This window comes from Rhinichthys klamathensis, unplaced genomic scaffold, assembly GCF_029890125.1.
Source record: "Rhinichthys klamathensis goyatoka isolate OS25496 unplaced genomic scaffold, OSU_Roscu_1.1 h1tg000776l_1, whole genome shotgun sequence".
Taxonomy (NCBI): Eukaryota; Metazoa; Chordata; class Actinopteri; order Cypriniformes; family Leuciscidae; genus Rhinichthys; species Rhinichthys klamathensis.
In genome coordinates, this window is record NW_026607175.1 from 15,971 (window position 1) to 88,059 (window position 72,089).

The 72,089-nt window shown below is 43.0% G+C and overlaps 2 protein-coding genes across 2 annotated transcripts in view; both read right to left on the reverse strand.

Moving 5' to 3' along the window:
* Positions 1–8,779: 8,779 nt before the first annotated feature.
* On the reverse strand, positions 8,780–49,652 carry slc22a21 (solute carrier family 22 member 21). Its single transcript, XM_056243086.1, has 10 exons — positions 49,092–49,652; positions 46,991–47,094; positions 46,075–46,229; positions 45,626–45,797; positions 39,002–39,128; positions 35,546–35,643; positions 15,548–15,762; positions 10,746–10,928; positions 9,523–9,658; positions 8,780–9,081 (listed from the first exon to the last, which is right to left on the reverse strand). Exons 1-10 carry the CDS (start codon positions 49,479–49,481, stop codon positions 9,006–9,008), a joined length of 1,656 nt encoding a protein of 551 aa, XP_056099061.1. The 5' UTR covers positions 49,482–49,652; the 3' UTR covers positions 8,780–9,005.
* A 21,443-nt stretch (positions 49,653–71,095) lies between these two features.
* slc22a4 (solute carrier family 22 member 4) overlaps positions 71,096–72,089 on the reverse strand; it is a 23,401-nt gene continuing 22,407 nt past the window's right edge. Inside the window, exons 8-9 of the mRNA XM_056243087.1 lie at positions 71,903–72,085; positions 71,096–71,235 (exon numbers count right to left, since the gene is read on the reverse strand). Coding sequence (XP_056099062.1) covers positions 71,096–71,235; positions 71,903–72,085 — 323 coding nt within the window. The remainder of the gene's footprint in view (positions 71,236–71,902; positions 72,086–72,089) is intronic.

The following is a 72,089-nucleotide window of genomic DNA, read 5'->3' on the forward strand; positions in this document are numbered from 1 at the left end:
TGATGATTATGGCTTACAGATATGAAAACCTTTTCACAATATTCTAATTCTGAATTTGGGGTTTTTAAAAAAGCTGTACGCCATAATCATCAAAATTTTCACAAATTATTTTATTTTGACATTGCCAAAACGATCCCCATTTTCGCACGGATCCGCGAAGACAACTAAAAATGCTGTATTCTGCACTAGATGGCGACGAAACACTGGCCCTAAATGGCGCACTTCATGCGGACTTTCGGTCTCGTGGACTTAAATTGCGCGTGCTTGCCGAGTCTACGAGTCCGTAGGCCGTCCCATTTAGCATGTTAACGCTCTGAAGTGTGCTCAGCAGCGCCCCCTGTGTACCCTTGAAGCGGTCTTCTGCAAAGCTGCCCGCATAGATGCAGACTCCACGCACTTTCACTACCCAGGAATCCTTGCAAAAGGCCAATCAGACAACGGATGGGAGGAGATTTCCCTCACGGACAATTGTTAACATGGCTAAGAAGAAAATATTTAAGTGTAATTATCATTACGGTTTTTATGACAAGTTTACACAAACATTATGATCATCGACCAGTGGTTGATGTCTCAAACATAGGCTAATAATAGCGAGCTGAATAATACGATCGCATTATGATTCATTAAATAAATAGAACAGAATGTCAGGGCTTTACTGAGTCATATGTAAACACAACAACAATAGGCCGCATATTTCCCCGAACCTGTAGCTCCTGTCCATAACAACAATCAGACCGTCTTCCTGTTTCCGGCGTGACGATCGAGTCTGTCCCAAAAATACCTCTCAATGCGCCCTCACGGACTCGCGCTAAGGGCCCTATAGGTCTGCACTACATGACTCTGAGGAAGTCCACAAGTCCGGAGTGTGCCATTTGGGACAGGGCCACTATAGACTGAACACGTACTGTAATACGCATGTGCATCATCATCGTCTCAAGAGATTTGCGCTTGTGTTGTTTACACAGAGACCGTTTTCAAAAGCTTGCGCTTTGAAACCCGTTTTCATAACTTTGCGTTTTCAGGCGCCCAAAACGCCGTTGTCATGTAAACGAACGGCCAAAAGGCATAAAAAGCTTTACATTTTAAATGTAAACAGCCCCTTAGTTTTAACTGTCACCAGTTCTAGTCGTTCATTAGTTGTCATGGTTCCTAATTGGGTGTCACCTGTTCCCTGTTCTGTTGATCCTCCAGTGTATTTGAGCCGTCAGATCTCCTCTGTTCAGAGTCTTGGGTTATTGTAATGTTCAAGTGTAGTGTCTGAGCTGTCTTCATGTTCATTAAAAGTTGATTGTTCATTCTGCGTGTGACGGCCCGAGTGGTGGCCGCACAAGCCTGGTAATGTATGTTGATGTATCGCATCATCTCGTGCACACACACACACACACACACACACACACACACACACGCATTTAAGAATAATCTTTATTTAAACTTCTCTCTTTTGTCATTCACATCTATTTGTTTCAGTATGATGATAGCTCATAATAACCACACAAAACAAACAATAGTCATTAATTCTTTATTGTTAGGTTTGCATTTACAACACATTTTATATACATTGCTACTGATTTTAAGTGCACACAAATTAGTTGCGTTGTCTCTGTTATTTATATTAGTTTCTATTTTGAGTTTGTTTACCGGTGATGAACTTCAGACATGGCGTGACGGACATTAGAGTCTTCCTCTTCTTCTTCTCTTATTTAATGACGGATTCCAAACAACTTTTAGGTGCATACCGCCACCTACTGTACAGGAGTGTGTGTCATCATGTCATTTTACAATTATTTAAATTCTACTCCACAACCCTGTGTCTTTTAAAAATGTAAATAGTGCCTTCCTGGTGATTCTGATCTCCTCTCCGTCTCCTTCTGATCCCAGTATCCCTGCCTCCTGAACTTATCTTTCACCAACAGTACAATATTACATGTTCAACATTTTCACAGTTCTCTATTCCTTTTCCCCATTAAACACAACGTGCCCTTCAGCCTGTGTGATCCACTCTGAGTCTCGTCAGCACTTTCCTCTCTCCTGTTCCTTTCCATGTAATTCTTTATACTGACACATTGTTGTATTTTATAATATCTCCTTCCTTTCCTGTCTTCCTCCCACCATTTCTGCCATATTTGAAGTCCTTTCTTCTTAACCACCGCTTTTCCTTCGCCTTTTCCTAGTGGAATTGTAACTGTGATTAGCTTTAGCAATGCCTCTTTAGCCCGTTTGTCTGCAGTCTCATTCCCTTTACCACTCATCCCTGCGCAGTGACATCTTTTCTATGTAATTTTTGGACGTCCAATTTCGGTTCAATGAAGGGGTTGTTTTGTAACGCCAGACAACATCTTTTGCCGACTTCTACCGCACGTCTAATGTTGACGTCCATGAGACCTCCGTGTAAGGGTTATTTATAGTCCAAATGTGGTCGAATAGATGGATGTTGGACCGTCGGACCCAATATAGACATGATCTGCACGTCTATCCGGTGTCCACTGTGTAGTGGGATGCGCTGGCACCCAACAAACCTGTACATCTATGCCACACGATGCAATCTTAGCAAACTGTGATAAAGTCCTATCAGTAGATCTTCTCTGGCCGATGTCATTGACTGTATGCTCTTTATGATAGCTAAAGAGTCTGTGCCGAGTCAGGTCTGACCTCTTCAAGCCACTGCAATGATGACCGCCACTGTTTATACAGATAACCGCTCAGATAATCTTTTGGAGAGATTTATTTTAAATTCTGGGATATGAATGCCAACTCCCACACATTCCTGTTTGTTCTTGGATCCGTCTGTGTAAATCTATAAATAATTATAATAATTTTCTCATGTAAATGCTTGTTTTAACTCCCACTTCCTCTATTCTCTTTTCTTTTCCAGGATATTAAATCTGCCTTTACTTCTGGAAAAAGCCATGGTGGAATATTACTAACTGGATTGGTCGTGGTAAAATCTAAGGCTTGTCCATCCAAACCCAAGCCGCTGAACCCTGGAACACTCCCAACATTCCTGTATTGTTTCTTTTGTTGGGTTTTCATTCCCACTTCCTTTTAATCTGATCCAATACGCCAGTGCAAGTTCCTCTTCTTAACTCTTCTTAACAGTGGTATGCCTGCTTTATGAGTATAGCATTAATGGGGGTTGTCTTCACAGCTCCGATGCAGACACGTAATGCTCTATACTGTAATCTATGAATTTTTCCCAATATCGTTTTTGCTGCTGCTCCATAAACTACACAACCATAATCTATTGCTGACCACAGGCATGCCCTATAGATGTGAATTAACGACTCTATCTGCACCCCAGTCACATCCAGCCACAGCTCTCAGAAGGGTTAAGATTAGAGTCCAGGCAGGAACAGAGGATTTAAGTGTTACCAGAGCCCGTCTACGGAGAGCCTGGCCACTCCCTATTAAAGTCCTATTGTACCGAATTGTGGTTGTAGTTCCACTGGAGTTCCACTGGGGGCGATCGCCCGAGTGCATGAGTGAATGGGAGTCTATGGAGCTAGATGGCTAAATGTGTCTCTCTCACCCGATTGCCGCTGAGAAATCTCAGATTTGATTGTAGGTTTTGCAAGTTCAACATGGGTTATAGGTCGAAAGTTGAATGAACGAGTGCTTATGTCCTTTCCATTTCTTACAGGTTGAGTTGTTGTTGCCCATAACACGCTAGCATTCTCCTAATGAACGCTGGTTGGTCAGTGAAGGACTGATTACGACCAGAGACACCGCTTGATGGCATCGTGGCGTCCGAAGCGGGACCAGAATGTTAAGAACTTTAGTTTTACAGAAACTCTTCTAGCTCGTGTTTACCTGTGTCCGCTGTCTCGAGAGAACAGAAAGTGAAGAGCGCGAACGCACCAGTGACTGAAGGATTGCCGTAAAGCATTATCTCTGGTCGCACGATGTGTGTGACGTCATTGACATTTTAAAAGACTTTTTAAAGCAAATAAGTGACTCTAAAAAATCTAACACCCAACAATGGGTAATTTCTTTGCATCTCGTTTCGAATACAACATTCAAATTACTAGACAAAAAATTATATCCTGAGAAAAGTGTATTTTGAAGGGTATATCTCCATAGACCTCCATTCATTCTGCACTCGTCCTGTGAGCGCCCTCACGTGGAGCCGGAGTCGTCCTGTGAGCGCCCTCACGTGGAGCCGGAGTCGTCCTGTGAGCGCCCTCACGTGGAGCCGGAGTCGTCCTGTGAGCGCCCTCACGTGGAGCCGGAGTCGTCCTGTGAGCGCCCTCACGTGGAGCCGGAGTCGTCCTGTGAGCGCCCTTATGTGGAGCCGGAGTTGTCCTGTGAGCGCCCTCACGTGGAGCCGGAGTCGTCCTGTGAGCGCCCTCATGTGGAGCCGGAGTCCTGTGAGCGCCCTCACGTGGAGCCGGAGTCGTCCTGTGAGCGCCCTCACGTGAAGCCGGAGTTGTCCTGTGAGCGCCCTCACGTGGAGCCGGAGTCGTCCTGTGAGCGCCCTCACGTGGAGCCGGAGTTGTCCTGTGAGCGCCCTCATGTGGACCCGGAGTCGTCCTGTGAGCGTCCCCATGTGGAGCCGGAGTCGTCCTGTGAGCGCCCTCACGTGGAGCCGGAGTCGTCCTGTGAGCGTCCTCACGTGGAGCCGGAGTCGTCCTGTGAGCGCCCTCATGTGGAGCCGGAGTCGTCCTGTGAGCGTCCTCACGTGGAGCCGGAGTCGTCCTGTGAGCGCCCTCATGTGGAGCCTGAGTCGTCCTGTGAGCGCCGTCCTGTGAGCGCCCTCATGTGGAGCCTGAGTCGTCCTGTGAGCGCCCTCACGTGGAGCCGGAGTCGTCCTGTGAGCTTCTCACGTGGAGCCGGAGTCGTCCTGTGAGCGCCCTGATGTGGAGCCGGAGTCGTCCTGTGAGCGCCCTCACGTGGAGCCGGAGTCGTCCTGTGAGCGCCCTCACGTGGAGCCGGAGTCGTCCTGTGAGCTTCTCACGTGGAGCCGGAGTCGTCCTGTGAGCTTCTCACGTGGAGCCGGAGTCGTCCTGTGAGCGCCCTGATGTGGAGGCGGAGTCGTCCTGTGAGCTTCTCACGTGGAGCCGGAGTCGTCCTGTGAGCGCCCTCACGTGGAGCCGGAGTCGTCCTGTGAGCGCCCTGATGTGGAGCCGGAGTCGTCCTGTGAGCGCCCTCATGTGGAGCCGGAGTCGTCCTGTGAGCGCCATCTTGTGAGCGCCGGAGTCGTCCTGTGAGCGCCCTCACGTGGAGCCGGAGTCGTCCTGTGAGCGCCCTCACGTGGAGCCGGAGTCGTCCTGTGAGCGCCGTCCTGTGAGCGCCGGAGTCGTCCTGTGAAAGCCCTCACGTGGAGCCGGAGTCGTCCTGTGAGCGCCGTCCTGTGAGCGCCCTGATGTGGAGCCGGAGTCGTCCTGTGAGCGCCGTCCTGTGAGCGCCGGAGTCGTCCTGTGAAAGCCCTCACGTGGAGCCGGAGTCGTCCTGTGAGCGCCCTCACGTGGAGCCAGAGTCGTCCTGTGAGCGCCCTCACGTGGAGCCGGAGTCGTCCTGTGAGCGCCCTCACGTGGAGTCGTCCTGTGAGCGCCCTCACGTGGAGTCGTCCTGTGAGCGCCCTCACGTGGAGTCGTCCTGTGAGCGCCCTCACGTGGAGTCGTCCTGTGAGCGCCCTCACGTGGAGTCGTCCTGTGAGCGCCCTCACGTGGAGTCGTCCTGTGAGCTTCTCACGTGGAGCCGGAGTCGTCCTGTGAGCGCCCTCACGTGGAGCCGGAGTCGTCCTGTGAGCGCCCTGATGTGGAGCCGGAGTCGTCCTGTGAGCGCCCTCATGTGGAGCCGGAGTCGTCCTGTGAGCGCCATCTTGTGAGCGCCGGAGTCGTCCTGTGAGCGCCCTCACGTGGAGCCGGAGTCGTCCTGTGAGCGCCCTCACGTGGAGCCGGAGTCGTCCTGTGAGCGCCGTCCTGTGAGCGCCGGAGTCGTCCTGTGAGCGCCCTCACGTGGAGCCGGAGTCGTCCTGTGAGCGCCGTCCTGTGAGCGCCCTGATGTGGAGCCGGAGTCGTCCTGTGAGCGCCGTCCTGTGAGCGCCGGAGTCGTCCTGTGAAAGCCCTCACGTGGAGCCGGAGTCGTCCTGTGAGCGCCCTCACGTGGAGCCAGAGTCGTCCTGTGAGCGCCCTCACGTGGAGCCGGAGTCGTCCTGTGAGCGCCCTCACGTGGAGTCGTCCTGTGAGCGCCCTCACGTGGAGTCGTCCTGTGAGCGCCCTCACGTGGAGTCGTCCTGTGAGCGCCCTCACGTGGAGTCGTCCTGTGAGCGCCCTCACGTGGAGTCGTCCTGTGAGCGCCCTCACGTGGAGCCGGAGTCGTCCTGTGAGCGCCGTCCTGGAGCCGGAGTCGTCCTGTGAGCGCCCTCACATGGAGCCGGAGTCGTCCTGTGAGCGCCGTCCTGTGAGCGCCCTCACGTGGAGCCGGAGTCGTCCTGTGAGCGCCCTCACATGGAGCCGGATTCGTCCTGTGAGCGCCCTCAAGGTAGAGCCGGAGTCGTCCTGTGAGCGCCCTCACGTGGAGCCGGAGTCGTCCTGTGAGCGCCCTCACGTGGAGCCGGAGTCGTCCTGTGAGTGCCCTCACGTGGAGCCGGAGTTGTCCTGTGAGCGCCCTCACGTGGAGCCGTAGTTGTCCTGTGAGCGCGGTCCTGTGAGCGCCCTCATGTGGAGCCGGAGTCGTCCTGTGAGCGCCCTCACGTGGAGCACCCTCACGTGGAGCCGGAGTCGTCCTGTGAGCACCCTCATGTGGAGCCGGAGTCGTCCTGTGAGCGCCCTCACGTGGAGCCGGAGTCGTCCTGTGAGCACCCTCATGTGGAGCCGGAGTCGTCCTGTGAGCCCCCTCATGTGGAGCCGGAGTCGTCCTGTGAGCGCCGTCCTGAAGCCTGAGTCGTCCTGTGAGCGCCGTCCTGGAGCCGGAGTCGTCCTGTGAGCGCCCTCACGTGGAGCCGGAGTTGTCCTGTGAGCGCCCTCACGTGGAGCCGGAGTTGTCCTGTGAGCGCCGTCCTGAAGCCGGAGTCGTCCTGTGAGCGCCCTCACGTGGAGCCGGAGTCGTCCTGTGAGCGCCCTCACGTGGAGCACCCTCACGTGGAGCCGGAGTCGTCCTGTGAGCACCCTCATGTGGAGCCGGAGTCGTCCTGTGAGCCCCCTCACGTGGAGCCAGAGTCGTCCTGTGAGCGCCGTCCTGAAGCCGGAGTCGTCCTGTGAGCGCCGTCCTGGAGCCGGAGTCGTCCTGTGAGCGCCCTCACGTGGAGCCGGAGTTGTCCTGTGAGCGCCCTCACGTGGAGCCGGAGTTGTCCTGTGAGCGCCGTCCTGAAGCCGGAGTCGTCCTGTGAGCGCCCTCACGTGGAGCCGGAGTCGTCCTGTGAGCGCCCTCACGTGGAGCACCCTCACGTGGAGCCGGAGTCGTCCTGTGAGCACCCTCATGTGGAGCCGGAGTCGTCCTGTGAGCCCCCTCACGTGGAGCCGGAGTCGTCCTGTGAGCGCCGTCCTGAAGCCGGAGTCGTCCTGTGAGCGCCCTCACGTGGAGCCGGAGTCGTCCTGTGAGCGCCCTCACGTGGAGCCGGAGTCGTCCTGTGAGCGCCCTCACGTGGAGCCGGAGTCGTCCTGTGAGCGCCCTCACGTGGAGCCGGAGTCGTCCTGTGAGCGCCCTCACGTGGAGCCGGAGTCGTCCTGTGAGCGCCCTCACGTGGAGCCGGAGTCGTCCTGTGAGCGCCCTCACGTGGAACTGCAGCCAGTGCAGGAGCCGGACGTTTACTGGGAGTGGGAGTTCTCCCCATATTAGACATTCTCTGGCGTTACTGGTTCCGCCCGGACATACCATTCGCTGGGAGTTGCCCGGGGGAGGAAGAAACGTAAATGTCTTTATTTTTTTATTTCTTTAGTTGTATATTTATGGTATTTGAATACATTTTGCTTTCCTTATCTTTATTTACTATGTATCTCGATTTGATTTTGATTTACTTAAGGTTATATGTTGAATGTGTAGCTAAATTGTTTTCCCTCTTAATTTGTAATGGGCCCATCCTCTCTTTTATAAGCTGTTGCTTTGTTCATTTGAGCAGGTCAGTTTTAGTTTAGTTTTTTTAAAAAATTTTTTTACCTTATTTTCTGTTTGTTTATTTTATTTTTGTTGTAAGAAATGTATGAGTTTGTGAAGTTTTTTTTTTTTTTTGGTTCAAATAAAGACCCATTTTTCGTAATAAGCTTGTGTCCCTGACTCCTTGGTCCCTCACACTGCGTCATGCATCTCTTTGTGGATATTTACTACACACATCCGTGACACTAACGGTCTAGCAAGTTTCTCAAAGTTAAGAAGAAACGTTCTTCCAGTAACATTAATAAAACTTTCTTTCAAAGTCTTCTGGTCTTTAATAATGTTACCTCACAATCATTATACATTGCCCATTGAATGTTTTTTTTTTCTGAAGTGCTGGACCTTTTTTTAAATGTTTTTGTTTCACAATATTCAAAAGTTGCGTTCCCATAATCTTTGAAGAATTATAAAATGGAATGTTCCGTTAACATTCCATAACCAAGATTTTTTTTAAATGGCCGTTTAGTGAACATTCAGAAATAACATTTTCAAAAGTTAATGTAAACATTCACAAAACATTAGAATATATTTGTTAGCTGGGTGTCTGCATTACTCCCTGCTTGCAGACTAAAACATCTCTAACAGCCTAACAACTTTTAATTAACCCCAATAATGAAAAACATCAAAGTAAAAAAAAAAAATCACTCACACTCACACACAGAAAAAGAGAGCAAGAAATATGTTTGAAAAGTCATGTCAAAAGGTAAAATGTATTGTTACATACACACTGTATGTAGCCTTTATCACATTTCGGACCAAAGAACATTCCATAAATGAACCGTATCATATTTTTACAGAAATAGTTATTACAAATAGAGGCTCTATTCCAAAAATTATACAAAGTTTTGCCTTTTTTACAGTGGAAATCAGAAGTTAGTTTACAGAGCTTTTATAATCATTAATAATCCTTCGATCCATTATAAGCGTTCAGACTCGTACTCCTCTTCACATTTACTGTTGGTTGAGCTGCAAGTAGAAGGCCTTCTTTTACACCTGGAAAAAACACTATAATTATTTACAGTGCACAACAAAAGTGAGTTCATCCCTGTGCAATAACACACACATGTCAAATAATTGAAAATAACTTCTCAATAATTATCTTATTTCTTATTTAAATAAAATAAAAGACAATACAGAAAAAAACAGGCTCCAAAGTAGAACCTGATACATTATTGAGCACATCTGTGATTTACATTGCATGAACATGGTTATGAAATATTTGCGCTATGCATGTTGGACACACACACATTTAAAGGATGGAGAAATGTGCCCATGCTGCAGTTCTCACTAAACAACACTTAATTTCATTGTTCTGGGTGCCATAAAGTCTGCATGTGTTTTTATACAAGCAAATCTTCAGTGAATCAGACAGTAATGTAAAGTACTGCTAATGCTACAGCAAACAGCAGGGGGCGCTGCTCTCGCCTGGCTTACCAAACTGAAGTCTGCATCTGACTGATGGTCTCGGGTAAAGGAGATCCGAAACTCTCCGGGAGAAGGAGGTACAGCAAGCCGGAGAGGACATTCAGACTGCCGATTAAGATGTACGGCAGAGACTTGTAGAAGCCTCCTGTAGCAGAACAACACCAGATCCTGAACAAGGGCTTTTGATACGCATGTTTGAGAAGTTATGGACAATACACACATCATATATTTAGATTTTTAACTCTTTTACCGTCTTTTAAAATAGTACAGCATCTTCAAAATATCAAATTTTGTTAAAATAGATATACATATCGGTTTGGAATGACACAAGGGCGAGTAAAGGACAAATACATCATTTGTATAGAAACCTGGTTTTGAGAACAGATTGCCTGTGGGCCAAATTATTTTCTTCCTCAGTATTTTTGTCATTTTCCAGTACAGATATCTAAACATTCTTAAAGGATTAGTTCACCTCAAAATTAAAATTACCTGATAATTTACTCACCCCAATGCCATCCAAGATGTTCATGTCTTTCTTAAGTTTTTTGACTATTTTTCTCCACACAATGGACTTGTCTTCAACGGTAACCAAATTGTTAAAGTCCGAATCAATGCAGTTTCAAAGGGCTTTGAAGAGCTTCAAACGGCTCTGCACGACCCCAGCTGAGGAACAGGGTCTTATCTAGCGAAACCATCGCTCATTTTCTAAAAAAATGTTTTAAATGTATATACTTTTTAACCACAATTGTTGGTCTTGTGCTGGTCTGCGACGCGCAGGCATTACGTCATCACGCTGGAAAGGTCACGCTGGACGTAGGCGGAAGTACCGCCCCATTGTTTTAAACGTCAAAGATACGCACACGAAAGGACCATTTTAAACAATAAATGGACACAAAGACATAAATATGTCATTCAACATACAATAAAATTTGAACGATCCTCCTTCTTCACGCTTGTAAACAACGGGGCGGTGCTTCCGCCTACGTCCAGCGTGACCTTTCCAGCGTGATGACGTAATGCCTGGCGGGTCGCAGAGCTCTGTGAAGCTCTTCAAAGCCCTTTGAAACTGCATTGATTCAGACTTTAACAATTTGGTTACCGTTGAAGTCCATTGTGTGGAGAAAAATCCTGAAATATTTTCCTCAAAAAACGTAATTTCTTTTCCACTGAAGAAATCAAGATACACTTATTACATCGATGATTTCTGAGATGAGATAGGAGAGGTTATAGACCTAAGTAGATGAAGTATGGTGCAGAAAGGCTGCCCACTCTGGATGCCATGGAGCAGGTTCCCAAAGCCGTGCCCCTCACCACGGTGGGGTAAAGCTCGGCAGTCGCTGGGTACACGATCGAGAACGCTGCCGACAGACCGAACTTTCCCAGCATCACCAGAGCTATGGTAACATAACTCATATCTACAGGTTAAAAGAGACAAAACATAACATCCAAAGTTGACCAAATACTGCAAAAAAGGATGCTCTTCCTCAGTATTTCTGTCTTGTTTTCTAGTACAAATATCTCAACCTTCTTAAAACAAGATACTGTTACTTGAGAAGCAAAATGACTCAAGATATATTTTCTGAAAAATGTGCCAAAATCAAGTGAGTTTATGCTTAAAACGAGAACAAATATCTGCCAATGGGATTAGAAAAAACAAGATAATTTTTCTGGCCCCATTGGAAGATATTTTACTTCTTAACTTATTTTTTGATACATTTGCATTTCAGAAAATAAGACTTAATATGTGATTTTGCTTCTCAAGTAACTGATTGATTGATTGTTTATAGTTTAATGCTATGGCTATATTCATGGCAAGAACAAAGTTAAAAATGACAAGTAAAAAAAACTAAATTTATCATGATTTAAGAATGTTTAGATATTTGCACTAGAAAACAAGACAGAAATTCTGAGGAAGAACATCAAGGATCAAACACATCATTAGACAGTCATGCCAAAGTTTGTCAGAAAATCCAGCAAATGCTGACAATGAATTGTTTAACCCTCAGGGTGTGTTCTGGTCATTTTGACCCGGAGAGGATTTTCTTTTCCCCAAAAATGCTAGTTAATATTATGACATTGGACTTAAACTGACTTTACTCAACAAGGGTATAACTACTTACTCAAAAATTTTCCGGTTAAAAAATGACCAGCCTACAAAAATAGCTTATATATCGCTCGTTATGCTATATTATCACCAAATATTATCACGTAATATTTGATCGAGGTATGGATATGAATAGCTCACTTGAGCGGGCTGCTAGATGTGAATGTGCTTTCTCTAAAAGAGTCCTCCGATCTAGCAGACAACGCTCTGAGGTGGAGAGGTCCTGGAAGAAACCATATTCAGCTCGTATTCATTCTTTTCATCATGTGAATTACATGAACATTGAGAGGATGAGAGATCACGGTTATGGATATGTAGGGATGGGTACCGAGAACGGGTACCTCTCCTCCGAGGAGCAGGACACAGAGAAGCCGTGACCAGAGGAGGGTGAAGAAGGATTTGAGGGAGATCATTGAGACGAAGCATGCTGGTAAACAGCCGTGCTTTAGAGGGAAGTAACATCCCCCTGTTTCTGCTTCCCCTAATGTGTTGGGGTTCTGTTAAGCAGGTATTTGTGTCAGTGCATTGCATAAGGGTTGGCATTAGCGTCCTCAAGCAGGCTAAGGTTGAGGCTGCCTCCCCTGATAGTGGGTTCCTTAAGTAGGCGGCTCCCTTAGATAGTGAAGTGTAACTTCCTCTCCTTCTTTAGGGAATTATACCTTTGGGCTAAGTAGTGGAGAATCTTCACCCCTGAATCTTTTTAAAGAGGCTCCCTTATTCTGTTAAGCTGGCGGAGTGAACTTCTCCTTTGAGGTTTAGGAAGGTCTTCGTTCCCAGTTTTCAAGCTCCCTTATGGTAGCCGCCTCCATTGGGGGCTGCGGTTCACAACAAAAAGGGAAGAGCCATTGCAGTAAAGGTTGAAGCTGCCTCCCCCTATTGGTCAGTACCTTATTAGGTAGCTCTCTTATGTTCGTAAAGCTGTGGCTGCCTCCCCAAAGGTTGGGCTTTTAAGTAGGCGGCCCCTTAACAAGTCATTGTATTATACTAAGGTTGTAGCTGTCCCTTTGTGGATCCCTTGAGTAGACGGCTCCTTTAGGTCATGAAGTGTAGCTTCCTTCCCTAAAAAGGTAATTAGGAAGTTCCTTCACATGTATTTAATGTAGTATTGTAAAAAGCACTATATAAAAAATGGTGACTTGGCTTGACTTGAGTATCCTCACCCCTAGGGGTTTCCTTTAAGTAAGAAGATCCTTATTACCAACAAAGTGGTATCTTCCTCCCCCTAGTGTTGGGTCCTGTAAGTAGGAAGCTTCCTTGTGTTTACCAGGGTGTGGGCTTCCCCAAATGGTGTAAGCTTTATAGAAAGCCCCATCTAGGCTGGTAGAATGAGTTGCACCCTCACCATTATGGGTTCTAAGCAAGGTCCTTGTCACAGTTTTGAGCACTCGCGATCTCCCTTTTTGTGATATGCTGAAGATTCAAGGTTAGCCGCCTCCTCCTATAGGAGTCTTTTAACCAGGCCGCTACATGATGGTTATGAAGTCATAGCTACCTCCCCGAAAATCGTGGTCTCCTTAGTAGGAGGCTCCTTCATTTACCTAAATGAAACTGCCTCCCTATTTGGGCTCTTCTATAGGCAGTTTCCCTAGGATACAAGCTTTCGCAAATTCGCAAGGTCATAGCCGCCTCCCCTATAATGGGTTTTTAAGCAGACTTGTGTAAGCAACGAAGTAGAAACAGCCTCCCCCACTTGGGCAGTATCCTTGTGTGCGCCAGAGACCGATAATGTGGTTGAGCCTGGGCCTCCTCTTTGGGATCTGTAAGTAGGTTCTCTGCTACCACAAGAGAGCTCGAGATGATCCCCAGACTGCAGGGGCTGTGATGGAGTGTACCCTCCAAGTTGCTGGAATACCTTCTCTTGGGTCCTCCATGCTCTGTTCCGGCTCAGGCAGACTTTGGAGACTATAGCACGGCTAATACTCATCCCCATTTCTAGCCTAGTCTAAGTTGGGGATCACAGTCTTGGGTGAGTGTTGGACTCCCCTCACTCAGAGGGTCTATGTGCTGAGTCCTCAGCTCCTCGGAGAACCCATCTCTGGGCCCTGGTGAGAAGTGGTTATTGCCTTGAGCTTTGCTTTCCTTCTCACTGGTTGAGTGCTGGCCTTGCGAGATGCTGACTTTAGAGCCCCTTTCACACATCGCGTTGATCCCGGGAAATTGCCAGAACGCCTTCTGTGTGAACGCAAACACGACCCGGGATTGATGCCGGGATCGATGCCGGATTGGGGACCTAGTAACATTGGCGGGATCAGTCCCGGAACGCGCGCTGTGTGAACAAAAGCGGCAACCAATGCCGTGTCGTAATGATGACGCTGAAGTGAAGTGAAAGCAGGCTAGTGAAACGGTACGTAATGCGCTAGTTTATGATTGAATCAGAGAAAAAAATGCACAAGCGTGGTTTCTCCAGAGAGAGATCGCAGCTCATAAGCAAACTATACACGCTGCTGAGACATTACATGTCACATCGATGTCACGTGTCTTTACGGGATTTTTACGGGTTGTGTGTGAACGCACTGCACTCTCTGATTCTGGAAAATCACTGGCAGTGTGAATGAACCAAAATCGAACGATCCCGGGTCAAATCCCGGGTCGCTTTATCCGTGTATTTTCCGGAATCTCTGTGTGAAAGGGGCTTAGATCAGACGGGGTGGAGCATTTTAGGGGTTGAGTGGTGTTTAGGGGTTGAACCAGATCACCTTACATGTATTTAAGGAATGCCGTCCCCCTAGTGGCGTATTTCTAAGTAGGCAGTTTCCTTATGTTTCATGATGCATTGCTGCCTCCCAACAGGTTGAGTTTACAAGCAGACGGCCCTTCATGAGTCAACATTAAGGGTGAAGCTTGCTCCACCCTGATAGCGGGTCCCTTAAGTAGACAACTCCCTTAGGTCAAGAGTGACATGAGGTCATGAGGCGAGGAAACTAGTGTTTTCTTGTGCCAGTATTCCCTTAGAGATAATGTCTGGCGTAATGTCAGGTTGACCTTACCAGACCTTGAGCTCCATTCTTCTTAGGGCTTGGAGCTTGTGTGGTGGGAATAGTGTTACTGACAGTTATAAGCTGTTTTCCTCATGGGGACCAAATAATTTCCCCACTAGGACAAGGATTTCAGATATTGTCATCCTTGTGGGGAAATTTTGTTCCCATAACATAGGGTTTTCCAGGACCACACACACACACACACACACACACACACACACATACACACACACACACACACATACACACACACACACACACACACACACACACACACACACACACACACACACACATACATAAATACTCGGTTTAGCTATCTTTGTGGGGATTCCCCATAGGCATAATGATCTTTATACTGTACAAACTGTATTTTCTATCCCCTAACACTATCCCTAAACCTGTCCATCACAGAAAACTTTCTGCAATTCTACATTTTCAAAAAAGAAAACATAATTTAGTCCCTCGTGGGGACTGCTGGTTGGATCCAACAATGTAATATAAACTTGTACACACACTCACACTCACACACACACACACACACACACATGCACCCACGCACGCACGCACACACGCACGCGCACACACACACACACACACACACACACACACACACACACACACACACACACACACACACACTTTATCGTCAGATCAATGAGGCCAACGATCAATCAGTTCCAAAAAGAAACACCAAAACTGTCCTAATTGAAACAAGCTGACAAAAAGATGTAATATTTGGTGATAATATAGCATAACTAGATATTTATAAGCTATTTTTAAAAGGCCGGTCATTTTTGACTGAGAAAACAAAAAGCGTTACATGATTTTCAACACAGCATAAGGGTTAAACACAATCAAAAGGTAACACTAAACCTTCTATTCAATATTTCTGCTGAAACTGATGTTTTAATGAATATCTTGCATACCAGATTACAGTTAAATTTCTCACGTTGTGGTATGAGGTGAATGAAGAGAAGAAGCAGTCCTCCGAGTGACAGGGTGGAGGACAAGCAGAGGCGGCGTGGCAGGCGGCGGAGCATCAGCCAGGCCATGAGGAGCGCCGGCACCTCCACCACTGCCGACAAGAAGCAGTTCAGGAAGATGTTTCCATGTAGACTGGACGTGTTCAGAGACAAGGCACAGTATCCAATCGAAACGGCAAACCTAACAGGAGAGAGTGAGCGAGTGAGCGGCAGGTCCATTCACATGATATAATATTCACTTTAAAATATGATACTGCTTTTTACGAGTTCCTTTGCCCATATAATCTTTAAGCTGATAAGGTTGAGCGTATTTGGCTTGCAGTGGAGGGGCTCGAGGAAGCAGCTTCAACTCGAGCTTAGATCTTAGATAAACCCCCAGTGGGACTACTGATGCTTGGAGGAGGAGTACGGTAACAAGATGCCTAAAGTATGCAGGTGGAGCTGGGGAGGTGGAGGGACGCCAGAACAGCTGATGCCGGAGCGAGGTGAGCGGCTGCTTTGGCGGTTAATTGAAAGATAAGATGGGTTCACTCCTCCCGAAATTACGTTGTGAACCGCAATTATATAAATGGTTGTGTTTTTTTTTTTTAAGTATTTGATTCCCGCATGACTAAAAACCAACTCATAACCAACAAAATGCTGATCATAGAAAAGTCAGCACAAACATCTCAGTCTTACCACAAAACAAATACTGGAAGACCTTTACATCTTTAAATACAAAACACATTTGGGACCAAGAGTGTGAGACCACATCAAAATCTCTAAATTAGTTTGAACCCAGTAATAACGTTCTTTTAACAATAAAATGCTATGATTTAAGTTTCTGCCATATTTCTAATCAAACAAGCAAATATATGACATTAATCGTGTGACTCTTTGTACAAATGCTCTGCTGTGGAACATAGAAAAGAGACACAACAAATACTGAGACATTCACAAAAAGTCAAGCTTTTCACATAATTGTTAACTCTACATTTGCATTGTTATGTACACTAAAAAGGTTCTATATTTAGTAGTGGCCAAAAGTGATGTCCGGCCTAGGAAAATTTACATTTCAAATATTATAAAAAATTTGTAAAACATTTTTGTAAGCATATTGCATACTTGTGCTTGGAGTCGATTGTTTTATTCCTGATAATAACGCAATGAAACATGCCAAATTATGCTGACATAATTTTTGGCCATAAATTATGAACACATGCAAAAACAAGAGAGAACCAACTAAATATTAGTAATTGATCATGTTGTTGTCAATGTTTGCTTTTTCCTGTCAGCTTTTTGTTTTTCTGTGTATTTTGTTTGGCATACCGTAATAAAATAAAACCTGTAGTTGTAGTTTGTATTTTTTTTGCCAAATAATTTTGTCAAATAAACACCTTAACCAAGTTTAGTGTTTTGGTCTTCCCTTGTATTTAAAATATCTCAAAAATATAAAATATTTTCCTCATATTTTGATGGTTTAATGAACTTGTAGGGTCATTTAAACACATCTCCCTCCAGACATGACTTTAGTACACTGCTGTAGAACCTTCCTCATATAACGAACCTTCATGGGATCATTTTATGGATTTAGTATAATTTTTTTCAATTAGTTTTTTATTTCGATTATATTTTAAACAGCTTGTAAACATACTTTATCACTAGATACAATTTGAAATAACCTTTTAAGCATGAAAGCATTAATTTGAGACATTTCTCCTTTTGTTATAAAGCATTGTCAAGCTACTGGTTTGTGCTCATAACTTCCCAGCTTGATTGGGATTAACACATTAACAAGGAGATTTCGAACTGGATTTCACTCTTCTTTTATTCCAACATTCATTTGTAAAAGGTAATGAAAAGTGAAAAACCTTTAAACAGAAACAAAATACTTTTGTAAATAAATGCTTTTTAGACAAGAATTACTGTTACAGTAGTTCTCATCAGATGTAAATCACACAGTCTTTACTCAACGCTGTCATAAATTTCAGCTTAATACAAAAGCAGTATATAAAATGTCATATTAAACAATTATTATAAATGTTTAAAGATTTTACAGATTAAAATGCAACTTTGACATTTTAAATTTACCAAAGAACATTCCACAATAACTGAGCTAAAACAACATTAAAGTGAATACAAACAAGGGTGCAATAAATTCTCATAACTAACATTTGCTGTGCTATTGCTCAGTAAACAGTTCAAAGGCCACAAACAATCAGTGCTTAAAATACAAGTTTCCGCGCTAGATGTAAACAGTTCCGTTCATATAAGAAAGTAGGTCATGATCTGTAGCAGCTCATCATGTAATAACTGCACATAATGTAATAAGTATTACATTGTAATTGTAATAAAATGTTCATAATGTAATAATTTTATCAAAACAAATAAAACCTTAAGCTCATAATGTTTTAACAATTTTACATTATGAGAAATTTATTACATTATAAACTCACCAAAACCATGTAATATTTTCATAATTGTAATAGCTTTTAAAATGAAATAAAATTAGTATTCCCTTACAGTACATTTTTAAAAATCTAAATCCAGTCTTAACCTGCCAACAAAATCCACCAGAATAGTACTATTATTATTATTATCACTACTACTTCTTGTATACACACTGTTAAATGACAAACAGTGTGTTGTGAAGAAAACCCCACAGTATCAATATAGCAATGATGTGTGTGTGTGTGTGTGTGTGCGTGAGAGATTGTGTGAGTGTGTGTGTGTGTGTGTGTGTGTGTGTGTGTGTGTGTGTGTGTGCGCGTAAGAGAGAGAGAGAGAGTGAGAGTAATTGTGTGTGTGTGTGTGTGTGCACGTGAGAGATGGTGTGTGTGTGTGCGCGCGCGTGTGTGTGTGTGTAATATGTGTGTGTGTGTGTGTGTGTGTGTGTGTGAGAGACTGTGTGTGTGTGTGTGTCTGTGTGTACGTGTGTGTGTGTGTGCGCGTGTGTGTGTGTGTGCGCGCGTAAGAGAGAGAGAGAGAGAGAGAGAGAGTGAGTGTGTGTGGGTGCGTGTGTGTGTGTGTGTGTGCGTGAGAGATACTGTGTATGTGTGTGTGTGTGAGCGCGCATGTGTGTGTGTGTGTGTGAGAGTGTGTGTGTGTGTGCGTGTGTGTGTGTGTGTGTGTGATAAAACATGCTATCTGCTTCAGCCAACGGCAGCACAGAGCACAAGTTAAGCAAACATTTCTTCACTTTAATATAAGTTACAGCAAAACAAAGCCTGATTGTACATCAGAGTGCATGTTGAAAAATATAGTACAACTAACAATCTAACTAACTCTAACAAACACCTCCCTGCTAAAACGGTTTGTTTTTGTGATGTAAAAAAGAAGAAAGATAAAACCTGAACTTCTGCACCTTTAATCAACTACTACTACTAGTTGTAGTATCAGTAATCTGGTGGATTTTGTAGGAGGTTTAAAACTGGATTTAGATTTTTAAAATGTACTGTAAAGGAATATAAATGCTTTGTTTATTAATAATAACAACAATAATAATAATGATATTATAATAATTGCATGAATATTTAAATCTGTTACATTATGGAGACTTGATATAGTTTTTTTAATGTACTGTAATGCAATACTAATATTTTTATGTTTTTGGTGAGTTTATAATGTAATAAATTTCTCATAATGTAAAAAATGTTATTGCATTATGAGCTTAAGATTTTAGTATTTAATTATGAACATTTTATCACAAAATAATGTAATACTTATTACATTATGTGCAGTTTTTATATTATGTGCAGTTATTACATGCTCCGTGATTGACTAGGCCACCGCCAACATCTTAATATCGGTAAACATCCTTTGTTCACTAAAATAAAATATTAATAAACTCCTCACCGGCTGCCGCTCCAGAATCTGAGGATGCGTTAGGTAATTAAAGAGCATATTGCAGGTAAAACAAAATCTAAATTATTATATAACCTTGTATGAAAATACCATATGAAAAGTTAATGCAGGATTTAAAATGTTTTAAAACAACATAAGGGCACTAATTTAGTAGATAAAGTGCGCGTTTCTTGGACTGCTCGTAAAAACGGCTTTTTTTTTTCAACATCGCGTCATTTTACGTCCCGCTAGGGAGCCTCAGCCTCGGCTCAGTGCAGAGTAGGCTTCAGTGAGAGCGGCCGTGAGTCAGTGTGTTTTCGGTAGTTTTTGTATTTTAATTTATCATCGTCATGGTAAATTATTGTTTGTGGAGGTTGCAAAAACTCCGGCCTGTCAGGACATCGAGTCCACAGGTTTCCATAACAAGAAAAAGGACGGTGCTGTATATCTTTCGTGCCTGGTGCGGTGTGTGCCGGTGAAGAGACGGGATTTCTCTTCCGCATCGGCTTCGAGAACCGCGGTCGTGTGTAGCGTTCACTTCAGATCGTGTGTAGCGTTCACTTCAGATCGTGTGTAGCGTTCACTTCAGATCGTGTGTAGTGTTCACTTCAGATCGTGTGTAGCGTTCACTTCAGATCGTGTGTAGCGTTCACTTCAGATCGTGTGTAGTGTTCACTTCAGATCGTGTGTAGCGTTCACTTCAGATCGTGTGTAGTGTTCACTTCAGATCGTGTGTAGCGTTCACTTCAGATCGTGTGTAGCGTTCACTTCAGATCGTGTGTAGCGTTCACTTCAGATCGTGTGTAGCGTTCACTTCAGATCGTGTGTAGCGTTCACTTCAGATCGTGTGTAGCGTTCACTTCAGATCGTGTGTAGTGTTCACTTCAGATCGTGTGTAGCGTTCACTTCAGATCGTGTGTAGCGTTCACTTCAGATCGTGTGTAGCGTTCACTTCAGATCGTGTGTAGCGTTCACTTCAGATCGTGTGTAGCGTTCACTTCAGATCGTGTGTAGCGTTCACTTCAGATCGTGTGTAGTGTTCACTTCAGGTCGTGTGTAGCGTTCACTTCAGATCGTGTGTAGCGTTCACTTCAGATCGTGTGTAGCGTTCACTTCAGATCGTGTGTAGCGTTCACTTCAGATTGTGTGTAGCGTTCACTTCAGGTCGTGTGTAGCGTTCACTTCAGATCGTGTGTAGCGTTCACTTCAGATCGTGTGTAGCGTTCACTTCAGATCGTGTGTAGCGTTCACTTCAGATCGTGTGTAGCGTTCACTTCAGATCGTGTGTAGCGTTCACTTCAGATCGTGTGTAGCGTTCACTTCAGATCGTGTGTAGCGTTCACTTCAGATCGTGTGTAGTGTTCACTTCAGATCGTGTGTAGCGTTCACTTCAGATCGTGTGTAGCGTTCACTTCAGATCGTGTGTAGCGTTCACTTCAGATCGTGTGTAGCGTTCACTTCAGATCGTGTGTAGTGTTCACTTCAGATCGTGTGTAGCGTTCACTTCAGATCGTGTGTAGTGTTCACTTCAGATCGTGTGTAGCGTTCACTTCAGATCGTGTGTAGCGTTCACTTCAGATCGTGTGTAGCGTTCACTTCAGATCGTGTGTAGCGTTCACTTCAGATCGTGTGTAGTGTTCACTTCAGATCGTGTGTAGCGTTCACTTCAGATCGTGTGTAGTGTTCACTTCAGATCGTGTGTAGTGTTCACTTCAGATCGTGTGTAGCGTTCACTTCAGATCGTGTGTAGCGTTCACTTCAGATCGTGTGTAGCGTTCACTTCAGATCGTGTGTAGCGTTCACTTCAGATCGTGTGTAGCGTTCACTTCAGATCGTGTGTAGCGTTCACTTCAGATCGTGTGTAGTGTTCACTTCAGATCGTGTGTAGCGTTCACTTCAGATCGTGTGTAGCGTTCACTTCAGATCGTGTGTAGTGTTCACTTCAGATCGTGTGTAGCGTTCACTTCAGATCGTGTGTAGCGTTCACTTCAGATCGTGTGTAGCGTTCACTTCAGATCGTGTGTAGCGTTCACTTCAGATCGTGTGTAGTGTTCACTTCAGATCGTGTGTAGCGTTCACTTCAGATCGTGTGTAGCGTTCACTTCAGATCGTGTGTAGCGTTCACTTCAGATCGTGTGTAGCGTTCACTTCAGATCGTGTGTAGCGTTCACTTCAGATCGTGTGTAGCGTTCACTTCAGATCGTGTGTAGCGTTCACTTCAGATCGTGTGTAGCGTTCACTTCAGATCGTGTGTAGCGTTCACTTCAGATCGTGTGTAGCGTTCACTTCAGATCGTGTGTAGCGTTCACTTCAGATCGTGTGTAGTGTTCACTTCAGATCGTGTGTAGCGTTCACTTCAGATCGTGTGTAGCGTTCACTTCAGATCGTGTGTAGCGTTCACTTCAGATCGTGTGTAGTGTTCACTTCAGATCGTGTGTAGCGTTCACTTCAGATCGTGTGTAGCGTTCACTTCAGATCGGAGGATTATCATCTCGGCGATATGATGGAGTTCAACATATGGGATGCCGAAGCAAGAATATTGATCGTCTTATACTGTACCAATTGCATCAAATAGAGTTATATAGGTAGTCATGCCCTAAATAGAGGCAACTTGTGATTGAAAAACAAAATTACTAGGTTGTTTAAATATTCAAATCTTTAATTTTCTGTTTATGTTATAACCCAGGTGAAAAATATGTATTAAAAATATACTTGAGTATGTTTTTAGTACAATACAAATATACTCAAGTATAGTTTTTATACATTTAATAGTATACATCTACCCTAAACATACTAATGTCTGCTGGCCTGATATACGATGGTAATAATCTGTCCAATATTGTGAGCACAGTGTATATCGTTAGCGAACGTGTATCTATAAGCACGTCTCTCACGAAGACACCTGTCCTGTTCTCCACTGGTTCTCCTCACACCACAACTCAATGTGTCTCTGACCGTTCTGTCTGACATTAGTCCTGCTCTCTTGGCAGCATAGCAGGCTCATAATTGTATGGCTGTGTGGTCCGACTCCGTCATACGAGTAAGTACTTCCTCAGCGTCCGAAATGTCATTGCGATCCATTGTTTTCCTGTTGTCTGAATCGACCGCTCTCCCGCCCGTTACGTCACGCCCATTTTCAGACGCGGAAGTAAAATTTTCTCACAAAAACGACTCCAGAAGCGTATGTAGTGTATTTATAAGTATATTTTAAAGAAAGTCTAGTTCCTACATTATTTTTCTATACATTGACTCGTTGGGTCCTCTAACCTGCAATATGCCCTTTAACCAGGCTATTCCAGTTTGACTTGATGCCTCCCACTGGATCTTCCTGAGGTACACTAGGCAATCTCAATGCTTTGAGGCATTGGTTGTCACCGGCTAGACAGGTTGGGATAATAGATACAAGTGAACTACCCAGTTGAGAAACAAACAGGAGGACAACCCGTCATCTGACATCGATGTGAAGTACTTGGGTTGTTCTCCTTGGGTCCCATGGACACTGGGTAGTTTGCCGTCGCTTTCAAGGGCTTTGTGATAGGAACACGATAACTTGGGAAGGTTCAGACATTGACATCTCTTACTATTCCTTTGCTGTCTGGATTAGCACTAATTACTCTGCTAAGCTTAAATTCCCCCCTAAATGCATTTTGATCTGCTATCCAGACAACGTTCCTGTAAATGCAACGCCACTTGCTTATTAAGAACAAGTTAGGACCTGCAAGCTCTGGCTCCAGACTTTATCCTCAACGACTGCATTGCTTGGAGACATTTGAAAGGGTACAAAAAATGTCTTTACATCACCACCGCTTGCCCTAACAATAGTGCATTGGGTGTCCTGTACTGGATATGATCTTCCTGGGTTTGTACCCAGGCATCGATTGCCATTCGTTAGCGAGATTGGCTGCAATTTCGGATTTTACTCTTGACATTGTGCACTGCATCTTCCTCAGCTCCATTCCTATGTGGAGAATCGGCTGGATGGATTTTCCAAATCCACTCCGTTCCATTTATTGCAGGATTTTCCTTTAGACCAGACTTGTCCATGTCCTCAATGAATTTGTACAGTTCCATTTAAACCAGTTTTGCTCCAATTAAATTGGTATATAGATCTGAATAGATCTTCCTGGGATAGCCCCTGGCTACAGCAAATCTTTAAACTGCCATTAAAAAGCTTTCGGTTGATTGTTAGCCAGTTCTGCATGAATTGCTCTACTCGACATACAGCAAAAAATCGACACCCCAGACCTTCAGTGATATTCTTTTCTTGACGTCATCTTTCACATAGTAGGGTTCAAAGAGATCTAGGGCCAGATTTACTAATCAGGGCAAATTGGCGTGAGAGCGCAATTCTACAAATGCGCCGATGAGAGTGACAAGTTTTGCACGTGATCTACTGCTGACGCGCAAATTTAAGAACACAGACGGAGTCCAATAATTTACATAATGACCAACGCAATCTACCAAGAGCAGTGCAAATTAGCATTGGGACCACGGATAACGCAGGTGAAAATGCAGACTGTGAAATCCCAGCTAAAGAAGCCACAGTACGTTGGAAAAAACCAGAGGACAAAAAATGAAGGGTTGCAAGAAGTTTTGATGCACCCGGTATTGCATGACTCCTTGTAGTTGAGGGTTCCAAGTCGTCTTTTATTTCCTGCAGCAAATTAAAAATAACATGGCTTGGCAAACGATATGTTCGGATAACGTCTTCCTCTGGCATTCTAAAGAAATTAATACTAGTGGAAAATATTTTCTCCCTTCTACCACGCTCTCTCTGTTCTCTGCAGTGTCTCCTCCAAGCAGCAACAATTGCAGCCATGTCGCAAAATGGATTAAGATGTTGCGTGATTCGTTTAAATACTCTCCTCCCATAAATTTTGCGTCTGAAAGGGAAACTCCTACAAACGCACATGGAATAAGGTCAGCAGCAAAAACAACTCAGTCCACGCCTCTTCAGCGCTAATTTTGCACTGCGTGTCTTTAGTAAAACAGTAGCTTTTTAACGCCAAAAGAGGGTTTGCGCTGATGAAGCTGTTAGTAAATCTGGCCCCTACTGTTGTAAACTCAAAAGGTGCAGCAGGCTGCGATCTCTCTGGTGGCAAATCACCCATCACTTGCTGACATTTCTTTGCTTTTTCTACACTAAACACAACTTTCGACAACCCTTCTGGGCTATTCTCCTGCCTGTAATGACCCAGGCTTTTCTAATCCTAAGCAGAGTTTCTGTCAATCCCTTGTGGCTTTCTCCATGTGATTTTCGGACTAGCAGTGTGGACACCCAGACTCTGTAGGGTCGGGATCGGGATGACAACTTGTTCTTCTTTGCTGATAAGACCTGCACTCTGCCACCGCAAACCAACAGCCCATAATCTGCATCCTTATAGACTACCAGCCTTTCTCTGGTGGTGTTTGGGAAGGTTATACCTTCTTGCGCAGCAAATAAATAAAATAAATAAAATGGCTCGCAGGGCATCTTCTCTTTCTCTCACCGAGATGGTTCCTCCTGAAGAGACTGCCTCCCACTTTGGGTTGTTTAGGGTCCTAGTCCTGCCAAGGAACTTTTTTGCTGCTCTCCAAACCCACGCTACTATTTTGAGTAGTTGGGTCAGATCACTGAAATGCTCCATATTACACATGTTTTGAACAGCTGATCCTGCAGGTGGTCTCCTCTATTCAGCTTGGACTTTTTGATGTGATCCTCACTTTGCCTGGATCCTTCAGTCGATATCTGCAGTTTTAGTTTTTGACCTGGTCAGTGAAGCCGCAAATGTCTTCTTTTGAAGCTTACTGATGCTTTATTGGGGAGTAGCTGCTAGATCCTTACCAGACTTAATTGGTCACTCACTTCCTGACAAGCTATGGAAAATTGGTCCATTTTGCCACTCTGAATTTTCATCAAGGTCTTGAGGACTCGGCCCTCCAATGATCACGTAAGCAATGTTTTGTGGACCTGGTCTCCACCACCACTCTTGCACCTTAGTGATTCCTTGGATCTCTCCAATTGTGTTAGCGAAGAACGTTTTATAGCCTTAGCTTTCTCGCTGTATAGCAACAAGGACTGTTTGGCTATCAACCAAGTGGTACCATTTCCCAACTCTAATCTGGCTATGCTGCTCAAAGGACTTCCGCAGGCGTGTGGCAAACACTGCTTCACACATTTCTGCTTTGACAGAATCTCCTTTATGATCTAAGGGAATGAGTTTGGCTTTGGACTCCACAAGCTTGATCATTGAGCCCTGATCAGAGTTCCATCTGAGATACATTACAGCACCATAAGCGTTTTCGCTTCCATCAGAATACATTATTGCCCATGGTTCATCATTGACATTTGGAGCAGTTAAAGCTTTAGAGAATTTAATTTGGCCAAGGTGGACATACTCCTAAAAGAGCTTGATCGCATCTTCTCTGAGAACATCGGAAAGGGCGGTGTCCCAGGTCTCATTGATTGGAACCCTTCCATCCTTTACCACTTGGAACAGTCATCAAACTAGAATTGCTACCTTCTGCTTGGCTGGAGTCATTAGGCTTGCTGGATCGAACATCCCCAACGCCTGACTCAACAACTCTCTACATGTCAGTGGATAAGGTCTTTGTCTTCTGACTTGCTCTTGTGAGAGATTTTGACCAATTCTTCTCTTTGAGAAATTGGTTAATGTCATTTAGGGGTGTAACGATATTCGAACCGAACCGAAAAACCGCGATACAGAACACACGATTCGAATCGCGATACTCTCATTGCGTACCGAACACGCCCCTCCGCGCCCCCTGCTACCCCGGCCCCGCCCAGCCCGGCTCAATGGACCTCATGTCTTGTGTACAGTACACAACGAATTCAGTTTTGTAGCTAACCACCATTAACACCAAATAACAAGCTCCGTGTTTTGTTACTTTCGATAATAAGCAAGGTGTAATCTTTCAAATTTGTCTATTTGATACGAAATTCAAACAATAAATGGCGTTTTGGCGCTCTTTGATGTGGCGTGACAGATCGCTTTTCAAATGCGTGACAGATCGCATTTCAAACGGCAACGCGGCGCGCGGGTAAACGCGATCATCTCTTCCTCAGTTACGGAATGGACACCTGAAGGTATGTTGAAAGATGCAGTATACTTACTGAAAGGCATCATAACTCGTGTAATCGCTCAATCAGTGTTTCAGCAGCGGAAAGACGTCAATAAAACAGCATAGCTTGTCACTAGCATTATATTTACCTCAACAGGCAAGTGATTCAGTGTCCACAACTTCCTATAAATGGTTCCTATAAATGAACTCTTGCACCATGTTAGCCTTTTTTACTTTTTTAAATTTTACTTAACCTGTTAATGATATCTTGATTATTTAATGTATGTTTAAAATATCTTTCATGAAAATGACAACTGTGTAAAGTATTATATTTCAATAACAAATTAGAGTAAAACACAAGTAATGCAAAAACTGCCTTGTGTTCAGTTTACATGTTTTCATACAATGTGTTGTGTGTTGATTATTATATCTAAAAAATAAATAGTATCTGAATTTAGGTTAAAAGTCTAGGCTACAACCTTTAATGTTATAGTAATGTGCGGCTCCCTATATAGTTTACAGATTTAGCAGATTTTTTTTTTAATCCTTGTGAAACGTTTAATTGTAATTGAATTAATTTAAAGACAAAGACAATTTTTTCGTTAAACCACTGTTTAAAAAAGAAAAGGAAAAAAAAGAAGCAATTTTAGCTTTCTAAACCGAACCGAATCGAACCGAACCGAGACGTCAAAACCGTGGGAAAACCAAACCGTCAATTTTGTGTATCGTTACACCCCTAATGTCATTACATGGAGCTTTTTCTCTTCCACATCATGGCCCTGATCAAGTGCCTTATTGTCATCGTCACACATTTGGTATGGTAGAACCATAGTCTATTCTTTGATTTTAACTGGCTTATCCTTAGATTCTACCCTCCCACTTCGACCTGAGAGGACCCACGGCTTGAGAAAGAATCCTCCAGCTTTTAAGATCAACTTTACATTTGCCACAATAGACTTCAGCTGGTGATGGTCATTGTGAGACCTGAGAATGTCATCAACATTGCTGTCACGCTGGAGCACTCTGTGCTCTTCCTCAAGGTGAACAAAAGGATGGCAAATTGCCAGTTTCAACGCATACCCTGCTGGCTGGTCTCCAATATTGACCCTTGTGACCGCATATTCACTGAGCTCTTAATCCACAGATTCTCATCAAAGGAAGATGCATCTCACGGTCTTCCAGCCAAAGTGAATTAATGTCTCCTAATGCGGCATACACCACTCCTGAATATTAACAGGACAGCTCAGCTCAGCTCAGCACAGGCAGCCTTCCATTCAGGTTCTTTGGCTAATTGTTTTTCCATTCTCAGGAACGTAGCCTCAACTGCACACCTGTTATTTGGCAAGGAAGCTGGGTCTTCTAACCAAGGATATTTAGCGTGCCGATGCGGCTCTTTACTGTGGTTGTCCTCCATGATGTAAGCGAGTACCTGTCTTACTATTTCGAGTTCTCCCTCCTCAGCAAGAGTCATTTCTTTCCCATCTGGTTGGCAGTTTCCCCTTCGGCTCACATGCTGCACCAATGGAATACCACTTCCACCATTCCCAAAAGTTTTGGCTACTGATTGCATCACTTGACTCATGGAATCGGGCCAATGGCTTGTGGCAAGCCAATGGACTGTCCTCTGTTACCTCTTCGTATTTCATAGCTGCCATTCTCATTGACCTTTAACCATTGACCGCAAAGTGTGTTTTGGACATGTGGGCCAATACATATACCTCCGCAAAGAGCTCAGGATGAATTCATCTTACTGTCTTTCCCAGTGGCCCATACGACACAAGGTCTCCGACCATTCGGACACTCTGAGGGGCTAACTGGCCTTCTCGAAGGCTTATAAGCAATTCAACTACTTGGGGCCTCACAAGATCAACAAGTGGTATATCTGGAAAGAATTTCAGCAGTCGAACAGGCAATACGGATGATGCGTTATATTCTGCCCACTTTGACTGTGATGTTGTCGCAGCAAACGTAGAAGTCTGATGGAGAAGCTCGTGTCTGCCCTGCCTCACACTCGCGCATATACAAACACACTCAGATGGATCCTTTCATCTCTCATTTCTGTAGAGCACGCCGACTGGTCAAGAGGTCGTTTTTACTTTGATTAAAGTTTTTTCTTTTTTGGCGGGCGGGGGGGGGGGTCACAGACTTCACAGGATTTTTTTTTCTAAGAGGGTGTTACACATTTTACAGCAAATTAAAAAAGGCACAAGAGAACCATTTTTACTAGGGGTCTCTGACGTCTTGAGCCCAGTGTATGTTACTGCTTGTTATGGCGTAATGACTATATGTAAAAACAGCTATGGAGATACAGATGTGCAGTTTGACTGAATAACTACACACAAATCTGTAAGATGTAACAGGGTACTTATTAGGGGTGGAACGGTACATGTATTCGTATTGAACCGAAACGGTGCGGGTGTCACGGTTCGGTGCACGAATTTTCACGGAGAATACACGGTATAAAAATAAATAAAACTCGCGTGCAAATTAATTAATGTAATGCGGAACTACTGTTAGATACGTGGGTTCTTTAGGGACACATAATCTGTACCATCGGCTTAGCTCTGAACGCGCGTTCACTTCAAACGTTGGCTTTATACACGCGTCCTATTCGCTTTGGACTAGCGTCGAACTAGACGCGAATTTGACGCTCTATTCGCGTTTGGTGTGACCGCACAATGAACATATTTATCCAACTCCATTTCAAAACAGTCTGTGGGTCCCATCTTTTGGACATTCATCATATTGCATTGGTTTTCATGTCTTGTCCTCGGAGCACTAATCTCACACATTCTACATTGATTAAAAGAGAAAATCAAATGTGTTTTTAAATGGTAGTATTATTTTATACAGAAATCAATTATTTATAATTCAGATGAGAATAATGTTACATTGTCAATTAATAATGTTAATTAAAATTAAGGAAAACAAATATATTGATCTGAAATATAGCAAAATAATTTTAAATTAATTCAGGTACAATTACCAAACATCTCGCAAGGTCTTTTTTTCTTTTTATTAATTTAATTAATAAACTAATTATATAAAACTATTGTCAGTGCACTACAAATAAAACTGGTTCTATGCCTTTATTAATAAAACTTATTTAAAAAATACAATGCATTCTGCATTTTTGTTTTGCTTTTCCCTCCATTGTACCGAAATCGTACCGAACCGTGATGTCTGAACCGAGGTATGAACCGAACCGTGACTTCTGTGTACCGTTCCACCCCTAGTACTTATACATGCACTAATCCACATCTTGAACCAGATACTGGCTGCATCCAAAATCGCATATTTTCTTGAGTAGGTATTTATTTTAAACAAGCACTTACTTTGCGCCTGCTAAAAAGTATGTTCTATATAGTAAGTAAGTAAGTACGTAAGTAAAATTTATTTATATAGCACATTTATCACAGCAAAGCTGACCAAAGTGCTGAACAAAGTCAAAGAATAAAATAAAATAGACAACACATACAATACAATAAACAAGGGAACATAGATAAAAAAATAAAAAATAAAAAAAAAAATTTAAACGCATGTACGCAAAACGTCTCAGGTTACTACTGTAACCATAGTTCCCTGAGAAAGGGAACGAGACGATGCGTCACTTGACGCTTTGGGAACGCCCCCAGCGTGAATGTGTCTGAGCATCAATGTCAACTAGTCCAATGGAAAGAATGAGCGTCACGGGCGGGTGACGTCATGACCAGGAAGGGATAAAGGCTCACCCGGTGAAACGCGGCATTAGCTTCAAAAAGTCGAAGCAAGCCGATCACAGGGAAGCAGGAAGTATGGCAGGGTGACGCATCGTCTCGTTCCCTTTCTCAGGGAACTATGGTTACAGTAGTAACCTGAGACGTTCCCTTTCGAGGGAACTCGCGATGCGTCACTTGACGCTTTGGGAACGAGAATACCCAAAACGCCAGAATTCCAAGTACCTGAGTGTTAGTCTGTTGGAACTAAGCACTAAGCACCTGAGAACCTGGGGCAGCATCCAGGTCCAAACTGTAAAACCTGACGAACGTGAGCGGTGAGGACCAGCCTGCCGCATCACATACGTCTTGAAGAGAAACTCCAAATAATAAGGCTTTAGAGGCCGCCATACCCCTCGTAGAGTGAGCTCTGACCACCAAAGGACACGGCTGGTCAGAGTACTCGTATGCAAGTGAAATAGCCTCAACTATCCACTTACTAACCGTCTATTTAGAAGCAGGAAGACCCTTCTTAGGTGATCCAAAGCAAATAAATAACTGGTCGGACTTCCTCATTGAAGATGTCCGATGAACATAAGTATCCAGTGCTCGCACTGGACACAAGAGGTTCAGCCTTTCCTGGTCCGCAGATGTAAAAGGAGGACAGAAACCTGCAGCACAATAGGCCTCGGAATAATGGTAGGCACCTTTGGAACATATCCATGTTTCGGGTAAGAATGCCTTGGCCATCCCCGGTGCACTCAAGGCAGGAGGGGACCGAAAGGGCCTGAAGGTCTGACTCTAATAGGGACGAAATAGCTAGCAGAAAATAGTCTTAAAAGAAAGGAACTTCTCTGAGACCAAATCTAAGGGCTCGAAGGGAGCCCCAGATAGGCCTTCTAGAACTATTGCAAGGTCCCAAGCCAGCACCCTAGTGCAAGTTGCAGGCCTCAGCCTCAAAGTGCCATGAAGGAAACGAGTGATCAGGGGGTCTCGACCCAAAAATGTACTACCCACCAGGGCGTGGAAAGCCGCAATGGCCGCCACGTATACCTTAAGCGTGGAAGGACACAGACCTGATACAAAGCGTTCTTGCAGAAACTCGAATACTGTGTTTACTGAACAGTTAACCGGATCCCACTGACGCTGGTAACACCAAGAAGTGAAAAACTCTCGAAATAGTGAATATAGTTTCCTCGTAGCGGGAGCTCTGGAGCTTAGAATGGTCTCAACAACCTCGGTTGAGAGACCACTCTCTATGAGTTGGGCCCCCTCAGAGGCCAAACCCACAGTTTCCAAATCCCCTGCCGGGGGTGCAATATTGCATCCCCTGCCTGAGACGGAAGGTCTCTCCTGATCGGGACCTCCAAGGGAGTTCCGTCGAGGAGAAAAATTAGTTCCGCAAACCAAATTCAGCTCGGCCAGGGTGGTGCTACTAAATAGGCTTATTCCATCCTGGCGGAATCACTCCAGAACTCCTGGGAGCAGAGCAACAGGGGGAAATGCGTACAGACGTAGCCTCAGCCACGTCTGCACCATAGCAACCAGCCCCGTGGGGACTGGTTGAGTGAGGGATAACCAGAGTGGACAGTGCGTCGTACTTTTGCTGAGACGAGAACAAATCCACTTCTGCCTGGCCATAAAACTCCCATATTTGCTCCACCGCCTCGGGGTGGAGTCCCCTGGCCTCAGCCCCTGCCTCGACAGGGTGTCTGCTCCAATATTCTGCCCCCCCTGGAATATACACTGCCCTCAGACAGCGTAATTTCCTGAGGGACCAAAATAATAGGCCACCAACGTGTTGTCTGTGGGTCAAGAACCAGAGTTTCCTCCATATAACCAAGGCGCGGGGATACTGCCGCGTGATCTTGATCGTACGGAGTGGGTTTCCCCTCAGGGAGAACCCTCTGGTCCTGAGCCACCACTGTAAAGGTCTCACGTACAGCAGGTCAAAGGGTATCACATTGAACGCTGCTGCCTTGAGGCCCAACAGTCACTGTTTCAGAACAACACATGATGGCCCCTCAGGTCTGGGAGGAGATGTCTCAACGCATTGAAGACGACCATCATCTCTAGGCAATTCATGTGCCAAGCGAGATGATGACTCCTCCCAAGCCCTGAGCTGAGCGGCCTTCCAATACCGCTCCCCAGCCGGTGAGGGAAGCATCTGTCGAGATAGCAACTCGATGGCAAAGAGCTCCCAACACCGAACCCTGGGTTAAGAACCAGTGTTTCCTCCATATAACCAAGGCACGAAGGCACGGCCGCGTGATCTTGATCATACGAAGTGGGTTTCCCCTCGGGGAGAACCCTCTGGTCCTGCGCCACCACTGCAAAGGTCTCATGTACAGCAGGCCAAAAGGTACCCCGTTGGACGCTACTGCCACAAGACCCAACAGTCTCTCGAACTGTTTTACAGTGCGTGACTGGCCTAGCTTTAGCTCTATGGTGGCTGTCAGGATAGCAGCTACACGAACGGGCGATAAAGTGGCCCGCATCGTCACTGAATCCCATACCACACCAAGGAAAGTGGTTCTCTGTACTGGAGAAAGAACACTCTTCTTGGCATTGAGCCTCAACCCCAACATCTGCATATGAGCGAGAACGACACCTCGGTGCCGAACCGCTAACTGTTCTGATTCCGCTAGAATCAGCCAGTCATCTATGCAATTCAGAATGCGTATACACTGCAGCCTGGCGGGGCCAGAGCTGCGTCTATACACTTCGTGAACGTGCGGGGTGATAGAGCTAGACCGAAAGGAAGTGCCTGATACTGGTGTTCTTTGCCCCAAAGAAAACCTCAGGAACCTCCTGTGCTGAGGGAGGATGGAGATATGGAAGTATACGTCTTTTAGATCTATCGTGACAAACCAGTCCTCGGATCTGATTTAAGTCACGATCTGTTTGAGTGTCAGCATCTTGGACTTGAGTTCCAGCACCAAACACTCCAACAGACGAAGATCTAGTATGTGACGCTGCTCTCCATCCTTTTTTGGAACAATGAGATAACGACTGTAAAGACCCGACGCAATGTCGGGTGAGTACACCTGCTCTATAGCTTTCTTTGCTAACAGGGCCTTTACCCCTTGCTCCATTACCAGAGAGATTACCATTACCCATAGAGATATATTTGGCAGTAGCTTCCGCGCTGCCAGAAAACCTACCAAGGGAACCAGCCCCTCGAGGCTGGCCTCTGGTGTAATAAAGACAGCCAGTTCGGGGACCTGAAACATACTGGCAGGAACCACCCGAACTGACTGTTTTCGAACCCCCCTCAGAGGGCGCGAGTCCGACGCAATGTCGAGTTGACGCTGCGCCAGAAGCTCGCTGGAGAACGCTGCGCCCCGAAGCACCAAGGGTGGCGGGGTTGGCAGAACGGTCCCCTGAGGGCACAGAGATGGAAAGGGCACCGTATAATGAGGTGTACACCATTCCACCCCGGTTGGGGCTGCCCTCACCGGTCTGACGCCGTGGCGCCAGACCTTTTCTTTTGAGCCGCAGCCTTCTCAGCATGAAGAACGGTCCTCGGATCCGGCTTCTGCTTTGAAGGCTTTGGCTGCTGTGTTGTGTATGAGAAACTAGCCGGCTGGAGCTGCTCACGCCCAGCAGCCCCAGTGGGTTGGACATAGCGAGGGAGAGATTATCTTGTATCTTTCTCCATGATTCCCATCAAATTGAGCCAGAGGTGTCTCTCAGGGACCACATTTCTTTGGCTGCCATCCCTGAGAGATAAATCTGAGGCCCGACGGAGTTCTCAAACCCCATCGGGCCAACTTCCTCACTTCTGTCCAAATACCACAGCAGGTCAGCCTGATATGCTTGCAGCACTGCTATAGTGTGCAAGCAGGCTCGTGCTAGACCCACTGCCATATATGCTTTTCCCACAGGATTAAAAAATAGTTTTCTTTAATGGTTCAGTGAGAGAAGCCGACGCCTTCAGGGACGATACTGAACCGGGAGACATAGCTCGCAAGTGTCTGTTCTACCCGGGGTATTGCCCCATAGCCATACTCTCTTAACCCCCAAATATCTGAATATACATGAATGTGGGGCTAAAAAATGAGTAAGGCTTTTTCCATGATCTAGACAGCTCGCTGAAAAATAGAGGGAAGGAAACTCGTTCAATTTATTTTAAGGACGAGTGCCCCCTTATTTCTGCTGGCCATCAAATATTTAATTCATCTACAGCCTCAGTAAACACCTCCACCAGCTTATTATTATATATATATTTTTTTTATATACATTCTTTATATATATACACTTTATTTTATATATAACATATAAACTATCATATATATATATATATAGGCTATATATAATTCTCATACGCTGGGGAAGAGATGGCAAATCCACTTCCCCCATGATTGAGTACACTTTTAATGCCCAGCACATCTACCTCCTCGGAGGTAGAGCACTGAAGTATTGATTTCTCTCCCCGGGCGGAAGAGACCGCAGCGCGGGCTTCCGAGACCGGAGAGAGAGCACTGGATCCCTCGTGGAAAGGGAGGAGATAAGATCCGCGGACCCGTCTCCAACCCCGTAACGAGATCCTATTCGCGATCCACAGGAATGCATTCTCCGCGCTGCCTCGGCAGACGCGTGTCCTGCACCCCGAGGATCGCGAGCCTGGCCACTTTCCTCGAAAAGTGACAGGCGGGAGTGGAGCATGCGAAGCGAAAGCTTCTCACAATGTTGCAATCAGCCCCCTCGGAGGCTGATACCGCATGCTCCACTCCCAAACAAACTACACAAAGCTCGTGTGTGTCCCCACCCGTTAAATAACGCGGGCAGGGAGAAGCACAGAGTTTGTAAAGTTGTTTCGCCATAACTCTTCCCAATAATATCGAACAGACAACAATAAATAGACAGAGACAGAGTAACACAGATCGCTTGCTGAGACACAGAAGCTAATGCCGCGTTTCACCGGGTGAGCCTTTATCCCTTCCTGGTCATGACGTCACCCGCCCGTGACGCTCATTCTTTCCATTGGACTAGTTGACATTGATGCTCAGACGCATTCACGCTGGGGGCGTTCCCAAAGCGTCAAGTGACGCATCGCGAGTTCCCTCGAAAGGGAACTCTAGTACGCATGTAATCTGGACGAACTACATCCGCCATTTTGTCATTATCATGTGACCTTGCAGCTCTTCACGGCCATTCATAGATCATCTACCGTGTCCTTAAGGGATAGTAAAGTATTCATTGTATGCACACTTAAGAATCTCGCCGGAAGAAGTAGGTCATCCGGATATTTTTGCCAAGTGTTTTATGAGTACTGTGAGAACGGACATACTACTCTTGTCACATACTGTTTTTTTCCCACTATATATAGTAAGAAAGTATGTGCAGCCCATGTCTATCTTGAGTAGATGTAAGCGCTCTTACCAGACCAGGCACAGCAGGACAGTAATGCAGCGGATGTTGGTGGACTTCACCAGGTCACAGAGACTGTAGGTCTTCAAACTTCCAGCACTACCCTTTGACTGTAGCACACGTGTAACAACAAACATGTCTTGTTACACAACACTGTCAAAACACTGCATACATTGTAAGCAAAAGACCATTTGATATCCACAGCTAAAACAATATGAAGCACTCTTATGCAGACAGTCATAATAACATCATAGACCAGGGGCCGGCAACCTTCTTATCATAAAGTGCCATTTTTACGTTTCCGAGTTAATCACTGTACCTCTATATATAAGCATATTTTAAATATTCATAATGGCTAACATGGAAAGAGTGCAGAACATTAAATATTTCAGAACTAATTTTTTTTCATTTGTCAAATCATGCATTTTGTCCAGTTTCATCTCTTTCTGTCTTTTCACGATTGGATAGCTATCCGATCAGAGAAAACACATGAAGTGAACAGGTCCGCATGAACAGATTTTCCACACGAATCACAGTCATTTTAATGTGTGTGGAATGTTTAATAGGACTTAGGTCTAATAGTATCTCCAAAATGTATAGCATTAATTATGTACAGTCACTAACTTGTTGCCGGGCTAATGGTTTATTCATTGACTTGCGCAGTTTAATTCTCACACTTTAATAGTATTTATAACTCCTAACTTAATAAAACAAGCTGTGTTACAATGAGGAATGATTACCTCAAAATGTAGATCTGTATGCATGTGGGAGGTACTATATCTGAATGAAATTGTGTCAGGACCACTATCATCAAAGATTATTGACAATTAGCATACAGTTACGATTGGCGGTATGGTTCTGTTCTGGCGTGGATAAGAGCAGGGAGAGCAGCGATAGGGTATACAGAACAGAACAAACATAAATGTATAGCAGATATGTAATATATATATTAGTCTGAAGAAGAATATCAGAAGGCCAGTCCTGACTGGACGAGTGGAGCTGGGGAGGGAGGAGGGTAACTAGCTCCTGAGTAACGCGGTAAAGCTGTAAAAACTGAATGGACCTTATATATGGATGCTGTGATACCACTGTATTCCTATAGGAAGACGTAGCTGATGCAAGCTCGACTGACGTGACTGGCCAGAACTAAAGTTTTGCTTGTTTACATACAGCTCTCTTGGTTTTTTCATGCTGTAGGCTACATGTAAGCGCTGGGTTTTGATGGATAAGCACGGAGATGCTGTAAGTTATTTGAGTCACTGGAATGTAAGGCCTCGGATAACTACTGAGCACTGGCCCACTCTTTCTGTCACGCACAGAAGAGTCAGATATCCTGCCTTTTTATTTTTTTAGTTCTCTCTCTCTCTGATGTTTGAAGTTAATCTACAAATGCTGTGAGAAGCAACTTGTGAATAATGGCTTTTTCTGCAGTCAAGGTCAGTTAGGCTGGGAATGTAGGGAGTCAGATAAGAGGTCTTCAATTATAAAACATTTATGCACGTCAGGTGGGCATATTATGGGATTTTGAGGAAGACCAGGGTGAATGAAGATGAACTGGAAATTGTACATTAATGGTAAAAGGAAGCAGGAGGCCTTACGATAATCTGTTCATTTGTTTATCCAATACATTTTAAAAGTCTTGGTTCATTGAAAATTGCATATGATCTGACTAAATAAATATTCAGTTTAGCTGGGAGCTCATCTTTTCGCTCTAGAGACTACCCTGGATCGTGATTTCAGACAAATACATTGTATTACATTTTTTTTACCATTGAGTGGCCTGACTTTAATTTTATTGGTCAAAATTCGCCACACGACCCTGTCCTAGAGCAATGAATTACAATTTAAGCCAGTGGAACTGCAAATTACTTTATTTATGATGATATTGAATTGCTTCAGTAGAGTCAAAGTTCACTTGTGATTTCAAATACTTTTTATTCCTGGTTAAATTGAGGTCATTAACTAATAAAATCCATTTTAACTAAATGTTATTTAAACTAGCGATAGTCGGCTTATTAGTGTTACCTTGAACTGACATATGTGAGTTTGTGAGTCACACGGAAAATTAAACGGCTCCTTTTTTTCAGTGAAATAAGCCTTAAGTAACAAATTGCCAAGTTTTTGTTCTTTTTAGAAATGAGTGGCATTGGTGTTGTAGCTTTAAATGTTAAATGAGACTGATGAGAAAGCAGAGCTGTTCATATGATAACACACTGTTTTGTTTAGTCTTTCTTCACCTGACTCTAGAAATAGCGTGGACTGGGCAAGACAATGGGATGATCATTGGACCTCACTTTGGTTGCTCTATTTTCTGAAAATTTGATTCCACATTCATATGAAGACGTTTTGAACGTCAAAGCACAATTTGAAAATAAGATCTGTCGCTACTACCGTTTAGTTGCGACTTCTAATGAATCGTGTTCAAAAATACACTGTTGTTGTTTTCCATTTTCTGCATGTTTATGTTTTCATGGAGTTAAACAAGTGAACAGCACTTTTAATGTTGTGCAAGGATCATAAGAGATTGTGTCATTTATTGGCATGTAATTCTCCTGACTGAATTAATCATACACCTGAACTAGATTAATGTTTAAAATTACTTGTGCATGTGAACTCTGGATTATGAACTTTGGACTTTGAAAAGGCCTGTTTAGTGGAATGATTGAATGCTTGTTTCTAAGAGTTGTGGAATAACTGATATTATGGTAGATGCAATTATAATGAGGCTTACAGTAAATACTGTTGTCATATTAGTAAGTCCATGCATTTAAAGGTGGCCATTCTAAGTATAAATTGTCCAGTTCAGTGTGTCTTTCCCAGGACTGCATATGCTTGCTTTAATCTTCAGAGTCACATCTTTATGACATTGCATCTCAAAGTTAGTCAGCTATTCATCTATCTAAACCAGTGGTTAGAGTTAGGTTAGCTTTTTCTGCTGTCTCCACTCAGATGGGCAAGGAGTTTGACCAGAACAGAAGCATACCGACTGTAAAGTCCATATAATCATTATCTGACAGAAATGATCCTGACTGAAGGGGTGTTTGTGTGCCTGTCCAACATCTTTTCCAGTCAGTGAGTAACTAACTCTGTTACAGTATATAAACATGTTGCTTCATAAAAGATTATATTGCACAAACTAGGCTGGTAAATAAGTGCATTCGTGGCATGCAGTAAAAAACTCTTCGCTCAGCCTCACTTCTGCTATGCCATACAGCAGAGTCATTTGTTATGAACTTATCGTTGCCTACATGCATCGACGTGGCACATGTGCAGCAGTTGTGAGAAGGACAAAAGAAGACTAAATCATGCTGTTTTCACAGTGCATTGAACTCTTTCAACTCCTCGTTATATGACCCCTCTAGTAGTAAATCAATCGCAGTTGAACAGAGAATAAGAGGTTGAAGAGCTTTGGTCATCCGAGGAGCTGAGCGAGGCACATGTAAGAGCACAGGCAGGTGTGGAGATCACCTGATGAAGGGGGAACATGACTTCAGGGGCCTTAACCCCGTTCATCTTGGCAGCCTTTCTCAGAATCTCCTCGGCCTCTGCGACCCTCCCCTGAGACAGCAGCCATCGCGGAGACTCTGGGATAAACCTGCAAATAACAACAGATCCTTATTATACTTATTTAATGCAGCAAAATGAAATGGTATAATAGTGTGTAATGTTGCTTTTTGAGCATGAAATAAGTCCCTCCAGCGGGAGTAATTCTCTTTATCAGTGTCAGTGTTTCTGAACTCTGTTGCGCCTGAGGCTGTTCCGGTGCACGTGTGTGTGTGTGTGTGTGTGTGTGTGTGTGCTTCTCTCTCTGTTGTTTCCGCTGTCTATCCTCCTGTCTGTTTCTCATAGGTTATTCGCCCTAACTGGACGTGATGTCAGCGCGCGCAGTGGTTTGTCACGGAAAGCGCGGGCGTCTTTTAAAAGAGGAACGGAAGTGCAAAATCCCCAGAGGGAGAGCGAGAGAGAGAGAGAGCAGAGCATGTGTTGCCCACTTTGTTGAATGCTGTTGAAATTGTTTTCATAGCTTTGATTGTGAAATCTGTGAAGCTTGAGTGAGCAATTGATAATGTTTTTTCTCTCCCTCATATTTCTTTCTTTTAGTGGTTGACCACATATGTAACTTGAGAACAAACTGCCTGAGTCATGGACGATGTAGGCATTTTTGACATACTTTTCTCCTGTTTATGTTTAGTAGAGGACTTTCTGTTAATTATTTTGTCCTGGCCTAGCCCTTTTGCATCCTTATTTTTTGTTTGAACTGCTGGGAGAACTTGTTTCCCTCTAACCTCACAATAAAAAAACAAGACATTGAGAAAGTTCTTGTAAAAGTAATCTGCATGATTATTTTCCTTTATGTTTCACCCCTGAACCCTAGACCATGGGTCGTAACAACTCCTCGAAACGCCTCCATTATAGTCTTGAGTTTCTCCCGGGAACGAACACGTCCCAATATTCCTCATTATAATAATTCATACGCGGAATAAAGGGGCGGGGCCTGGTTGAGTTAGTTAGTAGTGTGTTAAACTGGCGGTTATGGAAAGGGGCGGGACATTTCCTAAACACACTCGAAGCGCTCGACCAATCACAACACACTGACCCAGGAGACCAATCAGAGCACAGTGTGCTTTCAGAAGGAGGGGCTTCATAGAGACAGGAAGTAAACAGAGCGTTACTGACAGACTGGGAAGAGAGGAGCCGCAACAATGGAGAATATGAGGAGAATAATCAACATTCAAGCAGGAAAACCTGTTCTAGTAGAGCCTGTGACGTGCATCTAGGCCCGTCCTACTGAGGTAATCAGGTAATTAATGTGAAACACCTGCAGAGGGTTATAAAATGGAATGGTTCTCTGACTTGGGGTGGCTTTGGTTACCCTCTGGTTTTTCTGTTATTTTGGGTTGCTGTTTTATTTGTTATTTGTTTGCTTTATATATTAGTTTAGTTTGGGAAGTTATGTTGGCAGGCCTGTGTTATTGGAACGTGTTTTTGAGTTTGGCGTTAATTACGTAGCTTATTCTTTATTGTCAATAAAGACTCTTTGACTGGCTTTTGTTCTCGTTGCCTCCCTCATTTGTCGCGGCTCAGAGCCGGCCGTGACTCTAAAACCATTTTTAGAGCCACAATAGGTCCTCTCTAAAAAAATTTACAGCACTGTGAGCTAACAAGAACAAACAATGTTTGTGTTTATCACAGAGTTTAGAGTCGGAAGTTTATCAAACTGAGAATCAATGCGAGCACCTGTAACCCTGGTAGACGAGCATTTCTATTCTAACCCTTTAACCCGATTTCGCTTCTCTGTTTGCGATCAGATCACTTTAAGCCGCTAAACTCCAGGAATGTTTTCAGTTCAATTATCCAGTAAGTGAATTCATTCAAACAATCAGTCCGAACCAGCACTAATGTAAAGAAAACCAGGCTGATTACATCAGAGGTGGCGGAGAAAATAGATTTCAGTGAATTATTCCAGTTATTCATATAATTCATTATTTATTCCAGGGGCTGTTTAGCTTTAAAACGAGGTCCTGTTCGGTAGCGCAACTTAACTTGTCTAAAATGTAAACAAGCTTTTTGCTGTTGCACTGTACACACTATACACTGTGAATTCTGTAAAAGTTCTGTGAAAAAGTTTTTAGTTTTTTTTTGTGTGTGCATACATTTTTGAATTATATGGACTCTTTGGTATACCATTTGGTTATAAGGTGTCCTTTTGTCCTTTTTTGGAAAGGCACCTACATTTACCTTAATAAAGCTTGCAGAAAATACTGTTCCCTTTCGAATGGGAACTCGCACTGCGTCTGAGAAGTCTGCGAAGCACGTGTGCAAACGCGACAATTGTACTGGCCAGTGAGAGCCTATGACGTCAATACCAGTGCGATCGTGAGTATAAAAGGGTGCCTGAGGAACGCGTCCTCCTCTTCATCGTCTTCAGGAGCCGTTTGTATGGATGTGTAAGACAGAAACGCCACGGGTGGAGTGTGCGTGACTCCTCGAGCTGGATATGTTCATATGATGCATTTGAGAGAGTACTGAAAGAGACTGGTGAGAAGCTTTGTGATTCTTTTATTCTTTCCAGAGGGATAGTAGTCAGCATTTGCACGAGCGTGTTCGGCTCTCAAGGGAGTTAAAGACACTCATAGCTATGCATTCGTGCCAGAAGACTCTGCTCTCGCTTGATTTGCGATAGAAAAAAACAGTTCTGCCTAAGAGCATACTCCGCTTGTTCTCAGGGTTGTCATCCTGAGTTCTCCACTCTACAAGCATTAGTTTAAACATTAGTGTCAGGTTGAATGGCTCTCGTGAGCTAATATTTGTTTAGTGCTCCCCTTGTTCTGAGGGTTGTCATGCAGAGTACTCTGCTCCCCTAGGCCTCTGTCTATTGTTTGAGTCAAGCTGATTGGCATTCTATGTGCCTCCTTTTAAACTGAACCGTAAGTTTAGTTACGGTTGACCTCCCAGGGGCTAGACCAATATGATTTTGGCAAAGATAAAATAAGATCTGTCTTCTGATGGTTCGGTTCAGGTCTTATTGTCAGATTGAATGGCCCTCTGTGGGCCCCTTGACAGACCGTATAATGTTCAGGCGTTGTTAGTGCTCCCCTCGCTTTAGAGGGTCATTATGCTGTGTACCTTAACTTTTGTGTATGCACTTAACTTTTTAGAGAGTTAAGTTGAATGGCTTTCTCTAAGCCTCCTTGGCGAGCTTTATTTTAGTTGAGCACTGGTAGTGCTCCCCTCGTTTTGGAGGGTTATGTTTGAGTATTCGGCTCCTTAAGAGCTAATTTTCATTGCTAGAGTCAAGTTGAAGAGCTTTATGAGCCTCCTTGACAAGTTCAGTAAACTATTTGAGTTATATGGCTCTTGATGAGCCTTCTTGACAAACCTACATTGTTTAAATGTCATGCTGAGTACTTCACTCTTTAGAGGTTTGTTTATCTTTAGTGTCAAGTGGAATGGCTCCAGGTGAGCCTTGACAAAGAGTGTCGTTAGGTCTCCTCTTGTTCAGAGAGCTGTCCTGTCGAGGCCTCTACTCCCCAGAGCTCTGCATGGTTAGGTACCAGGGTCTGTCTACGGTCTCTAGATAGGAGTGGTACAGGGTCTCTAGATAGGAGTGGTACAGGGTCTCTAGATAGGAGTGGTACAGGGTCTCTAGATAGGAGTGGTACAGGGTCTCTAGATAGGTGTGGTACAGGGTCTCTAGATAGGAGTGGTACTGGGTCTCTAGATAGGTATGGTACAGGGTCTCTAGATAGGAGTGGTACTGGGTCTCTAGATAGGTGTGGTACAGGGTCTCTAGATAGGAGTGGTACTGGATCTCTAGATAGGTGTGGTACAGGGTCTCTAGATAGGAGTGGTACTGGGTCTCTAGATAGGTGTGGTACAGGGTCTCTAGATAGCAGTGGTACTGGGTCTCTAGATAGGAGTGGTACTGGGTCTCTAGATAGTAGTGGTACTGGGTCTCTAGATAGGAGTGGTACTGGGTCTCTAGATAGGTGTGGTACAGGGTCTCTAGATAGCAGTGGTACTGGGTCTCTAGATAGGAGTGGTACAGGGTCTCTAGATAGGAGTGGTACTGGGTCTCTAGATAGGTGTGGTACTGGGTCTCTAGATAGGAGTGGTACTGGGTCTCTAGATAGCAGTGGTACTGGGTCTCTAGATAGCAGTGGTACTGGGTCTCTAGACAGCAGTGGTACTGGGTCTCTAGATAGGAGTGGTACTGGGTCTCTAGATAGCAGTGGTACTGGGTCTCTAGATAGGAGTGGTACTGGGTCTCTAGATAGGAGTGGTACTGGGTCTCTAGATAGGAGTGGTACTGGGTCTCTAGATAGGAGTGGTACAGGGTCTCTAGATAGCAGTGGTACTGGGTCTCTAGATAGGAGTGGTACTGGGTCTCTAGATAGGAGTGGTACTGGGTCTCTAGACAGCAGTGGTACTGGGTCTCTAGATAGCAGTGGTACTGGGTCTCTAGACAGCAGTGGTACTGGGTCTCTAGATAGGAGTGGTACTGGGTCTCTAGATAGCAGTGGTACTGGGTCTCTAGATAGGAGTGGTACTGGGTCTCTAGATAGGAGTGGTACTGGGTCTCTAGACAGCAGTGGTACTGGGTCTCTAGATAGGAGTGGTACTGGTTCTCTAGATAGCAGTGGTACTGGGTCTCTAGATAGCAGTGGTACTGGGTCTCTAGATAGGAGTGGTACTGGGTCTCCAGATAGCAGTGGTACTGGGTCTCTAGATAGGAGTGGTACTGGGTCTCTAGATAGGTGTGGTACTGGGTCTCTAGATAGGAGTGGTACTGGGTCTCTAGATAGGAGTGGTACAGGGTCTCTAGATAGCAGTGTTACTGGGTCTCTAGATAGCAGTGGTACAGGGTCTCTAGATAGGAGTGGTACTGGGTCTCTAGATAGGTGTGGTACAGGGTCTCTAGATAGCAGTATTACTGGGTCTCTAGATAGGAGTGGTACAGGGTCTCTAGATAGGAGTGGTACTGGGTCTCTAGATAGGTGTGGTACAGGGTCTCTAGATAGGAGTGGTACTGGGTCTCTAGATAGGAGTGGTACTGGGTCTCTAGATAGGAGTGGTACTGGGTCTCTAGATAGGAGTGGTACAGGGTCTCTAGATAGCAGTGGTACTGGGTCTCTAGATAGGAGTGGTACTGGGTCTAGATAGGAGTGGTACTGGGTCTCTAGATAGGAGTGGTACTGGGTCTCTAGATAGGAGTGGTACAGGGTCTCTAGATAGCAGTGGTACTGGGTCTCTAGATAGGAGTGGTACTGGGTCTCTAGATAGCAGTGGTACTGGGTCTCTAGATAGGAGTGGTACTGGGTCTCTAGATAGCAGTGGTACTGGGTCTCTAGATAGGAGTGGTACTGGGTCTCTAGATAGCAGTGGTACTGGGTCTCTAGACAGCAGTGGTACTGGGTCTCTAGATAGGAGTGGTACTGGGTCTCTAGGTAGCAGTGGTACTGGGTCTCTAGATAGCAGTGGTACTGGGTCTCTAGGTAGCAGTGGTACTGGGTCTCTAGACAGCAGTGGTACTGGGTCTCTAGTTAGGAGTGGTACTGGGTCTCTAGATAGGAGTGATGCTGGGTCTCTAGATAGCAGTGGTACTGGGTCTCCTCTCATCCTGAAGAGTTGTGCTATTGGGGTTTTCACTCCTCTGAGCCCTGTGGGTCAGCAGAGTCGAGTGGCAAGGTTCTCTGTGAGCCTCCTCGATAACACGGTTTTAGTGTAAAGGGTGATTAAATCTCTTCTCATTTTAGAGAGTCGTCTTACTGAGGCTTTCACACCCTAGAGATCCGCCTAGATGACGTTGCCAAGTGGTACAGCTTTCAGTGAGCATCCTTGGTAGTCTTGCCTTTTTAGTAAAATGGTGTAGTTAGGCCTCCACTCATTCTAGAGTTATCCCGTTGAGGCCTCCCCTGTCTAGAGCTCTTCCTTCTAGACACTAGCACTAGGTCTCGTTATGAGTGTCTTTGGCCGCTGTCCTTGGGTAGAGTGTGGTTAGGCTCTCTTTAAAGAAGTCATCTCTGTAGATGTAACGTGTATATTCTGTTTTGCTTAGGTTCTGTTCTGTTTCTGTTCCACAATTGTGAATGTTGACCTAGTTTCTTTGTGTGTGCCAGTTAGCCTAATTAAGTTCACCTTATATTAATTTAATTTATTTGTTTGGTCTGTCTATTTAAGCTCTGTTTCCTTCAGTTTTTTTGTCAGTTCCTTGTTTGAATAAAAGTTAAACTGCTGTGTTTAGATCCTTTACTCCTTGTTTATTGCAACACAGCTGTGACATAAAAATCTCACTGAATCTTTTTCTAAGAGTGTAGAGACTCAATTGTGCAACATCCACATGGGCGAGTCCTCAACTCTTTATGAGATGAAAGTATAATCAAATTATCCACACTATCATAGCTTAATGGGAATGTTAACAAAACGTTCTTAGAATATATTTGTATTATCTGGGGTGTTTTTAGGTATAACCCATCTTATTCAAATGACCTTTGTGCTGCCTCTTTGGCAAGCAAGTGTTCACTATACATAACTGTTCTTCTCGTGTCTGGTGCATTATTAAATAGCGCCCATCCCATAGCAAACACCTACCACCATAGGGGCATGCAGAAGAATCCAGGGATGGTGAGGACCAGCAACAGCGTTCTCCAGTCTCGCAAGAAGTAGGCCGCCAGGGGAAGCATCATGTACCCGATGGAGAAGAAAAGACACACGCCAAGAGTGGAGTAGATGTCACGAACGGATGGGCTGAATATTTCCATTCCTAGGGGAAGGACATTTTCATAAAACATTTTTTTTAGTTTAATCTACAGTCCACAGTCTGAATTATTGAGAATATTTTCAAAGTAGATTCTGAGACAAAAACATGCATATGTTTTTAAACATCCTAAAAATGTGCTGGTGGAAAAAATGTGCCGCCAGTCATCATTTTCAATAATTTTTATATGACTGAAAACAGTAATGTAAAGATCAGTTGTGATTATTCAATGCTAATATAAAGTGTACACTAAAAAGAATCACAGCACATCAAAAGCCTTTACCTAAAGCAAATGCTGTCAAATAGTTTGAAATCTGGCCCATTCCAGCAATGAAAAACAACACGCAAAACATCACCCAGGATGGGGAAAAGACTTGAATGAAGGTGAATGCCGTCTGAATCCCCATGGTAATAAACAGCACTATTTTCCTGCCAAACCTGAAAACCAAGAAGAAGAAAAAACAAGTTTATTTCCAATAGGCAACTTTCCAGTTTTCACCAGTTTTTACGAGAGTGAGCGCTTTCTGCTCTCTTTCTGTGTATAGGCCACTGCTTTCACAATTTGAATAAATTGTGGAAAATATGCATAATTATAACTATTGCAACAGACGGGAGAAAAAAAATCTGATTTGTCAAAATAGATCTGTGTATTAAGTCTTGAAGTGTAAAAGGGAACTGAGACACCAGCCACTTGTCCAATGTAATGTTTAATGCGTTTCATTGTTCGCCATTTTAACAACTTTTCACTTAACCTTTTTAAAACAATGGGATTTTTTTTAACTTAATTGAGAAATACTCTACTTGTTGTTTAATTTATTATTTACTTAATACAGTGAATTCAGGTAAAATGGGACAATTTCTGCCATCGAGACTGGGAAAAATGTCCCAATTATCCTGAATTACCCAAATACACTGATCCCAGCCCGGCGTTCTGATGATTCGGCTTCTTTTAAAATGATTTGCATTGGCAGAGAGAAAAAAAAAACATAGTAAATGGCCAATTTTTGTTTAAAACACTAATGACTTGCTTTGATACAGCAGTTTAATAAACAATATCACACTTGAAATCCTGAAATCACAATCAATCAGGATGACCAATGGTCTAATTCTTTGCCGAACGAGATCTTTGTGCTTGCCATTAAATAATTATAATATTCACATGTGGCTTGTGGGGAACAAAAGGTTTGATGCTTTCTAACCTGTCAGAAACCTGTCCAGAGATGACAGAACCAGTCAAAACCCCAGAGAAGAAGAGAGAGGTGGTCAATGGCACTCTCCAGTCATCCGAACACACCAAATCCCACTGCCGATGAACACACGGCAGGGTGTGAAGGGATTATATCCATTTGTAGAAGGAAAATAAAACAATGTTCAAAGTTACGTTTTTGAAAGGCTACGTTACGGTCTGACCCATGCAAGCCTGGAGTGATTTACATTAATTTTGACACTTCTATTTCTGATTGAATAAAGGAAAAATGGAGACAGGGGCTAGTTGTCACAGCGGCTTTTACAGTAACTTTAGGATTTTCTGGTAAAATTATATTTACATAAATATTTGTTTTCCGTGAAACCCATAGTTTAACTCAAAATCCAAGATACTGATATAGACTTTGTTTGTCCATGTCTTACAAAACAGGAATAAGAATCGACCAATACTGATCTTATTGTGAACGATTCATCTTGAAAGAAAATGTCATAACTTCCTCTTTCTGTGATATGAATTATGTCTCCACACAATCCATTTCGATTTGTATTTTCCTTTTCTTTTTCATCCAATTTTGATTAAAATGTTTTCCCTGTTCATAAAGCAGTTGTACATCACAATATGGAAGTTACGTTGCATGCAATTTTGGTTTCAATTTTCGAAAATATTTGGTCATTCTGTCAAAACTTGTCCATTATGTCCAAAAGTATAATTTACTGATTAACATATAACACACACCAGGATGCACATCCTACAAGAGTATTGCTTATAAATGTCAATATCACAATAAGATAGTTTTAATTTTTAAATTAGGATTAGCATTTCATGTGTTTTATAATAATTTTGGAACTTTAAATGTATGCAATACTGTACATCCGTTAAACAACACCGTTTGCATCAAACCAACTGTAGATTACTCAGAATATATTCCTCCTGACATGTTGCACAAGGCTTGCTTTTCAGATTATTAATCTAATATTTTTTATGTACAGTACGGACCCCATTTAAACTAAACTACAACACTGTTTGACCTAAAGATGTCAAATCAAACGGGAATTATATTCTGAATAATTTACAGTTGCGCTTTGATACCTTGTTGAGTTGTAGTTTAATTGATTTAAATGGGTTCAGTACTGTATATAAAATATACCAGATTAATAATCTAAAGCAAGCCTTGTGCAACATGAGGAATAATATTCTGAGTAATTTACAGTTGGATTGGTAGCTTTAGGTCAAACGGTGTTGTAGATTAATGGATTTAAATGGGTTCAGTGCGAAAAATACCATACTATAATGTACAAAATACCAGATTAATAATCTGAAAAGCAAGCCTTGTGTATAAAAGGGAATCCTATTCTGAGTAATTTACAGTTGGTTTGATGCAAACGGTGTTGTAGTTTGATGGATTTACAGTATTGCATAAATTTAAAGTTCCAAAATTTTATAAAACATGAGATGCTAATACCAAAAACAGAGCCTTGTGCAATAAAAGGGATATCTTTCTGAACATTTTACTATTAGTTTGATACAATAATGTCATATAGGCCTAGTTAAATTGTTTAATAAAGCTAATTAATATAGTCAAACCAAAATTTATTCAGACACCTTCAACATTTCTCATAGTAATGAATATGAGCAGTAAATTGGAAATTGAGCGATATCGCCTAATATGTCACAGTTTATTTTGCTATCCTCACTTACATAAATTAACTATAGTGTCCTGCACCCACTAGTAAAAATAATAACAATTGAATCATTTTTGGTTTGACTGTAAATCTTATTTCTTGAAATTAAGCCTTGTGCTATGCCAAGGGTGTTTGTTTATGTATTTATGAGTTGGTTTGGACTGAATACATGAAGTGCAGAGAGTTTAATGGGAATGAAACCGAATGTCTAACGGATGTCAAGCGTTAAACTATCACTGGAGCGACAGGTGGGGACGAGCCGGAACGCGCTATGAAGAAAGCCCAGAGTATCAGCCTTTCTCGGGGTCCCGGAGACCCCAGATCCGGCCCTTCCCAAACCACACGCCAATCTGAGCTTCAGTACATCGAGCTGGCTCTGGCTGGAGGAAGGAGAAAGCATCGAAAACAAACCTCAGTAACAATCGTGGAGATGTATATTTCATTATCATACACCCAGCCGTCCATACAGGTTTCTCGAGGAATATCCGAGACATTCACATCCACCCACGGGATCAAACCCCTGTCCGAGTAGTTTTTCACGATGTCCACTCGGTGTCGAGAGCATTTACTGAGGCGAGACTCCTCGTCCAGAGGAATGGACGCGTTTCTCCATTCACCCGTGATGTTCAGCGCCGCGGGAATCAGACAGTGATGAGCGGGTGTATCGCCCATGAAAACCATGGATAACCCCGTGAAGCCATTGGGAATAATGCTGAAACACAACAGAATGAACAGATTCCTTTGGAAAGGTCCCCAGTCTCCCAGGAACGCGGTGCTGTCATCGTAGTCTGGAGAGTTCATGATAGTCGCAGCACATCTGCGACAAAACCTTCTTCTTCGCTTTCAACGCGCCTCGCTAACTCCTCATGAGTAGCCTATTACCTCCACCTACTGTATAGCTTACATGTGTGATGTATCTGTATTGTTTTACTTTTTATACGAGGATGTAATGCTGCCCCACCCACCCCGAGGCTCAGCTCCCTCCTCCAGCGTACGAACTGGGCTCCTCAACCTCGAGGATGAGCAAAGCACCGCGATCCCTGTGTGGCAGGCCGCGTTTACATTCATCATTCGCAGTCATGAATTCGTGATTCGGGTTGGGTATCGTTTGAATTTTAACGATCTCGATTCCGATTCTGCTTATCAATTCCGATTCTTATCGATTCCTAATTTCGATTCCAATGAGGTAAAAAATAAATAAAATAAAAAACCCACTTATATATTATTCACATTTAGTCTTATTGCAAAACATGTAATTGTATCTGAATAGCATGAGCAGAAATCATCAGCTAAAGAACTGAGGTAGCGTTTGCCTGTGGTTTAACCCTCTGATTATCTTCATTTAGGGTCTACACTTGTTATCTTTGGGGTCTCCAGGGACCCCAGACAATAACATTGCATTTTGTAACAGTATAATAAATTTTTTTTTACAAATGTAATTTTACTCTGTTTATTAATGTTTTTACTCAACATTTGTGCAGTTTTTGGAGGATTTTTGATATTTTTTAAATTTCTAAAAATAAATAAATAAATATTTAAATAAATAGTTTTTTTTACAAAAAACAGCATTTTATGTAAAATTCACTTTATAAAGGACCCAGATTTCTAACTTTCATTTATGGGGATAACATGGATAATTGTACATGATTTAATGTAAGATTTTTGCCCTTTTTTTGGAAAATGAAGTTTTAAAATAAAAAAATTCACTTTAACCACTATATTGCTATAGAGCTCCATTATATGCTATTTGCTGTTTGATTAACCAAAATACATCTTTTCACAAGTTGGATTCAGTTGGATTGAGTTGGATTCATATATAAATATTTTAAAATCAAAATTATAAAAAAGAATTATATACTTTTGGTCAAAGTTTAGCATATTTTGTATTAAGTTTAGCATATTTTGTATTGAAAAAAGTTCTTCAATAATGTTACTTTATGATTAGAATCAAACCTGAACAAGATGTTACAAAAAATCTTGGAGTCTTTAGATTTTATCATTTATTTCAATTATCTGTTTTTAATATAATTCTATCATTTTTAATCAACGTTTCAGTTACAAACTGTAACAGAACAAAAAATAACAGAAATGAACAGTTATATTACATATTGAGAAAAAAAAACAAAAGTGCAATGAACTGAACAGCAATAACAAATGATCAAATAAAGCAGTAAAAAAATAAAATGGTTGTAATATAAAAATTATTTTGTTAAAAAAACTGATTGGGAAATTTTTGTTTTTTGAACAAATAAGAACAACAATTGGTGGTGCACTGGAGGTGTTCACGAGTCAGTGCACTGCAGGCAGTATGCGTAGTACGTTGCATGACTTCTGCAGACACACATTCTGTGTGTGTGTGTGTGTGTATTTTCGTTGTGTCAGTGTCACCAATTTATATTTGTGGTGGTTCTGCATTTTATTTGACAAATTATAAGACTTTTTTTATAGCCTTACAAATGTATTTCTGTGTGTATGTGTATGTGTGGTTGTGTGTGTGTGTGTGTGTGTGTGGCGAGCATGATAATTTTGCATTGTGGATGTTTTTTACATTGTTGGAAGTGTGCCATTTCATTTCTGTCCATGTGATCTGCGTTGTTTCTGATTTTGATGATGAATATTATATATTTACTATGCGGGGTCTCCAGGGACCCCGAAGACAACAAGTGTGACTATTTTTTTCACGGCAACATAATAACAGATATCATTCCAATTTTTTTTTTCTTTTGTAGATCTATGAAGTGTTAAGAGCTGTAGAAAGTTTCATACCATTTGGACAAAGAGAACATTTTTTTTAATTTGACCAAAAGTCATTTGCGGGTTAAAAAGACCCCAAAGATAACCAGAGGGTTAAAAACACCATAGAACAACAACAACTAGCCGAACTAATAGGCTACATTTGAATCATTAAAATCAAGTAACAAATAAAAACAAATTAATTATTTTATTTTATTGTTGAAATCAACAATGACATCATTACTCAGAGAAATATTATTTTTTTATATCAAGAATTAAATTCCAACTAGTAATAACTATAATTCTTGATATCTGTAATTGTATTTTCATCATAGCCTGCCATTCTAATTCAATTGTTGATATCAAGAATTGATTTCTTACTAGTTGAAATTCCAATTTCACAAATCAGAAATACAATTCTTACTAGTAAAAATCATAATTTTTCATATCGAATATAACTTTGTTTCTAGTAAAAATATAAATTCCTGATATCAAGAACTCAATTTTGTATTTCAACATTTAAATTAGTTATTTTCGATAGGGCTATCTGAAAATTATAGTTCTGATGTAGGCCAAATCAATAGTGTGATTAGTACGTCAGAATGCCGGCTTATTATTGGCTGACGCTGGTCACGTGATCACCACGACACATGATGCTGCGCAGGAGCAGCCAATGGAGAGTCCAGAGGCGCTGCACTGTTTACACTACGTCCACAGTGTAGGAGAATGACATGGAAGAGAAGAGATTGTTGAATAAAGTCGTTATTTTTATTGGGGGTTTTTGTGCACAAAAAGTATTCTCGTCGCTTAATAACATTCAGGTTGAACCACTGGAGTCACATGGGATATTTTAACGATGTCTTTACTACCTTTCTGCGCCTTGAAAGTTGCAATGACGTTGCTGCCTCATGGGGGGTTCAGAAACCTCTTGGATTTCAGCGAAAATATCTTAATTTCTGTTCTGAAGATGAACAAAGAGACATGAGGGTGAGTAATTAATGAATCTATTTCATTTTTGGGTGAACTAACCCTTTAGCCATTATAATACAATATATAATACAGGTCCGGGAAGTGCTCTCTCAGTTGCAGGAAGATATCAAACCCTGAAATGACACCTTGAACAATAAAGCCAGAGAACAGAAGAGTCATTTATATCGTCATCTAGCAGTGTCAGAAATGAACTTTCCCATTATGCTCAATTATTCATTTTTCAGGGGCATTTTTTTTACCTTTTTATGGACATTCTAATCTTTTTATTTATATTTATCAGCTTTTATACTAAATTCTTAAATTTAATAAAAAAATTCAACTAGAATAATAAGACAATAGGCTGTTATCAATCAAATTAAATCAGTATCATTATCAACCAAAGAAGTTGCATCTGAATTCCCGAAGTAGCATTTAGATGTATTTACAAACTGTTTAATGGATTTACACAGTAATTACAATTACATAGTGTTATGAGATTAAATTTTTTGGTACTTTCCTGTTATCCGGACCCCACCATATACCATGGGCGGGGTTAGGGGTAGGCCATCGTCCCTGATTGGTCTTAACCCTAGTGACGGGTAGGTTTAGGGGCGGGGTTAGGGGTAGGCCATCGTCCCTGATTGGTCTACCCCAGTGACGGGTAGGTTTAGGGGCGGGGTTAGGGGTAGGCCATCGTCCCTGATTGGTCTACCCCAGTGACGGGTAGGTTTAGGGGCGGGGTTAGGGGTAGGCCATCGTGGGGTCCGGATAACAGGAAAGTACCAATTTTTTAATGTAATATTTTAAATAGCCTTTAGAAATATGAAATTAATGACAAAATGAAACGATACTTAGATTATGAGAGTGAAACCCCCAGTAGGTGGCAGCACGTAACTGTCTTAATGAGTGAGTCAGTGAGTCGGTTCATTCAACCAATTCGTTTAAAACGCTGATTCGTTCAGGAATGAAGCAAGTGGCTGTCCATGGGACATTGAATCATTCACTCAACTTACTTTTTTTGATTTTGTGTTGATGGCATTTTGTGGCATTATTTGACAAAATACTTAAAGGTGACCTATAATTCAAAATTGAATTTATCTTGGTATAGTCAAATAACAAGAGTTCAGTGCATGGACATGACATAGAGTGAATCTCAAACTGGACTGTTTTCGCGTTCTCATTTAATTCACGTTTATGAAAAACACCCCTGAAAAACGGTCGGTTCTCCACACAATACCGACTGTGACGCAATAGTCGGGATCATTAATATGTACGCCTCCAAATATTTGCATATGCCAGCCCATGTTCAATGCCAGGCGGAACTGCGCAGCCGAAGCATGGCAGTTGCTCAGTGTGGATGTACACATGAACACAAAAGTATTTTTTAGTTCCTTCATCTGAGCCTCTGAAGAAACAATGGGTTAATTTTATTTTCTCTGGAAATTTCCAAACATTTCACCGACTGTTTCCTCAACTTGGGCCAATACAGAGCTGGCCTCGGATCGAGCTACCAAGCAACACTTTCTGATGTGTAATTGCTCAAGTTCAGACAGGTAATCTTTCTCTCAAAATCGTTCAATACTGTTTATGCATCAGTAAGTCAAGCCAGTGACTAAAATATCAGCTTCACATCGTTTCTTTTAGTAGGATGAAAATAATCGTATTTAAATTGTGAACAAATTATATACAGAAAGCGATCAAAGAACAATCTTTCCACACAGCGCGAGTTTATCTGGACACTTGCCAAACTCGTTATGAAATCAATGACGCACGTTACTGCACAACGAAGCTCTTACTGTATTTACATCATCGTGTTTGCATTGGGGAAAGCAGAGAGAGTGCAGGAACTGCGCTGCAATGATAAGATCTTCATTCTCGCGATCAACACACTGTCATCTGCTCAATGCTCATCACGGCAACATTTTATGTGATGGGAATAGATCTAAATACTTTAAAAACATCTCACGGTTTGTTAATCTCGATAGCTGTTATAGTAAAAACGTATAATAGCAGTAGTAAAAGTATTCGGGAGAGAGTTTCACATGTAATGCGTTGCTATTTCATATGCAAGCATGTCAGCCAATCACAGCAGTGGCCGCGGTTACACTGAATCCCACAGCCAATCACAGCAGTGGCCGCGGTTACACTGAATCCCACAGCAGACACGCCCCTTCAAACAGAGTGTTCAAATCAGAGGCTAAAAGCAGGCTAGGAAAAATGCCATTTATTTCTAAATTATGAATATTTTTTATCTAAAAAACATACTAACATTATAAGGGTAACCCAGGAAACATTATAAAATAATAAAAAAAAACATTCTAGGGCACCTTTAATATTGTGCCATACCTTTCCTTGTGCCATGTGCTCTCCTGTGATTGTCTAGCCCCTCCCATCTTGTTATCTGATTATTTATTAATTTGTCCCACCTGCCTTCCTTGTTACCCTCTTTTGTGTGCTTCCCTATTTATTCTCCTTGTGTTTGCACTTTGCAGTCCTGTGCTGGCTCGTCACTTCATGTATCCTCGTGTTTCTATTTCTCTGCCTAAAGTCAAGTTTGAGATGTCTGTATTAGTGATGGCAAAATGAGGCTTCCTGAACCACTGAGACCTCGCAGCCATTGCTTCACCCAAAGCTTCATTACTCGAAGCTTCATTCAGGATTGCTCACTAGTGACACCTAGCTAGTGTGCAAAGACAAATGTCAGAATAAGGCCTGGAGGGCAGGCCCAAGCTCTTGTCCCTGCTGGCGCCGCACATGCTGCCTGTCAAGACTAAATTTCTTCACGTCAGACTTGCTGAGCCAGAGACTCTTTATGTCAGGCCTGCCGAACCAGAGCTTCTTCACATCAAGTCATCCGAGTCAGAGCTTCTTCACGTCATGCCTGGCAAGCCAGAAACCATTCATGTCAGGTCAACCGCCCTGGTCCCCTTAGGCCTGGGATCCGCCCTGGTCGCCTGCACAGCCTGTTCCGCCCCACCCCGGCCCTCAGCCAGGACTCCAGACCCGCCTGAGTTTCCCTGGCACAACCCTCCCGTCCCACCCTTGTCTCTGCAAAGAGCCATATGGACTATGATGCTGTCTTTGTCTAGGCTCCCCTCCCTCCCCTCTTTGTCTTGGTGTGTTATTCTGCCTGTCTAGTCATAGATATATCCATAATAAAGGCTAGATGTTTTACGGCGGAGTCTCTCTCGTCATCACCGGCGGCCATCTTGTCACAGGCAAGCGTTCTGGCGGGCTCTGTGGTGCCTGATGTAAGATGAGTGATCCGCACGAACACAAATACTCTTATCTCGTTGAAATCTTGACGGATTTACAAATGGTTTGGTTTCTTACAAACGTTATTAACGTGGCTATAATTCTGGATGATTGTTTATTGATACACTTATTATTCATAAGTGTGCAGTGTCATAACTACATCTCTGACGTTTATAACAAACCAAACCGTTTGAAAATCGGTAAAAAAAAGAGCAAGTTATGGTTATTTAAAAAGTACATGCACCATTAAAACACAATGTTACGAGTGAGCGAGCTGCCTGTGACAAGATGGCCGCCAGTGCGGACATCGACCTCTATTGGCCAGCAGTGCGGACGAGACATCTAGCCTTTATTATGGATATCTACGTGTCTAATCTGTTATGTTCCGGTCTCGTTTTTGATGTCCCTCATTGGGGATGCCAGGAGGCGTCCCTTTTGAGAGGGGGGTCGTGTCAGTCCTGTCTAGTTGAGATCTTGGTTTAGTGACGGAGCTCTGACACTCCCGGTTTGTGTATAGTCTGGTTTGGTGAGAGCACATGGCTTCTCATGTGTTTCCTTGTGCCATGTGCTCTCCTGTCGATTGTCTAGCCCCTCCCATCTTGTTACCTGGGGCACCTTCAAGTTCAAAACGGTGCGCAACGTTTTGCTACGGTTTCTGGGTTGAACGTCATGTTTCCTGGAAACGGCGTGTGTGTGCACCGGGGTTTGAGATGCGTTTTCTCTTGTTTGGTGGGTGTGTCAGAACTGCAGTCCAATCAGCAGCAACGTGTATATAAAGCACACGGTATTGCGTGTGAACTCGCACAATGGGTTCAAGGGAAGTAATTTACAAATGTGTTCGATGCAGCTCGGTATACGCAACACCTGAGGATATTAGAAGACATGTTTGTCGTAAGTTTTATTGTAAAAATATAGGATATCAACATAATGATGTAGTTGTTTATATTTTTAGCTTCATTGCAAGTGTATGACATTTGGTATAGAAATAAACAAAGGTAATTAAGTGCTTTTCCTAAAAATGAGAAAGAAAATACAGGGTATTAAAACAGTATACAAATAAAGTCAGTATGTGAGGCTAAATAGATGTGTTTTAGTCTGAATTAGGTTAGATGTGTGCTTCCATTTCAGTTTTCACAAATCCCTTCACTCGATTGGGATGTTCTCTTGTGTTCTGGGCGGCAAGTGCAGTAACTGTAACATCGGGCATATTTTGTAGTATTAAACACATATTTATACCAACTTCATCAGGCTCCGAAAATTCTTCACAAAGAACACAAAGAATGGCCTTCTCAGCTGCCAGTTGCAACTCTTGCGTCATCAGAACAGTGTGTTCAACGCATCACCGTTTCTGTTTAAAAAACATTGTGCAACGTTTTGTCGGCCCGGATTATTTATTAATTTGTCCCACCTGCCTTCCTTTGTGAACGCAAGTCTTACGGGTTTGGAACGACATGAGGGTGAGTATCCTAAATGATAACAGAATTTTCATTTTTGGGTGAACTAACCATTTAACTAATTTTGTTGAAACCATTGCCGCCACACAGTACATCAAATTGCAGTATCTTATTGTTTGAAATGACAAAATGTGAGAGATATAAGACTGTTGCTTTTAATGTATATTCTGACTTCCCATTATTTTTAAATGGAAAGTGTTGAAGAAGTTGTATGTATGGTGTAAGAGGACTCTTTTGTAGTTCCTTTGTTAGTTTGAAATGTTTGTTTTTTGGTCAATAAAAAGTAATAGATGAGATATCCTGTGTCTGGTACATTTAACCATCTCTGAATAAGTAATGTTTAATTTCTATTGACTTATTATTAATAAAACTTAAGTAAAAATTAAGTAGATGGACTTTTGCCTGCTAACAATAGATTAATTATTACTCATTTTTTTATAAGTAATTAGCTGTGTAATGTATTTAGAAATATTAGGTTGACCTTACCTAATTTTGTTTAGTGTGTCATAGCCATTAAATGTAGGTACTCTTTACTCAAAAATATGGGATGAAATCTACCCAAACAAAGTGAGTGCAATCAGTTTTATTGAGTATATTCTATAGGTTTGTTTTTACAGTGTGACCTATGGCTGCAGCAACTCTTGCAGATATTTGGGTAGTAGACCTGACATCACTTTATTAATAAAGATACACCCGTCTACTATGTAATGACGTCCAATTTAAAAGGTGTGCAATGTGTGCCAGTACACAACAAAAGTACACTGTTATACCCTCTGCTTTCAATCACAATAATTTATACATTTCCATCAGTCGATCTTCTCTGTCAGTTCTACATTATACTTTTGAGAGCTGACCACAAATCCGAACAAATTATAGTCCTAATTCGCTTAGTATGTTCAATCCATTATTATAGCATGGAATATACAGACAGTTTATCAGTTATTCCTAGACTTATTTCTGTCTGAATATATAGTACTTGATTAAATGGATCTGTAGATGTATCTGTACACATCTGTAGTAGGGTGTGGCGGCTGCCTGGGGGTATTCCGGAAAGCAGGTTATGTGACATATCCAGCTATGTTTAAGGGCAGAACGCGGATAATCTCGCATAGCCAGAACTTCAGAATGACGACCGCAAGTCTGCTTCTGAATGACCTGAAATTACAAAGAGAGCGAGTAAAGAGCTCTTCCTTCATAATCAATGAACCTGTCGGTCAGTTCAGTTAAAACTCCCCAGTAAATCTGACTAAACTAATCTTTTATTTATATTGTGTCTATTGTTTGTGATAATGAGAAGATTTGTGCACATGTAAAACTTTAAATCGAGGGAGTAAGAGTTTGCTGTGCCTTGGCTTTTGGTGAATTGACGCCATTGCTTCCACCCAAAGCTTCTTCCTCCAATATTTTTGTATTTCCAGCAATCTACAAATGTACAGATGTGTGCAATGATTGTTGTCACTTCTTTGCAAGTTAACATCATAATGGCATCTCCCTCAGTTCAACCCTGATGGCATTAAAGTGCACTTGACTGTAAATTATCCAGTTTCTTCCATTCTGATGTAGATCCAGACCCATACACATCTATACTAGACCGTATCAAGGCTTGATTTACCTGTAACAGTGAGCTCTTACTGGCGCCCCGTAGTGAAGACATGCAATTTATTACCTTTACATTTGTTTTCAATGTTCTTAATATGTTTCTTCCATGTTAATTTCTCATCAAAGATAAATACAAGATACTCGAATTCTGTCACTCTAATTTCTAGTGGTTGATCACATCATTTTCTTTTTCTTTGTAAAAATCATATATTGAGTCTTTTCTTAAAGAACATTTTATATTTGATAGAACATCTATCAACTTCACTTATTGTTTCTTGTTTCTTGTATACATTTCTTAAATTCCTCATTTTCTCCGTTACTTTGCACAATGTACACTCACCTAAAGGACTATTAGGAACACCATACTAATACTGTGTTTGACCCCCTTTCGCCTTCAGAACTGCCTTAATTCTACGTGGCATTGATTCAACAAGGTGCTGAAAGCATTCTTTAGAAATGTTGGTCCATATTGATAGGATAGCATCTTGCAGTTTATGGAGATTTGTGGGATGCACATCCAGGGCACGAAGCTCCCGTTCCACCACATCCCAAAGATGCTCTATTGGGTTGAGATCTGGTGACTGTGGGGGCCATTTTAGTACAGTGAACTCATTGTCATGTTCAAGAAACCAATTTGAAATGATTCGAGCTTTGTGCATTATCCTGCTGGAAGTAGCCATCAGAGGATGGGTACATGGTGGCCATAAAGGGATGGACATGGTCAGAAACAATGCTCAGGTAGGCCGTGGCATTTAAACGATGCCCAATTGGCACTAAGGGGCCTAAAGTGTGCCAAGAAAACAACCCCCACACCATTACACCACCACCACCAGCCTGCACAGTGGTAACAAGCAGGGCCGGCCCGTGACATAGGCGGTATAGGCAAATGCTAAGGGCGCCACCACTCAATAGGGGCGCCAAAATGAGTGAACGAGTGAATTTTTTTATTTTTTTTATTTTTACTAATACTATTTTAAAACCATTCATTCGAAATACTACAAAATAAAGCAAAACAACTCCACAAAAACTTAACTAAGTCCCCCGACTCCGGTCCAGCGCATCAATCTTCCCCCGCCCAGCGAGTGCTTGAAGTGCGTCAGAAACAGAGCGCGCGCGATCAGTTTACTGTTGGTCATTTGTTGTGTAGCGTCGCCCCTCGCCGCATCCAATGTAGACAGCATTGCTTTCGTTTGAGGGCGCTTAACACACACAAGCACTAGAAACGGGCCTGGCAGCTCGCGCCAGCTCGAGACACGGTGAGAGTTACCTCATTGTGACGGTTGGCCGAATTTTCATGACACATTTAAATTGGCATTATAGCCTGCGATAGATACAGTGCCAAAGAGAAGAGGCTACAAGGGGATAAAGACAGAGGTAAAGTGATGTAATGAATGAACAGTTTATCTAATTGCATAGTAGTAAGATACTATAATTTAATGGCAGTTATTTTTACCTTATAACTTTATGCTAACAGTAGTTCTGAGTTCTTCAGAGCCCCCAGAGAATGCGATTTGTAACAATCATGTCAGTCTTTTTTAGACGCATTTACTATCACTTTTATTAATTAATGTTTTACTATACAGTTGTGCAGTTTTGAGGGGGATATATGGCATTTTTTAAAATTTATTTGCCAAAATTATTAACGATATTTATAGGCTACAGGTTTATTATGTTTTATGTAAAATTCACATTAAAGAAGACATTTCGCAGTTTCACTCATGTTGAAAACATGAACCTTGCCATAATTTAGTGGAAGATTGCTGCCATCAACTCACAAACAAACACTTTTGCTAGTGCTCAATGAATAGTTTGTGCATGAATGACATTTGGACGATGACATCACTGTTTTATCCAGAGCAAGCTATATATAAATTAGATAAATTAATATTTTTTTACAACAAAATAAACCATCACTGAACATACTTAAGCTTGATTATGACACTATTTTCTTCTAGATCTGCTGTACAGGAGAAGCAAACTTTGTTGCATTATTTTCCTGTTATCACTGTAAAGCTGCCTTGAAATAATAATAATAATCTGTATTGTAGGCTAAAAAGCGCTATATAAAAATAAAGGGGACTTGACTTGAATGCTAGATGTAATGCTCTTGCTATATATATATATATATATGACCAATAATCACCAACACAATGAAGGGGTGAAATGGGCTGTAATGCATGGGGCACCAGGTAAAATCTTGCCTAGGGCAGCAAATTGGTCAGGGCCGGCCCTGGTAACAAGGCATGATGGATCCATGTTCTCATTCTGTTTACGCCAAATTCTGACTCTACCATCTGAATGTCTCAACAGAAATCGAGACTCATCAGACCAGGCAACATTTTTCCAGTCTTCAACTGTCCAATTTTGGTGAGCTCTTGCAAATTGTAGCCTCTTTTTCCTATTTGTAGTGGAGATGAGTGGTACCCGGTGGGGTCTTCTGCTGTTGTAGCCCATCCGCCTCAAGGTTGTGTGTGTTGTGGCTTCACAAATGCTTTGCTGCATACCTCGGTTGTAACGAGTGGTTATTTCAGTCAAAGTTGCTCTTCTATCAGCTTGAATCAGTCGGCCCCTTCTCCTCTGACCTCTAGCATCAACAAGGCATTTTCACCCACAGGACTGCCGCATACTGGATGTTTTTACCTTTTCACACCATTCTTTGTAAACCCTAGAAATGGTTGTGCGTGAAAATCCCAGTAACTGAGCAGATTGTGAAATACTCAGACCGGCCCGTCTGGCACCAACAACCATGCCACGCTCAAAATTGCTTAAATCACCTTTCTTTCCCATTCTGACATTCAGTTTGGAGTTCAGGAGATTGTCTTGACCAGGAGCACACCCCTAAATGCATTGAAGCAACTGCCATGTGATTGGTTGATTAGATAATTGCATTAATGAGAAATTGAACAGGTGTTCCTAATAATCCTTTAGGTGAGTGTAGATGTGAGTTCAATCCGTCTATACCTGTCTTGTTGCATCTTTCCCTGGTTTTTAACCCTATTGGTAATGTATCACTATTGCACTTTTCCAATCTTTGGGTAAAATACTTTTTTATTCCATACACGATTATATAAATCCAATAATGCTTTGATCTCTGGCAAGGTTTTAACCTACTGTAACTGGCCATGTCTCTCCATGTGTCATGATTTCAATGTGTTTTAGTTCTGTCTTGAGATCTTGTTTCCCCCGTCTTTTGTGACTTTTGGTTCAGTCCTGTTAGTTTTCCCGCCATGTCTGATTAGAAATTCCCTGCACCTGTTTTCTGTTAATCATCCCATTAGTCCCTGTTCATTTAAGCCCTGTGTTTTCCCTGTGTTGGTTGGTCGTCGTCCGCGTATGGTTGTATGTTTTGAAGTCCTGGAGTTCCTTTCCCTTTGTTTTTGTATGTTTATAGAAGTCAAGTTTGTTAATAAATATCTATATCACTTATTCCGTGTCCTCGTCTTCAGCAGCCTGCTACAACCTAACAGAACGACCAACCCTTACAAAAAGGAAACAGATACCTGACGGTATGGATCCAGCAGTTCTGTTTCTCCTGAACCTGCGCCAAGGAGACCTCACCATAGAGGATTATGTAAGAGAGTTTTGCGAACGCTCTCAGCTGGTGGACTTCAATGATGTGGCTCTAAAGGACTTTTTTAGGATAGGGTTAAATGAACCTATCCGGTCTTGTTTGCCAGGTGGGAAGATTCACTTTTCCCTGGCTCAATACATAGACCATGCCCTTTGGTTGAGCGGCTCAACTTTGACCGTGGGAGACATCGAGCCTGAGCTTCCCTGCGTAGTTAAGTTTAATTACGAGGTTGATGACTTCACCGATCTTCCTCCTCTCATCGGTCCAGAAGTGCCAGAGTTTCCTTCGCCGCTGGTTCCGTCTAGCCCAGCCAAGCCCGCACCGCTGGTTCCGTCCAGCCCAGCCAAGCCCGCACCGCTGGTTCCGTCCAGCCCAGCCAAGCCCTCACCGCTGGTTCCGTCCAGCCCAGCCAAGCCCGCACCGCTGGTTCCGTCCAGCCCAGTCAAGCCCTCACCGCTGGTTCCGTCCAGCCCAGCCAAGCCCGCACCGCTGGTTCCGTCCAGTCCAGTCAAGCCCTCACCGCTGGTTCCGTCCAGCCCAGCCAAGCCTGCACCACTGGTTCCGTCCAGCCAATCCGAGCCCGTCGCCTGCTCGCCAGAGCCTGAGCCCGTCGCCTGCCCGCCAGAGCCTGAGCCCGTCGCCTGCCCGCCAGAGCCTGAGCCCGTCGCCTGCCCGCCAGAGCCTGAGCCCGTCGCCTGCCCGCCAGAGCCTGAGCCCGTCGCCTGCCCGCCAGAGCCTGAGCCCGTCGCCTGCCCGCCAGAGCCTGAGCCCGTCGCCTGCCCGCCAGAGCCTGAGCCCGTCGCCTGCCCGCCAGAGCCTGAGCCCGTCGCCTGCCCGCCAGAGCCTGAGCCCGTCGCCTGCCCGCTGATCCTGCGCCAGAGCCCGCTGATCCTGCGCCAGAGCCCGCTGATCCTGCGCCAGAGCCCGCTGATCCTGCGCCAGAGCCCGCTGATCCTGCGCCAGAGCCCGCTGATCCTGCGCCTGAGTCCGCTGATCCTGCGCCAGAGCCCGCTGATCCTGCGCCAGTCCTGTCTAGCCCAGAGTTTCCTTTGCCACTGGTCCTGCTTAGTTCAAAGTCCTCGTCACTGCTGGTCCTGCCCAGCCCAAGACTCTCGTTGCTGCCGGTTCCCCCCTGTCCTGTCAAGTTTCCCATTAAAATTTTGGGGGGGCGCCCACCCGAAGGGTCTTCACCGCCCTGGCCGCCTGAAGGGCCTTCACCACCGTGGCCGCCTGAAGGGTCTTCACCACCGTGGCCGCCTGAAGGGCCTTCACCACCGTGGCCGCCTGAAGGGTCTTCACCACCGTGGCCGCCTGAAGGGTCACCACCGTGGCCGCCTGAAGGGTCTTCACCACCGTGGCCGCCTGAAGGGTCTTCACCACCGTGGACGCCCAAGGGTCCGACAGCTCCGCCCTGGACGCCCGAGGGTCCGACAGCACCGCCCTGGACGTCCGAGGGTTCGACAGGTCAGACCTGGACGCCCGAGGGTCCGACAGCTCCGCCCTGGACGCCCGAGGGTCCGACAGCTCCGCCCTGGACGCCCAAGGGTTCGTCTGCTCAGCCCTGGCCACGCCCACGTCCTGCTCCGCCCTGGCCACGCCCACGTCCAGCTCGGCCGTGGCCACGCCCACGTCCTGCTCCGCCCTGGCCACGCCCACGTCCAGCTCCGCCGTGGCCACGCCCACGTCCAGCTCCACCGTGGCCACGCCCACGTCCAGCTCCGCCGTGGCCACGTCCACAGCCGGTTCCACCCCGGTTCCCCAAGCTACCAGCTCCGCCCTGGAGGCTTCCTGTCCCTGCATCACCATGCCCTCGTCAGCCTCCAGGGCGCCCACCCTCCCACCCCTTTGGATGTTGTACGGCGCGAGGTCGCGCCTTCGGAGAGGGGGGGGTATTGTCACGATTTCAATGTGTTTTAGTTCTGTCTTGAGATCTTGTTTCCCCCGTCTTTTGTGACTTTTGGTTCAGTCCTGTTAGTTTTCCTGCCATGTCTGATTAGAAATTCCCTGCACCTGTTTTCTGTTAATCATCCCATTAGTCCCTGTTCATTTAAGCCCTGTGTTTTCCCTCAGTGTTGGTTGGTCGTCGTCCGCGTATGGTTGTATGTTTTGAAGTCCTGGAGTTCCTTTCCCTTTGTTTTTGTATGTTTATAGAAGTCAAGTTTGTTAATAAATATCTATATCACTTATTCCGTGTCCTCGTCTTCAGCAGCCTGCTACAACCTGACACCATGGTGTTGTATTCCTTGAATTATAACTCAAAATTATATTTTTATCTACCCCTTGTTTTTTTCATATGAACATTCTTATATATTTTACTTGTTTGTGTCTTTTTCTTTCTCTTCTATTACTGGGATCTTCTTACAGTTTTCATTCATTTGAATCATTCTCAATGCCACATGCATTTCAGTCTCTCCCAATTGTATTGCAGAACTCTTTTGCTTTTTTTAAATTATCCTTATTGCAATTTACCTTTTTCTTCTGATACTCTCTGATTGTGTCTTGAGTTATTAATCTTTTGGAAATTCAAAATGCCTTATTTCTTTCTCTATTGCCACCGTGCATTCTTCTATTTTTTTCTTTTTCTACAATATTTTGCTTTTGTGCGGCATTTTGAATGTCACATATTACTGGCCAATGATCACTGCCAATATTATCTGCTGACATTATTGTGAGATCCAAACATGATGGGCTGCAAACCAGTGAATGTTCTTCTATACATTCTTCTATTATTTCCCCATTATTATCAGTGTTTTTATACCCCATAAACAATTATGTGGTTTAAAATCCCCACACATAATAATCTTGCCCTGTGTGTCACCCATCACTTCTTTCAAAATAGTTTTACTTATTTCTTTACATGGATTATAAAAAATAAAAATGTGATTACTTCATTCATTCCTATGATGTATGTATTCTGCATTACTATTTTCATATGCTATGCTTTCTTTAATAAATGTTGCACCTCTGCGTCTTTCCTCTCTACTACATGTCCATTGGTCTTGAATGCCAGGAGCTGTTTAGCATGTCTCTTGGATACAAACAATGTCTGGTGTTCTTCCCAGTTCTGTCTTTATATTCTTGCCCACTTGCTATTAAGCTCCTGGCATTCAAATGTAGTGGAAGGAAAGACATTATAGGATAATGAATTGCTACTCATGTCATATCATGTCCAAAGCAACAGCTCCTTCTTATGCTTATAAAATCTCATGGACTTCTACAGCTGAAATTCCTGTTAACTTTAGGAATTTATTAGCACTGCACATCCTACAATTATCTGTAAGAGGTTGTCCGACTCCCTTTCTACCTGCGCTGTAGGGAACAATGGGGCTAATGACACACCTTAAGAAAAAATGTTCTTTTTTTTACTCCTCCTATATATAATTGCAGAAATAATTACATATGTTTGTATTGTACATTGGTGGAGCAACAGATTTTGTGTGAAAATAAATCATAAACGTGGTTATTTTGTTTAAAAATCTTTTAAAGGTGGTGAGATCTTTTACCCACACGGTGCAAAATACACAAATAAAAATCGAAATAATCAGCTAAATAATGTGTTTTTAATAATGTCTAAGTTCATACTAAGTTCATAGTTCAAAACAATCACGTTAGCAAAGTTTGAACAATTTTCTGTTTATTTTGATAAATAAAAAAATTAAAAATTGTTCAATAAATATACTGTCATTAAAATATGTTAATATAAAAATACAGAAACAAAATTATTCAAAAAAGTGTCAGGTTTTGAGTTCTGTTCATGTTTAAAGGTGCAGTCTGTAAGAATGACAACTAGTGGTGGAAAGAGGTACTGCAGTCCAATTCAAAATATCGGAGATCGTGGTTTCTCCCGCCTCCTCGAACTCGATGCTCACGCGGGTCGCCAGTTTGAGACACGGATGCAGAATCACAGACCAAAAAATAACAAACATTCCAGCCTGGAAACACACATTTCAGAGTAAAATAACCGGCTGTTCAAGTTTTTCAGAGAAACGAGAATGTGAACTTAGCATATTTCCACAATATATGCAAACATAATATGGTATTTTTATTCTTTAGTAGAGTGAAAAAGTTACATAAAGCACCTTTCAGTTTCTCAGTTAGTCTTCTAATCTGTTAATTACTTCAGTTCTCCTTGTTCTCGCCCGGTTTGTTTCTATGGTTACTTATTGTGTTTGTTGAGTTCAGGTGTGTCTTGTTAATCAGTCTAATTAGTTCCTCTCTGTTGCCTATGTATTTAAGCCTGAGTTTAATCCTGTCTAGTTGTCTGTCATCATCGCTGTTTGCCTGGGTCTTGAGTCTCTTGAGTCTCTTGGGTATCTCGAGTATCTCTGTAAGTTTGAGTTTATGATTAATAAAGACTGCTGCACATAGATCCTGTTTCCTCTTTACTGCAACCAGACCCGTGACTGAACGACAGACCTCTTAAAGATGGTTCTACCAGCAGTGCGTATGTCTGGATAATGTCTGGATCAGGACAAGCTTTCCCTCAAGGCTCACACCACTGCGATCCTCGACCTGGCGTGCCTTACCTCCTTCCCCGATCGATCATTGAGTGTCTTTCCTCACAAGCCTCAGTGCGGAGACGAAGGCCGCCTGCCCGGTGTGGGACCTCAGGAAAGTTTTGCTGCGTTTGTGGAGTGGGTTCTGGCTACCTGTGGGTCCCAGTTCACCATCGGCTTTCCAGCGAATGTGTAATCTCTGAGTCCATTCCAGGGTCCATTCCAAGATGGCCACCACCACTCCAGAGTCGTCAGCCAAGATGACCTCTTTCCCCGTCCAGGGTCCCGAGACAACTCCTGTCCACAAGCTCGCCCCAGAATCCCTCCCGGCCTACAAACGCCTAGCTCCCCCCAAGAAAATTTTGGGCTGGATTCTCCCAGGTCTCCCGAGTTGCCGGCTCCACCCTGGTCTCCTGAACCGCTGGCTCCGTCCTGGAGGCTTCCCGTTCTGCCAAAGCCACGCCCTCTCAACGCCTTCTCATCGGCTCCCTCCGTATGAAGGTGGGGTGTCGTCAGGCAGGGTCAACACGAGGAAGAGCATGAGGATATGCTCTCACTAAACTTCATAAAATAACAAATGCACGACTCTCTCCTGAGGCCTCTTCCAGGTCTGAAAGTCTGCAGGCTTATTTTATGCTCCCTTGGTGGGAAACTGGAGAGCTATGGCTTGGGGTTTGGACAGTTGGGATAGCAGATGATTTGCTCTGCCCCCTTCCTTTGGGAGTTGTGTGGGGACGCAGGGAAACTGTTGAAAACTTTGCAGATTTTCAACCTGTTTTGTTTTGTTACAATGTCGGTCGTATATGTAAATAAACAATGTTCACTCGTTCTCTGTGTTACCTGGACTGACACGAGACACTGCGTCGTGTTGCAGCAAAAAAAAAAATGCTCCATGAACGATGTACTGTATAAATAATGTTTTTGTGCTAACATTATGAGAACATTATTAAAGACCAGATAACTGAACAAATCTTCTATTAATGTTACTGGAAGAACGCTTGTTCATAACCTTGCCAGAGCGTTCCCTGTTAGCTGGGAAGCAGCTCTACAGAAGACGATAGTCTTTATTCAGCTCAATTCAGTTGCTCAAAATTCATCAATCATGAAACGACTTCAAAGACAACTCTACAGAAGACAATTGACAAAAGTGTCATTATTCAGATCAATTCAGTTAAAGTTTTTTTCTCATCCAAGAATGTCAGTACAGTCAGATCAATAATATTGCTGAATTTTAAAAAGTCCTATTATGCTTTTTCACCTTTTCAACTTTAGTTAGTGTGTGATGTTGCCCTTTTGAGCATAAAAAAGATCTGCAAGGTTACAAAGCTCAAAGTCCACTCCAAAGGGAGATATTTTATTTAACAGAATCCACCTTTCAAGAACTACAACGAACGGCTCGTTTGGACTACAACCGACTACAAGACGGTTAACTGATCCTTAGCCTTGATCATATCTATAATTTATAAGAAAATTACAAATATACCACTCTGAAACATCCTGTGAAATCCATGGTTGCAAAGTCCATGCTTGAAATCCATTCAGCATGATCCTCTTGTTCGTTAACATTGTCAGGGTCTGAATCGGGCTTGAATTGATTTGAAATTGACATCCTCAATATTTTCACTAGAGAAGATCTTACAGTTTTAAAGGGGCGGGACATTTCTCGAACAGGTGCCGAGCGCTGCCAATCACAACACACTGAACCAGCTAACCAATCACAGCACATTTCATATTTCGGAAGGAGGGGCTTACTCTAAATCGGCTTGTTTGAGCCAGACTGTGTCACGGGCTTGGTTAAAGCAGGCACGGAAGCAGGATCAGAGTTGCAGCAGTGTTTATTAAATAAACTAGATATCCAGGAACAGGTAGAACGGGAACAGAACAACCACACATACAGTAACAACGACAGACAAGGAACAGACTGAAACACGACACAGCTGGGGCAAATGAACTGATAATGACAGGAAGACAGGTGATAGAACTAAACTACTGAAGAGCAGGAAAACTAGGACACAGGACTAAACCAATTGCACAAAGACAGGGGAAAACACAGGGCATACAGCAGGGGTTCTCAAAGTTTTGATAGGTGAGGGCCAATTTAGGAACCCAACATAGAACTGAGGGCCGCCAAAGTGGCGGGGGAGAAATCGAAGAAAAAAAAACTGAAAAGAAAATCCCATTTGAAATTATTTTAATGACCAGGTTGCATCTCTACAGTTTACATTAGTTGCAATAAACACATTTTAATTCATAACTGAGGCTAAACCTGGCAAAACTTGTGAAAATTTTGGGGGGGAGAGCTTCTATTTAAAATAGAAGCTTACCAAACAAGTCATCATCATCATTCATTTCTATCATTGCTTGTCAGTCGCGTTTCCATTATTGCAGATTTGCAAATTATTATCTATCTTTTTTAACCCGTAACTGAAAAACGAAAAATGAACGGTTGTTGTCTTTTTAAAACGCAAAGTTGAACACAATTTTAATTTGAACTGGCTTCACCAACTGCTGCGCAAAAAAAGTAAATATCGACAGACTTCTTCAGATTTTTGTTTAAATGACTTTCTGCCCCTTTATTAAACATTTTAAATATTCACAAATTAATATGGAAAACATGTCGATTTTACTGGTTTTCTAAGGCCAAATTAGAACCTGGAATTTATATTTTTCCCGCATGATGAATGAGAAGAGCCATATAGCCTGTACGTGTCTGATCTAGCCTGATTTATAGGTGAGTTATAGGCCAATGATAATAAATGCGTCTGAAAAAACAGCAAGGCATTTTAATTGTTTATTAATAAACTATTGTTTTCTAAGTGTCGGCTAAAAACATATCTCCATCTCCGCTGTTAAGCAGATGCGCTTTTAGAGAGAAATCCACCTTTCATACGGATTACATAATCAGGTATTTGCTTTCGATTCGAGTTTGTTTGTTTAAAAGTGCACATTTTAAGCTTTAGCCTACACTATATTTTGTTTCAGTTCTCGCGCTCCAGTTCACGGAGATCATGAAAGCGCGTAGTAGCCTATAGGCTACTGATTCTTTTATTTTATTTTACAAAAGCACGTTTTCTTGTTATGAGTTTACACAAATAAAAGTAGTTGCGAATAATGCATTATTATTTTCTGTATGACCAGAAATGATAGACTAGTTTAAGTTGTTTCCACTGTTGATAGGAAAATGCAAGTGTTCGCGACTTCGCGCCCGCGAACATTTTGAAGTAGGCCTAATGGAAACGCGGCTATCTTGACATTGTTAAGATTATTGTTAAGTCACATTGAATATTGATTACTTGGTCAACATACCCTTTTAAATTGCAATGGGATTTGTGGTGCTGGTTTCGGTTGGCCACTGTTCCTGGTGGCCTTGGGAGTGAGGTCAAGTGCGATCGGTCGGTCGGACCATGTAATTACCGCTTATGCCTATGGATGCCGCTAAACACCACTAAACGGAGATATTCATTTTTTCAAAGCAATAGTTTTAACAGTTTTACAGCTGTTATCGCGGGCCGCCAGAAATGTTTCGGCGGGCCGCCATTGGCCCGCGGGCCGCACTTTGAGAACCTATGGCATACAGGTTCTGTAATAATGTAAAATATGTGAAAAATAATGCGCTTTTTAATAATAGTAAAACATTTTATTTGTAATGTGCCTTTCTCAAACTCAAAGTGCTACGGTATGTACAGAACAAAATAAATCAAACAAGGAGAAAAAAAAAAAAAATACACAGTAATAAGTTATAAATTAAAGGCTTGACTAAATAGATTCTTAAAACAATCCACAGAAGCAGCATTCCTAATAGATGTAGGTAACGAGTTCCATAACTTGGGCACATTACAGAACAATCAAGCATGAAAATCTTCTAGTACACCCCAAAAGCAAAATCAAGACTTCGTAAAAGGGCATAATAGGACCCCTTTAAATGTCCACAACTGATCAAGCCAAAGGCGACAATGGCAACTCAACGCAAGTCAAGCCAAATGTATGTCATGATGGCAACTCAACAGAATACTTCATGATTAAGGATTTAGGGTTAGGGTAAGTCGTTTGATTTATGGAACAACATTTTAATAATTGTTACTCTCCGGTTGTTATAATTTCACTTCTTTGAAGACTGCTATCTTCATCATTGACGCCTGTTTTTTAGAGCTCCTCAGCCTGTGAGATAAAAGCAAAGAAATGTTACATTTAAACTAACTGTATTTCTGGTAATAATCAGACTTTAAGCACATGTATTCTATTTAAAAACCCCAAACTCAGAACTGAATTTAGAATATTTCATTTTTCATCATTTTTAACACTGCATCAATTATGAAGATGGGAGAATGAATAATGCACTCACCCTTTTATTCGCTGCATCCGAGCAATGGTCTCAGGGAGAACTTTTCCTTTAGTTTCTGGTAACAGTAAAGTAATTAAGCCAGCAAACACTGCCAGGCTTCCAATGACAATATAAGGAATGTATCTATAGTAGTTACCTTTACAGGAAAAAAAGTAATAATTTATGCAAGTGATGACTTATGCAATGTTCATATTGCTCATATACACTGCTCAAAAAATTAAGGAAACACTTTTGAATGGAATGAAATTTTCAATTTAAAAATCTTACTCATATACATTCTATGCTGGTGCCAAGGTTCAGACCGATAGAAAGTGGAACACCATTGCCAACCTGAAGCACCAAGAGTTCATTGGAAAGGAAAGGCTTCTTGTGAAATCTGTTGGCCAAGGTCAACAAGGCCGGTGGACGAAAGTGGGCCGACATTGAGCCAAGGTCAGTCAGGTGGAGCGACCTTTGGAGAATTCCCCAAGCCAGGTTAAGTTTCATTATTAGAGCCAGTTACGACACACTTCCTAGCCCAGTTAACCTGGCACGATGTTTTGGGGCGATGGCGAACAAGAGACCCCAGAGCCTTACGAGTCAGCCTGTCCAATTTGTAAGTGCACTTTCATTTGCACCAAGTAAGTGAAACTGGTTTACAATATCTTATGCTTCCTAACTGGACAGATTGATATCCTGAAGTTTAATTGACTCGGTGTTATACTGTGATTATTAAGTGTTCCCTTAATTTTCTTTTAGCAGATTAAATCCTATAGGAAATCCTTTATAAAATAATAGAAGAAACATAACAACTGTGGCTGTACCCAAGTATATGATGAAGGGGGAAACGATGCTCCCTATGCGAGCCATCATGGAGCAGGTTCCCATGGCCATGTTCCTCACCACAGTCGGAAACAGTTCTGAAGTCACGGCATAAACTACGCAGAATGCAGCGGTAACACCCAGTTTTCCCAGCATCTCCAGTAAGGTTGCCAACTCCATTAGGTCTGC

Excerpts from the sequence above, each read along its gene's own strand:
- slc22a21 (XM_056243086.1), bottom strand. The coding sequence starts at position 49,481 with ATGAACTCTCCAGACTACGATGACAGCACCGCGTTCCTGGGAGACTGG. Across the intron at positions 45,798-46,074 it reads TTTGACAGCATTTGCTTTAG|GAATGGAAATATTCAGCCCA; the intron begins GTAAAGGCTTTT and ends TCCTTCCCCTAG. Across the intron at positions 35,644-39,001 it reads TCATGTTCCCCCTTCATCAG|TCAAAGGGTAGTGCTGGAAG; the intron begins GTGATCTCCACA and ends CGTGTGCTACAG.